General features: G+C 43.7%; 3 protein-coding genes across 4 annotated transcripts in view; all 3 read right to left on the reverse strand.

The window, feature by feature from the left end:
- Window positions 1-3,345: 3,345 nt before the first annotated feature.
- On the reverse strand, window positions 3,346-7,202 carry LOC106588640 (uncharacterized). Its single transcript, XM_014177817.3, has 4 exons — window positions 6,981-7,202; window positions 5,701-5,977; window positions 4,942-5,046; window positions 3,346-4,805 (listed from the first exon to the last, which is right to left on the reverse strand). The coding sequence occupies exons 1-4, from the start codon at window positions 7,045-7,047 to the stop codon at window positions 4,712-4,714; spliced, it is 543 nt and encodes a 180-aa protein (XP_014033292.1). The 5' UTR covers window positions 7,048-7,202; the 3' UTR covers window positions 3,346-4,711.
- An 11,403-nt stretch (window positions 7,203-18,605) lies between these two features.
- On the reverse strand, window positions 18,606-41,496 carry LOC106588641 (transcription factor HIVEP3). Its single transcript, XM_014177818.3, has 7 exons — window positions 41,108-41,496; window positions 31,394-36,156; window positions 30,862-31,061; window positions 24,449-24,624; window positions 24,112-24,195; window positions 23,211-24,022; window positions 18,606-22,539 (listed from the first exon to the last, which is right to left on the reverse strand). Exons 2-7 carry the CDS (start codon window positions 35,696-35,698, stop codon window positions 21,703-21,705), a joined length of 6,414 nt encoding a protein of 2,137 aa, XP_014033293.1. The 5' UTR covers window positions 35,699-36,156; window positions 41,108-41,496; the 3' UTR covers window positions 18,606-21,702.
- A 14,050-nt stretch (window positions 41,497-55,546) lies between these two features.
- LOC106588643 (serine incorporator 1) overlaps window positions 55,547-69,367 on the reverse strand; it is a 16,971-nt gene continuing 3,150 nt past the window's right edge. The window contains exons 5-11 of one of the 2 annotated variants that reach the window (XR_014382929.1): window positions 64,685-64,825; window positions 64,300-64,469; window positions 63,959-64,049; window positions 63,433-63,580; window positions 62,755-62,967; window positions 62,308-62,508; window positions 55,547-59,465 (exon numbers count right to left, since the gene is read on the reverse strand). Coding sequence is in view for 1 of the 2 variants with exons in the window: in XM_082970103.1 (XP_082826229.1) it covers window positions 62,370-62,508; window positions 62,755-62,967; window positions 63,433-63,580; window positions 63,959-64,049; window positions 64,300-64,469; window positions 64,685-64,825 (902 nt within the window). In the remaining variant the exon portion in view is untranslated. Of the gene's footprint in view, window positions 59,466-60,182; window positions 62,509-62,754; window positions 62,968-63,432; window positions 63,581-63,958; window positions 64,050-64,299; window positions 64,470-64,684; window positions 64,826-69,367 lie in introns of those variants that run through there. The other variant, XM_082970103.1, reaches the window with a different exon arrangement.

Raw genomic sequence — 69,367 nt, forward strand, 5'->3', positions numbered from 1 at the left:
TGTTTTTTCCCTCCTGTTCTCTTCTGTTCTCTCCTGCGCTAGAGGAATGTGTCGGGAAGTTTTCAGGAATGTAGGAAAAGCATCCTGTTTTGGTTTCTTACATTAAGTAATCTGTTTAACCACAGTTGGTAAAGCCTCGTTGGGGGACTGTAGTATCTATCATGAAGTCTGTGTGTAAATTCGAGAGGAAGAGAGGAAAGGAGGTGACTGGGTGAACTACGAATGCTGACCCAGGTGCAGTCAGAGAGTATTGTTTGTCACAGCGTAACCCTCTTCCCCTCACACACATAGCCACAGGTGGAAAGCAATGGAAGCTCTGACTGAACGCTTGTTTCCATCTATAATTCTGTAAGGCAACGAGGGTCTGAACGGTGTTAGCTTATCAAAATAACACCATCAATTGTATTTTAATACACAACAAATTGATGAGTTGAGTTGCCCAACGATATTGCATAATGCATGCAGTAAGTAAATCAATCGCAATCAGAGCATAATGGACGAGCTTGGCTATAATTCTGTTTGGACCTTGGCTGTCCTCCATATGACAATACTGGTCCTCATCCTATTTCTGAACTCAACTGCATGGCTCCTAGAACAGTCAACACATAGTCTATAATCTAGAGCAGGTATTCCCAAACTGGGGTATGCAATGCCGTCGGGGATAAGATAAATAAAAATGTGATTCACATTATATTTTTTTTTAATCAAACAGTATGTTTGGGTGAGGTTTTTTTCTCACCTGAGTAGCCTCGTTTCACTGCCAAAAATAAAATTAAACCATCTAGTGTTCAGCGACATAACAACACAATGTCAAATACAGATAGCCTAGTCAAATAATTAACATCCAATCACATTAGCCGTTACTCTCTCGTGGGAAACCTTCACTCGTGCACAGACATTTTGAAACGAAACATGACAATTAGAAAAATAATCCACGGGAGTTTTTGGAGCGAGAATAAAGACGACTTTCGAGTGGTAAGACATGTATAAAAGCAACAGATACCATTAATAAGAAGGGGCTAGAAGCGTCTTATATGGTGAGCTACTGAGTGGCTAGGACAGGCAAGCCCCATACTATTGTGGAGGACTTAATTCTTCCAGCTGCCGCAGATATGGCTGGAACAATGCTGGGGGAAAAGGCCAAAGAAACTATACAGACAATGACTTCATCAAACAACACTGTTTCATGATGCATCAGTGACACGGCAAGAGATGTTTTGCAACAATTATTGCTTCGCATACAAGCCAGTGAATTCTATGCGTTACAGCTGGATGAGTAAACAGATGTGGCGGGCCTGGCACAGCTCCTGGTATATGTCCGTTACGTTTATGGGGGGTCAATTAAGGAAGACATCCTCTTCTGCAAACCACTGAAAACCAGAAGAGGATATTTTTAAAGTACTGGACAGCTTTGTGACATCAAATGGACTTTGGTGGTCAAGATGTGTTAGTATCTGTACTGATGGTGCAAAAGCCATGACCGGTAGACATAGTGGAGTGGTAACGCGCGTGCAAGCAGTTGCTCCCGATGCCAATTGGGTACACTGTATTATCCACCGAGAGGCTCTTGTTGCCAAGGGAATGCCTGACAGCTTGAAAGACGTTTTGGACACTACAGTGAAAATGGGTAACTTTGTTAAAGCAAGGCCCCTGAACTCTCGTGTATTTTCTGCATTATGCAATGATATGGGCAGTGGCCATGTAACACTTTTACTACATACAGAAGTGCGCTGGTTATCAAGGGGCAAAGTATTGACACGTTTATTTGAATCGAGAGACAAGCTTAAAGTTTTCTTTACTGAGCATAATTTTCACTTGTCTGACCGCTTACATGATGACGAGTTTCTCACATGACTGGCCTATGTGGGTAATGTTTTTTCTCATCTGAATGATCTGAATCTAGGATTACAGGGACTCTCCGCAACTACATTCAATGTGCGGGACAAAATTGAGGCTATGATTAAGAAGTTGGAGCTCTTTTCTGTCTGCATTAACAAGGACAACACACAGGTATTTCCATCATTGTATGATTTTTTTGTGTGCAAATGAACTCAAGCTTACGGACAATGTCAAATGTGATATGGTGAAGCACCTGAGTGAGCTGGGTGCGCAATTACGCAGGTACTTTCCCGAAAGGGATGACACAAACAACTGGATTCATTATCCCTTTCATGCTCTGCCTCCAGTCCACTTACCGATATCTGAACAAGAAAGCCTCATCAAAATTGCAACAAGCGGTTCTGGGAAAATGTATTTAATCAGAAGCCACTGCCAGATTTCTGGATAGGGCTGCGCTCAGTTTCTTGCCTTGGCAAATCGCGCTGTTAAGACACTGATGCCCGTTGCAACCACATTTCTATGTGAGAGTGGATTCTCGGCCCTCACTAGCATGAAAACTAAATACAGGCAGACTGTTTGTGGAAAATGATTTAAGACTGAGACTCTCCAATACAACCCAAAATTGCAGAGTTATGTGCATCCTTTCAAGCACACCCTTCTCATTAACCTGTGGTGAGTTATTCACAATTTCTGATGAACAAATAAGGTTTTATATGTATGATGGCTAAATAAAGAGCAAAAATATTGATTATTATTATATTATTATTTGTGCCAGGAGCTGGGTTGTGACAAAAACTCACACTCATTCTTATGTTTAATAAATGTATCGTGTAGTGTGTCTGTGGCAGGCTTACAATGATGGCAAAAAACAAAATTTGAGAGTGCGCTGACCCTGGTGCTAGAGGGGGTACGCAGCTGGAGTTTGAATATTTGAAGGGGTACAGGACTATAAAACGTTTGGGGACCAGTGCTATAGATGAATACTGTAAACTTTTAATTATATTTGCTGACACCCTACAGTCAGATTTTGGCACCAGTAGAGTAGCTATCTAGCTATATAAACCACGTCCCTCTGCAAACATGCCTTCTCCGATATTGGTTACAAGGCAGTACTTATTTAAATTGGGTACAAAATATGATGTTACTTACCATTGGTGTTTTCAAATGTGAGTTATGGTGATGTCACCCTATCCCCTTGATAATCCCACCTCCTGAATCCAAGACTTTGACATGGGGGAGGGGATCAGTAACTTTATGATCAAACTTTATCAATGTAGAATCAACAGTCATTTTTCATACTTTGTCATAATTTAATCTGGTTTCATCCAAATATCATCCACGTTCATGAAAAATATGATGTTGACTGTTCATGACCTTTAAAAAATTGAGGTATCTGAGATTTGTGTTAAGGATTCTTTGAATTTAGCTTTCATTCGGTTTTTTTGTTACTGTACTAAACAAGAATCAATTATCATGGTTAGAAAATAATCAAACAAAGCAAGAGCATTCATTTTAGTATTTATTTCATCACACATTAAAAGTGATAAACTCACACAACACAAATATATAAATATATGCCAAAAATAAGTTAAATAAATAATTGTTGATAATAGATAATATGAATAGCTTGGAATAGAACAATTCGTAAGTAAACATTTCTTTCAACGTCCTATAGTGTATTTGACTGCTAAATAGACTATTGTGGGTGAATTGTCCTTCTAGAGACAACAACAGTACGTCAAACAAAAGCGCAGTCCAGCATTTTGATACACAAATTCCTAAACAAAACACAAACAAATAAATAAATAATCATATCATAAATATACAGCATTGTGATATTGGACTTGAACATCAGTGGAAGACTTGTTTTTCGATGTAGTGTTTCCAGTAAATGCCTTATGGTCAGTCCAATCCATCTAAAGTCTACTGGACATAAAAACACATTCCTTTGACGGCATTAGAACAGAAGTGCAGTGTCCTAATTTCCCAATGTGTAATAACATGGACATTAATGGATATTTGTTGAAAGCAGAAAAACAGTCACTGCATATTTGGCAAGGAGCAGACCCATTGAAATCTGCTGCCTTGGCTCCGTCTACAATCAAAACATTCAACAGTGGCTATGCAATAAATACTTCCGCCACCACAATAGACCTGCTTTTATCTGCTGCTACAGGAAGGCTGTGTGTGTGTAGTAATTCCCTGTCCCTTAAAGTAATGTCCCTCATGTGCCAAAAATATTTCAAGTATTTTAAATGCATGCATGGCAATCACTATAAACTGGCGATACATCTCTGATACAGAGGAACAATCTTCTTTTATGTTTTATTCTATGATATAGTAGATGTCGTGTGACAGGTAAAGTAAGGATAAAAATCCAAATGAGAATAGTGGTCAATATTTTCAAGGCACTAATGAAGTAAGCCTGTAAAGTAAACATAGACTAACATCACTCCAGAATGCCTTGGCTTGCATCCACCAATTTCAGGTGCTCAGACACAGAAAGTGTATTTATGTTTGGGACATGAAGACAACCCATGACCAGCAAACAGTCAGTAACCATCCTAGTCCAGACTGTCACAGTTCACAGAGGACACACTTGATCCTCCCTAGTCTTCCGAATCGGACTCTTTGCCAGATTAGTCCAAGACGCATATCCAGATAATGTCCATATCCAGTCTACTGGGTGTTATACAACAATCAGTGGGCAGCCAGTGTTCCATCTTTGCCCTCTTCTCAGGGTCTCTCCTCTTAGGACCTCTCTTCTATGTCTTCCCTGGGGAGGACTCCCTAGTTTCCTCCAGGGGGTCTTTGTTCGGATGCTCTGGAGCTCTTAAAGCTCCTCTTTCAGCTCCTCTTCCTCCCTCCTCATCTACCCGATGTTCAGTCTGTTGGCTCTGGACGCGTTCTTCCTCCTGGAGGGAGCAGCCTGCTCTATGGCAGCCATGTTGGATCGGACCGTGTTTCTGTAAAGGACAAAGAGAGAAACATCAGGTTAACGTCCTCAATGGAGACAGGAATAAGATTAATGGATACAGGAATAAGATTAATCTAGGCCTGGGAAACTGTCTGGTCCTTAATGATATTTTGTTTTTCTCTTACCTGAGAGAGGTCAGTAGGTCGTTGCTGGTTGTGTCTGGACTGCTAACAGTCTGTTCCAGGGTCTGGTCTGAGGGGCTTACCACTACGAACCTGGGGTTCTCTGAGCTGCAGACAGAAAGAACTACCATGTCAAAATGAGAGCAAACCAAGAACACATTATCTAGACTACTCCTAAAGGGCCATGAGACTGGATTCTACATTAGTACATCATTCTACAATGCTAGCAGTGAGAGACGGTTGGCTATGGACTTCAACCCAATAATGTCTGTACTGCATGCCCTACAGCCTGTTCTCAGTGACTTTTCACAGAGCAGGATAAATCCTTGTTGAGACACACAGACTAATCCTCAACCTTGGTATGTCATAACAGCAATAACTGTATTAATACAACAGACATTCCCGCTGGTAAAACATTCCAAAAATAGTGTCATGACTAATGGATCTGTCTGTAAGGGGGCTCTAAGCCTCCAGAACATGCAGGCTATTCCCCCATCCATCCATCCTCCCTCCCCCTCCTCTCTCCTCCCCCATCGCTAGTTACACATCTAAGCCATAAAAACAATACGCCTCCTCCCTGCATCTCCTTGACAAGCAGCCCTGATACAACCTGATACAGGCTGGTCACAGACGACTGACTGCCACAGATAGTCACTGGCTTGATACAATCTGGTATCTAACAAGGCAAGGAGGGGAAAGGGTAGGGTCGGATGAGGAAGGGAAGGAGGGTAGAAGTTCCTTGTCTCTTGAAGGTGAGCTCACCTGTTGTGGCAGAATCCAGAGCAGGTCCTGTCGGCTGGGTGGGCACATTCACATCGCCCGGTGGAGCGGCGACGTCGGGACAGGGGGCTGCCAAGACCGTAGGGGATGACCTTATTGGGAGTGTTGACCCAAATGATGTCCAGGTGACAGAAGTAGATGCATTCGTTGTCCAGCCAGTTACTGCAGGAGCATCGTTTAACCCTGGTGTGGTGTGGGCTGTTCTGGGAGGGTGACTGGGCAGGGAGCTCAGGCTGGCTGGATACAGGGAGCCCAAAACCTATAGAGACAGAAAGGATCATTGGTTAAGAGCCTGGTTATAACTCAGCAAAATCACTGGATGACTGTGCAATTTGACAATCAGCAACGAGCAAATACACGTCACCACATCCTAATCAAAAGCCCTTTTCACTAATACAGAGAAGTACATGTGGGCTACCCGCCATCCCGTTCTCCTATGTATCAGGTCTTGTTCAACACATTTGAACTTTGATTCATAACTCTGTTATGAAATGTTATCCAAGTCAAACAAAGACTGTGTTGGTTGCCAACTGGGGTTATTTCAAGTCAAATGCAGTGATAGGAGTTGAACCGTGCCTATATAATCTGCATCTTTTCAGAGAGAGTGTGATTGCATGTATGGCCTAGCAGGATCTCTCATTGTATTATATCTCTGTAGGGCGAACAGTGGGAGTAGGTCAAAGAGTCTGGCATCAGGCAGCATGTGTCATGCAGTAACTTCACAACATGGTCATTAGCCACCCACCCATTAGCAAACCTGCCAGAGCCGTGATTAACTGAGCTATCATTCAGAGAGTGAAACGAAGTAATGAGAAAACCAAACAATCATGCTGCAGCAGGAGTTTTAGCATCAGGGTGGCAGGTGTCCTAGAGGTTAGAGCGTGGAGCCAGTAACTGAATGATCCCTGGTTCGAATACTCGAGCTGACAAGGTGAAAAATGTCTTATTTTTTAAGGTGTTTCTCCATCTTTCATCGTAGGTTTTATCATGTTATTCTGATCTATCCCCACCACCTCAACCAACCCTGAGCTCCAATTCTACATCTCAACTGAACTATGACCCCTCATATTCAATTTAACAACCTAATGAAAAGAAAATGGAGCACTTGCATAATAAAACTTATACACACTCACTGTCAGTCATCTTTACGACTAAAGATTACAAATCCGCATTTTCATGTACCACCCATACACCTTAGAATACATTCTAAAAAAGTGATATAAATGTTGAATAAAAAGTCAGTATAAAGGATGAAAACTTACCCTCCTGCAGGAGCACACAGAGTGTTATGATGGTGAGAGACAGGATAGAGCTCAGTGAGAGAGCCATAGTTATTCTCTGGCAGAGTATCTCTGAAGACGTAGTCTGCAATAGTATCCAGAGTCCACAGGACAGTAGAGTACACGCACAGTAATAGTAGCTACAGCTTTACAGTCCTGAGTGACGCAGCTAGAGAGAGAGAGAGAGGCAACAGGTGCTTGGTGCTGTAGTGATCTCCATGACTTATACCCCTATTTTGTGATGTCACCTACCTAGCCACACCTACTATCCATGTTCTTACACAATGCTCACCGTTCAGCAGCTGCCTGCCTCCCTCTCACTCTCTACACATTCCAGATCAACAGGAAGAGATAGGGAAAAGGAATGAACTGCTATTGGGTAGTTGTTGTAACCCTTATGGAGTATGCAGGTCATTGTCACTGACAGAAACAGGAAATCACCAGAGAAGGCTTGGAATCTGGGAATGCTTTGGAGTTTTCCGAGACGTAAGGCAGGCAGGAGAAGGAAACCTGTAGGCAGAGGGAAGACCTGGTGTCATCAATAAAAGGAAAGGCTGTAAAGATAGTGTCTGATGATGGGGACTGTTGTTTTGCATGCTGCCACTACAGGGCCCCAGGGCTGGTGATGTTCATCCGGGACGACCCCACTGTCACACACGCTATCTCAGTATCGTCACTTTGACACACATGTGACATGACCCCTGATACAGAGATACTGTAGAACACGCCACATGACCCCCAGGGGACACACACATTAACACAGACACACAGTCACACACACGCACACACACACGTACCCACACACGTACCCACACACAGAGGTACACACACCCTTCTGCCGGTTTGCATGGGCAATCACACAGTCCTTCCACTCTGACAGGAAAGCTGTAAATCTTGATCGGCCTGAGGGACGGAACTGCCCTCCTACAGAGTGGAGTGTCAATCTAGATAGACAAAATACTAGTAAAGTCATGCAAATCCTCCTGGGTATTCCTACTCCTATCGGTGGTGAAGGAAGACTATGCGATTCAGTGGTAAACTCCAGCAGCAGATGATCAGGCAGTAGAAGTGAAAACCCCTATGTGCATCAGATAAAGGATTACCACCGGATAATGCATGCAAATACATAATTTAAAGGATTACTGCAATGAATACTGTTGATTAGAGTGGAATATAGGTACGTTCATTCATGCACAAAGGACAACATTGTGCTGTGAGGTTCAGAGGGGTAGGCTATGTGATGCCATACTCCAATACCATAGTCTACAGCTAAAATATAAAGATTTTACAAAGTGTTATTGAATACACCAAATAGCACTGGCTGCAATGCTTCCAATTCACCTGTGGTCAGTGAGAAATAAATTGCACTTGGATACTGACACCTCCTATCTTTCTAGTACCCTCACAGACAAATGTTGAAACTATTCCCTGCAGAATGTCAACAGCAGTTAAGGCACAGTAATCACTGTGCTTTATATGCCAGTGTTTTAACTTTAAATCCCCCAAATGTTCAATGAGGGAAAAGCCAGCAGTGCAGTAGGCTACCATTTACCCAGACATGATATAGCTATACCATCAAAGGCAAGCTAAGGGCACACTGGGAACAACCTCATCTCAGAAAACAACCTTCTTCAATTAAAGGGGGAAAACACTTTGTAGGAACACGCAGTCTTTTTAGGGGGAGGGGGGCCTTGGAGGAAATGCCAACGTGATGTCACAGTCCACAAAACAATGGCATTTTAGAAATGATTTGTTCCATTAGGGGAAAAAAAAGTTGTCCAAAGCAAATATTTGTCCAACATTGCGCGGGCTGGCGAAGTGGAACCAGTCTGGAGATAGACCCCCCCAACCCTCTATCCTCCTAAACCCTGCTCTCCCTTGATCTTTCTAGACAACACGGGGGGGGGGGGATGGTAGTGATTTTGCATTCACAATGTAAAAATGTGCCCTTATCCATTTCCACTTCAGAGAGGGGAGAGAGATAAATAATAAGGGAATGTTTTATTTTCAAGAAAATATCTCAATCAATACCCAACTTCTGTACATGTTCTAATGTTCTAATAACATAAAGCTGGGAATTATTCTGGGTGAGGGAGAAACTGCAAATATTACTGCCAGATATGTATATGATTTCCGTAGCATGAGGGACATCCCATGACCATGAATTCCCTGAAGTGTTTTCCATTGTATATAACTGACAGTAACACATAGTGTAACCATCATCCATGTACATTTTGTTGTTTATTTCACAATACAACAGCACTAATGTTGTACCTGTATACATTATTATATTTAACTGCATTTACTAAAATGCTGTACCACTATACTGCTTTGGCAATATCTACTAATTCTATTTCATGCCAATAAAGCAATCTGAGAGACAGAGAGAGAGAGAGAGAGAGAGAGAGATGTATCTTTAAGAGTGGAGATAAATTTGACCATAAAAATGATAGAGGCATCTGTGTGAACAGTAGCCTGGGGAAGGTACTTTGTAGTATTATAAATTATAGACCTTATTGAACACAGTGTCCTGACCTAAAGCCAAATAGGACTTTTTACCAAATTACCACACATCTGATCATATTTACACCCTGAACTCCCTTATTGACACCCATGTGAACCAAATTAAAAACAAAATATACTCCTGCTTTGTTTATTTTGAAAAAGCTTTTGATTCCATTTTGGCAATGAGGGTCTCCTCCTCAAAGCGGTGTTGGGAGGAATACATATGCTTTTATCAAATCTATGTGTACAAACAGTAAATGTGAAATAAAAATGGGAAGCAAACAAACAAACTACTTGACTTAGGGTCGGGAAGTTAGACAGGGTTGTAGCTTAAGCCCCACTCTATTTAACATATATTTAAATTAATTGGCAAAAACTATTAGAAAAGTCCACAGCACCTGGTCTCGCCCTGCATGAAACGGAAGATCGATTCCTGCTTATAAGCAGACAATCTAGTTCTGTTGTCACCCACAAAAAAGAGTCTACAACAGAATCTAAATATCCTACATCAGTTCTGTCAGACATGGTCCATGACAGTAAACTTCAAGTAGACAAAAAAACATGATTTTCCCCAAAATATCAAATTCCCAAGACTTCGAACAAAGTTTCACAGTAGGAACGAAAGGCATAGAACACGCAAGTCTAATCATATCTGGGCTTCAAAAATAAGCTCCATGGGTAATTCCGGCTTGGCTGTCAATGAACTGAAAGAGAAAGCAAGAAGGGATTTTTACACTATCAAAAGACAAATTCAAGTAAACATACGAATTAAAACCTGGTTCAAAATATTCAAATCTACAATTGTACCAATTGCCAGTGGTGTAAAGTACTTAAGTAAAAATACTTTAAAGTACTACTTAACAGCTAACATTAAACACACAAACATTTCAAAAGAGAAAGACATTTGAAATGTTATATTATTAACTATGTACAAAAACAAACACAAATACGAGTGTATCGGTCTGGACCTGTACAGGCTGTCGGTCTATACACTCTAAATAGTCTATAAATGAAGATAAAATAGTGCACAGGCAAATTTAACTAGTCGCTCCACCAGGGCCCGCTCAGCCAGCTGGTGCGTGTGCTGTGTGTGAAAAAAGTCAAAGTATAAATGGGAAAATAAATGAACAGATAAATATAGAGGTTCTCTTTACTTTGGTGTTTCTGCTCCACTGTTTACTCTTTTCTTATCGCAACAGGTCAAAAATGTTGCTGCGATGATTGCACCCTACGCCATTTTACCTAACAGATAAGGAAACTTGTCAATATTTGATTTGTTTCAAAATCTTTTTGGGTCCCTGTAATCTGAGGGAAAAATGTGTTTCTTATATGGTCATACATTTGGAAGGAGGTTAGGAAGTGCAGCTCAGTTTCAACTTAATTTTGTGGGCAGTGGGCACATAGCATGTCTTCTCTTGAAAGCCAGCTCTGCCTACATCGGCCTCTCTCAATAGTAAGGCTATGCTTACTGAGTCTGTATACTGTCAATTCTTTCCTCAGATTTCTATGTTAATGTTAAATGATAGTCGGCCACCATGTACTTTCTGTTTAGGGCCAAATAGCATTTCAGTTTACATGTTTTCCCAATAGGTAATGTCATTTTATTTTTGTTTGGTTATAATTTGATTGGGCCAGATTGTCTGAGTGTTGTTCTGAGGCATTGTTGGGTTGGTAGTTGTTTGTGAATTTAGTGTCAGGACTAGCTGGATGAGGGGACTTTTCTCTATGTTAATCTTATGGCATTTCAGGGATTTGTAGCGGTAGGCGTAGGGATCGCTTGTTTTTAGGTGGTTATAAAATTTGATGGCTTGTTTTTGGATATTAATTATTAATGGTTATTGGCCTAATTCTGTCCTGCATGCGTTATGTAGGGCTTTTCTTTGAACTCTAAGAATACTTTTGCAGAATTCTGCATGCAGAATTTCAATTGGATGTTTGTCCCATTTTTTTCAATCTGTATTGGTTTGCGGACCCCATACTTCACTTCCATACAGGGCAATTGGCAGTTTTGGAAAAAGTACTAAATTGTCATACTTGAGTAGAAGTAGAGATGCCTTTATAGAAAATGACTCAAGTAAAAGTCACTCAGTAAAATACTACTTGAGTAAAAGACTAAAAGTATTTGATTTGAAATATACTTAAGTATTAAAAGTAAATTGAATTGCTAATATGTACTCAAGTATCAAAAGTAAAAGTATAAACCATTTCAAATTCCTTATTTTAAGCAAACAAGATGGCACAATATTCTTTCTTTTTTTTATTGACGGATCGTCAGGGGCACACTCCAACACTCAGACATCATTTACAAACTAAGCATTTGTGTTTAGTGAGTCCACCAGATCAGAGGCAGTCGGGATGATCATGGATGTTCTCTTGATAAGTGTGTGAATCTGACCATTTTCCTGTCAAAATGTAACGAGTGCTTTTGCGTGTCAGGGAAAATGTATGGAGGAAAAAGTACATTATTTTCTTTAGGAATGTAGTGAAGTAAAAGTAAACGTTGACAAAAATATAAATAATAAAGTAAAGTACAGGCAGTTTACTTTGGGCACATCATTTAGGCGGAAATTGAGAAAAAAGGGGCCTAGCCCTAAGAAGTTAATTTATGATAGTTTATTTCACATGTTATTTCACATGAACATATGTTTCCTATGCCAATTCTGAGAGAGGGAGAGGGAGAGAGAGCGTGACGCAGAGAGGGAGAAACACAGGGAGAGAGAGAAACAGAGAGGGAGAAAGAGAGAGAGTGAGCGAGAGACACACACAAACAGAGAGAGACACACACAGAGAGAGAGAGAGAGACACACACACACAGAGATAGAGAGAGAGACACACAAATATATATACAGTGCAATCGGAAAGTATTCAGACCCCTTCCATTTTTCCACATTTTGTTACGTTACAGCCTGATTCTAAAATGAATTCAATAAAACAAATGAGCTGGCCCCCTTCCAAACTGAGCAAATGGCGGAGAAGGGCCTTGGTCAGGGAGGTGACCAAGAACCCGATCGTCACTCTGACAGAGCTCCAGAGTTCCTGTGTGGTGATGGGAGGACCTTCGAGAAGGACAACCATCTCTGTAGCACTCCACCAATCAGGCCTTTATGGTAGAGTGACCAGACGGAAGCCACTCCTCTGTAAAGGTACATGACAGCCCTCTTGGAATTTTCCAAAAGGCACCTAAAGGACTCTCAGACCATGAGAAACAAGATTTTTTGGTCTGATGAAACCAAGATTGAGATCCTTGGCCTGAATGCCAAGCGTCTGGAGGAAACCTGTCACCATCCCTACAGTGAAGCATGTTGGTGGCAGCATCATGCTGTGAGAATGTTTTTCACCGGCAGGTAATGGGAAACTAGTCAGGATCGAGGGAAAGATGAACAGAGCACTGTACAGAGAGATCCTTGATGAAAACCTGCTCAAGAGCGCTCAGGACCTCAGACTGGGGTGAAGGTTCACCTTCCAACAGGACAACAACCCTAAGCACACAGCCAAGACAACACAGGAGTGGCTTCGGGACAAGTCTCTAAATGTCCTTCAGAGGCCCAGCCAAAGCCTGGAATTGAACCCGATCTGAAAGAGAGACCTGAAAATAGCTGGGCAGTGACGCTCACCATCCAACCTGACAGAGCATGAGAGGATCTTCAGAGAAGAATGGAAGAAACTCCACAAATATAGGTGTGCCAAACTTGTAGCCAAGAAGACTCAAGGCTGTAATTGCTGCCAAAGTTGCTTCAACAAAGTACTGAGTAAATGGTCTGAATACTTAAATAAATGTGATATTTCCATTTTAATATATATATTGGAAAGTGAGGTAGAAACACACAGAGAGATAGAGACACACACATACACACACAGAGAGACAAAGCAAGAGAGAGACACACATAGAGAGAGACAGAGAGAGACACACACACAGAGACAGAGAGAAAGAGAGAAAGAGACACACAGAGACAAAGAGAAAAAGAGAGAAAAAAGAGAGAAAGAGACACATAGAGAGAGAGAGACACACACACACACCTGAGACAGAGAAAAAGAGAAAGAGAAAGAGAAAGAGAAAAGTGAGAGAGAGACACAGAGACACACAGAGAGAGACACAGAGAGAGAGAGAAACAGAGAGAGAGAAACAGAGAGCGAGAGAGAGAGAGAAAGAGAGACGAGAGAGAAACACAGCGAGAGAGAAACAGAGAGAAAGACAGAGAGAGAAACACAGCGAGAGAGAAACACAGAGAAAGAGAGAGAGATGGAGAGAGAGAGAGAAACACAGAGAGAGACAAGGAGAGAGAGAAACACAGCGAGAGAGAGACACAGAGAGAGTGAAACACAGCGAGAGAGAGGAATGCAGGGCTGCGAGATGACAAACAGAGCAGAGCGCTGGATTCCATGGAATTCCTTAGAGCAGAAAGAATGTGCTAATTGGCTGACCTTTGAAATCATGATGATGGCATAATCATCATCACCTCCCTTCATTAAAACATGTCACAGACAGAGAGACAGACATAGAGAAAGAGTCAGTGACTGAACAAAGTGGAATAATCCGCCAGACGTGGGTAGACACACACTACATGGCCAAAAGTGGACACCTGCTCGTCGAACATCTCATTCCAAAATCATGGGCATTAATATGGAGTTGGTCCCCCTCCTTTGCTGCTATCACAACCTCCACTCTTCTGGGAAGGCTTACCACTAGATGTTAGAAAATTGCTGCGGGGACTTGCTTCCATTCAGCCACAAGAGCAGTGAGGTTGGGCACTGATGTTAGGCGATTAGGCCTGGCTCGCAGTCGGCATTCCAGTTCATCCCAAAGGTCTTTGATGGGGTTGAGGTCAGGGCTAAGTGCAGGCCAGGCAAATGTTTTCACACAGATCTCGACAAACCATTTCTGTATAAACCTTGCTTTGTGCATGGGGGCATTGTCATGCTGAAACAGGATAGGGCCATCCCCAAACTGTTGCCACAAAGTTGGAAGCACAAAATCATCTAGAATGTCATTGTATGCTGTAGCATTAAGATTTCACTTCACTGGAAGTAAGGGGCCGAGCCCGAACCATGAAAAACAGCCCCAAACAATTATTCCTCCTCCACCAAACTTTACAGTTGGCACTATGCATTCAGGCAGGTAGCGTTCCCCTGGCATCCGCCAAACCCTGATTTGTCCGTAGGACTGCCAGATGGGGAAGCGTGATTTATCACCCCCAATTTTGTGGTATCCAGTTGGTAGTTACAGTCTTGTCTCATTGCTGCAACTCCCGTACGGACTCGGGAGAGGCGAAGGTCAAGAGCCATGCGCCCTCCGAAACACAACCCAACCAGGCCGCACTGCTTCTTGACACAATTCCCACTTAACCCAGAAGCCACCCGCACAAATGTGTCAGAGGAAACACCATACACCTGGCGACTGTGTCAGCGTGAACTGCACCCGGCCCGCCACATGAGTTTCTAGTGAACGATGGGACAAGGACATCCCTGCCAGCCAAACCCTCCCCTAACCCAGACGACGCTGGTCCAATTGTGTGCCGCCCCATGGGTTTCCCAGACATGGCCGGCTGCCACAGAGCCTGGACTCGAAACCCAGAACCTCTAGTGGCACAGCTAGCACTGTGATGCAGTGCCTTAGACCACTGCGCCACTCGGGAGGCCCAAAGAACACATATCCACTGCTCCAGAGTCCAATGGCGGCAAGTTTGACACCACTCCAGCTAACGCTTGGCATTGTGCACGGTGATCTTAGGCTTGTGTGTGGCTGCCCAGCCATGGAAACCGATTTCATGAAGCTCTCGACGAACAGTTGTTGTGCTGACATTGCTTCCAGAGGCAGTTTGGAACTCAGTAGTGAGTGTTGCAACCGAGGATAGATGATTTTTACACGCTTCAGCACTCGGCGGTCTTGTTCTGAGCATCCTATGACGGTGCCACTTTGAAAGTCACTGAGCTCTTCAGTACGGGTTATTCTACTGCCGATGTTTGTATATGGCGATTGCATGGCTGTTTGCTCGATTTTATACACCTGTCAGCAACTAGTGTGGCTGAAATACCCGAAGCCACTAATTTGAAGGGATGTCCACATACTTTTGGCCATGTAGTGTAGGTGGACAGTCATTATCTTTGACACATGATATATGTAACTCATAAAATGATATTTGACTCATAAATGAGCATTTGAATGCTCCGTATCAGTCAATACTTTACAGCGTTTGAGTATCTGCAAAATTACTAATCTGCCTGCACCCAATAAAACCCCCTTAATATTATTTGCATGAAGGAAACCACAGACAGGGTAGCATAGACAAGCATACCGAGAGGGAAGTTAACAGCACGTAGGCTTAAGTTAAATAATGTCTATAATGACAGACAGGAAATTCTCCATTGCAGTATTAACTGAGCAATTTCATGGTCAGTTTGGAATGTGTTTAGAATGTGGGGGGTTTGTGACTTACTAGATGATATCACAGGACAGGATGTTAGCATTATGTCGTACTTCTCTGAGAGAGATAATGATTTCTAGAAAACAAGAACAAAAGCCAACATCAGTTTCTATGGGTTGGGGGGGGGGGGGGGGGGTTGGGGGATGGAGGATGGGGAAACAATTAAAACACACACCTGCCTTTAAGGACAGAGTACAGACTACCCCCCCCTCTTCCTTTTCCTTTTCCTGTCAATTCCATTGGTGTGAGAGTGTGGAGATGACACAGGGTAAAGAATGTAAACAGGCCCTTTTAAAGTGGGCCCAACACCTCATTATGACTGGGGGTTGAGAGTGTAACCATGAGGGCTGAATCTTGAAACCATAACAAATCCCATATCAAGCCTGTATTATAAACCAACTCTGACTGTAATATCCAACATATCCACCAGCATATCATATCACATACATATCTGTGAATTACTACACCTTCAAAGAAATCAGATAATAGCAGCTTCTGACTCAAAGTTTTGGATCAACACCCACCTCAAAAATAAAACAAATGTTTGATGATAGTTTAGGTGTTTCCATGGTGATATTCTGCTATGTGCAATTCAGGGGCACTAACTAGGCATCATATCTGCCCAGGGACAATCCAATGCTTGTATCACTCCACAGACACTATAAACATATGGGAAAGTGTAACTAACTTCTAGCTCTAGCCAGCCAGATGTATTGGTACAATCTGGTTCACTGCTATGATTACATCCCAATGTCCATACAAGCATATTTAGATAGAATGTGTGCCCAATACATTACTTGGGTGATATGCTAGTATGAATGTTTGGAACACGGCCCATCTCACTGAACAACCTCATTGACCTAATGAATATCATGGCCAAGAACTAACACTTGAATCTTCCATGTTATAACTGGTAGATGAGGAATTCATATAATGAGATTCAACACACATTTCAACACATCAGTATGTCACTTCAACACCTCCCTCAGGTGCAAGGCATTTCCTTAGTAATTGGCGAGGAGAGAATGGATAATAAGCAGTACAAATTATGTGTGGCTCCTGCTCTTTCCATCCATGTAGACTTATACTGAAAATATACTATATACAGTATATATAATACATTTTCCATGTGATAGCCAGAATGACCTGTTCACTACATGTCCCTGTCTCTGAAAATAAATATGATGGTCAAATGAACCAGTCTGGTAGCATGTTTCCTCTGCAATAATTATTTCATTATTTAATTTCAACGTGTTCTCATTTGAATGACCCTACTGCATTACCAAGAATAAATTACACTGGGAATATGTAGATTGAAATGCAAGCATGGCTGAAATAATTGGAAATGTATAATCATGTCAATTATGCTTTATGTCAATTTCTGGTGGAAATACAGTAGGGACGGATGACTAATATCTTAACTACATGATGTCATGGTTTTCAGCAAACTGCAGTCCCGAGCATCGGTCTCCAGTGGCTTGATGCTAGTGACATCTAGTGGCTGACAGAGACATTGTCCTCATAGTGAGAAAGAAACAGCCTGAAACACCCAAGTAACTCCAGGGCATAGTGTAGATGTCCCATACCAAATCAACCCATATAACCCCTATGCCCCCTATACACTAGTGTATATCTCAGAGAAGTGGATAGGTGTACACAATATAGGAACAATTCCAACTGGCTAGTGGTGCTATTACTATGTTATATCTATTTATAAACTGTGTGGGTCGAGCCCTGAATGCTGATTGGCTGACAGCTGTGGTATATCTGACTGTATACCACGGGTATGACAAAACAATTTTATTTACTGCTCTAATTACATTGGTAACCAGTTTATAATAGCAATAAGGCACCTCGGGGGTTTGTGATATATGGCCAATATACCACGGCTAAGGGCTGTGTCCAGGCACTCTGCATAAGAACAGCCCTTAGCCGTGGTATATTGACCATATACCACACCTCCTCGGGACTTATTGATTAAAGGGGTAGGGGCTAATAGCAGTTGAGTCATTATCCCAAGTCAAGCCCATAGACTCTGAGGGAAGGAGATAGGGCCGAGCAATATAGCTTGTCATTTAAGGTGGCACTATTACCATATTGGTTACATATTACATCATATAGTTCCTCTCTAGGTTTCTTCCTAGGTTCTGGTCTTTCTAGGGAGTTTTTCCTAGTCACCGTGCTTCTACATCTTCTACATCTGTTTGGGGTTTTAGGCTGGGTTTCTGTACAGCACTTTGTGACATCGGCTGATGTAGAAAGGGCTTTATAAATCAGATTTCTTAAAGAGGAAGTAAACTACAGGTTCAATTTGGAATAGAGCGATAGGATACTCAGTAGATGACAACGTTTGGAGGGTTGCAGATAGAAATCAAACTTCTAAAGGGTTTGAATTGCTCCATGGCATTGTACATGAATAGTATCAGACTAGTGTCTGACTGTGATATGTGGTTGTCCCACCTAACTATCTTGAAACACTATCTGTAAATTGCTCTGGGTGAGAGCGTCTGTTGAATGACTCAACTATACAAATGTACTAGACTAGTGAGTGACTAACACTAGCAGCCACACGGTAGCGATATATCATTCAAGATAAACGGTAGTACTGTTGTGTGATCATGCATAGAATTATACAGAACCAAAATGTTTAGGTTGAAAGAAAATATACACAGGGACACCATTTCATTATAAATCTGTAAAAACGAGTTTTATTAATGGCAAAATACATGAAAATGACAAATATGGAAACTGCCTCCTTTATAAAAACGACTGTTATTACTGTATTTATGACAATAAATATAGACTGCACCATGTACAGCAGATGATCAAAACAAGATAAATGTATGACTATCCAATGAGTGCAGTAAGCTTTTCTACCACGAATGCGTATTATTATTCCAATATTTTGTCTCAACAAGATAGTACAAAATAAGATATTATTCTGACCCTGATTCTTAAAAAAAAAAAAAAAAATCAGATAACATATTTTTTTTCAAGAACAATCTTTAAAGATGGAATCCGTAGTGGGGAAACGGCGCCACTGTCGTTGCTTTTGTTTTGTTGACGAAGCAGAGCGGCGAGCGTCGCACAGCGTGGTAAAAGAACATGCAGTACATATTCCACCGTTCTAGCGCGCGTCCAACTATGTACCGAGTGAAGAAAAGAAAGTGATTATTGTTTGCAGTGACTTCTTTATTGTTATAATATCGCAAACGGACGTGGCTGTTTCACCATTAAGGATTCCAACTTAGCATTAAATAAAAAATAATCACAGCCATTAACAATGATATTTCAAGCCACAATCTTTACAGAAATTGCACTTCAAAATACTGGTCAGAGTGAGTAGATTTATAGTACTTTTCTATTTGATCGTACCTGTGTAGGATCTTAATTTGACCACTCTTTTTGTTGCTGAGAATTTTCCTGCACCACAGGAAATGCAGATGAGCTTTGTGATTTACATGAATTCACTGAAAACCCACATTAATACACGGTTATATTAACGGTATTGCACTTTTCTTGTAGCCTATTTTTGGCCAGCTAATAGCCTAACCACCGATCAAGCAACATTATGGTGTAAACGTTCAAATCCTGGTGCTGGAGGATTATTTATCTGAGACAATATAGGTCAAATGAAGATCCTACATCTGTAGATCATACAGTATTAACACAGCAAGGCTAGTATAATGTATTAATTAGAGTTATCAAAGGTGTCGACGTGGGGAGAGTTGAACTAAATAAAATCTGTATCATCTACATTTCATTCCAGGTCTCACAGAGGATAGTACAGAATTGCATAAGAGCACATCAATAATAAATTAACATCAATGACATCAAACAAAAGAAGAGGGTAAAAAAAGATTACAAAACATATACTGCATATTCAACATACAGTTGAAGTCGGATGTTTACATACACTTAGGTTGGAGTCATTAAAACTCGTTTTTCAACCACTCCACAAACTTCTTGTTAACAAACTATAGTTTTGGCAAGTCAGTTAGGACATCTACTTTGTGCATGACACAAGTCATTTTTCCAACAACTGTTTACAGACAGATTATTTCACTTATAATTCACTGTATCACAATTCCAGTGGGTCAGAAGTTTAAATACACTAAGTTGACTGTGCCTTTAAACAGCTTGGGAAATCCCAGAAAATTATGTCATGGCTTTAGAAGCTTCTCATAGGATGATTGACATCATTTGAGTCACTTGGAGGTGTACCTGTGGATGTATTTCAAGGCCTACCTTCAAACTCAGTGCCTCTTTACTTGACATCATGGGAAAATCAAAAGAAATCAGCCAAGACCTCAGAAAAATAATTGTAGACCTCCACAAGCCTGGCTCATCCTTGGGAGCAATTTCCAAATGCCTGAAGGTACCATGTTCATCTGTACAAACAATAGTATGCAAGTATCAACACCATGGGACCACGCAGCCGTCACACCTCTCAGGAAGGAGACGCGTTCTTTCTCCTAGAGATGAACGTGCTTTGGTGAGAAAAGTGCAAATCAATCCCAGAACAACAGCAAAGGACTTTGTGAAGATGCTAGAAGAAACAGGTACAAAAGTATCTATATCCACAGTAAAACGAGTCCTATATAAACATAACCTGAAAGGCCGATCAGCAAGGAAGAAGCCACTGCTCCAAAACCGTCAAAAAAAAGACAGACTACGGTTTGCAACTGCACATGGGGACAAAGATCGTACTTTTTGGAGAAATGTCCTCTGGTCTGATGAAACAAAAAATTTAACTGTTTGGCCATAATGACCATTGTTACGTTTGGAGGAAAAAGGGGGAGGCTTGCAAGCCGAAGAACACCATCACAACCGTGAAGCACAGGGGTGGCAGCATCATGTTGTGGGGGTGCTTTGCTGCAGGAGGGACTGGTGCACTTCACAAAATAGATGGCATCATGAGGGAGGATAATTATGTGGATATATTGAAGCAACATCTCAAGACATCAGTCAGGAAGTTAAATCATGGTCGCAAATGGGTCTTCCAAATGGACAATGACCCCAAGCATACTTCCAAAGTTGGGGCAAAATGGCTTAAGGACAACAAAGTCAAGGTATTGGAGTGGCCATCACAAAGCGCTGACCTCAATCCCATAGAAAATTTGTGGGCAGAACTGAAAAAGTGTGTGCGAGCATGGAGGCCTACAAACCCGACTCAGTTTCACCAGCTCTGTCAGGAGGAATGGGCCAAAATTCACACTAACTTATTGTGGGAAGCTTGTGGAAGGCTACCCAAAACATTTGACCCAAGTTAAACAAGTTAAAGGCAATGCTTCCAAATACTAATTGACTGTAAGTAAACTTCTGACCCACTGGGAATGTGATGAAAGAAATAAAAGCTGAAATAAATCATTCTCTCTACTATTATTCTGACATTTCACATTCTTAAAATAAAGTGGTGATCCTAACTGACCTAAGACAGGGAATTTTTACTAGGATTAAATGTCAGGAATTGTGAAAAACTGAGTTTAAATGTATTTGGCTATGGTGTATGTAAACTTCCGACTTCAACTGTATCTATATATCATTCATATAATTACATAATATAATTACACATTATAGTCAGAAGCCGTACGCTCCTGAGTGCTCTACTTGGATTCCTTCCGTCTTCTTCAGTCTCAAAACCAGAACTGCTTTTTGCTCTGAGACCATGTCTGTGTCTGATATGGCACTGTATCCCCTATGTAGGAAAAACGCTGCCATATCAGATGTACCCAAGACCAGTCTGTTGCACTGTTCCCTAAAGGTGCTCCTTCCTATCAGAGTTTAGTCTGGAAAGAAGATGGCATCTTTTGGCATTGGTTAGTCACTGGAAAAACACTTCCTCCTCTAACGTGTGTATCTGCATCTCTTTCTGTGTGTGTGGTTCCCTTGGACAAAGTGCTCATTCGGACGCCTGTAGTGTGTGAGGTGCCTCCTAGCTCTGTCCCAGTGAACAGTAGTTTAGTTTCTTCCCTTTGACTCAAACTCCCATGATTCTCGGGTCTCATGGAGCACACCTGTACATGGGCCGTACCTGCCTTGTCTGGGAGAGGTCCTGACAGTCTGCCCCCGGCCTCTCCCTCTCCTACCCTGTTGTCCTGGTAGCTGGTGTGCATGCTTGTGCTAGGCCCAGCAGCCTCTTTCAGAGGGTTTTGATGGTGCTTCAGCGATGAAGGCCTACTAAGTGCCCCTTCTTCCAGTCCAGCTCCCCTGGTCCTGGAGTGGTCCATCTCTGCTGGGGTAGGGGTATTCTGGGCTGTCATCAGCCGGTCCATTCCTGTTAAGGTAGAAGTGTGCTGGGATGACCTGGACCAGTCTATTCCTGCTTGCGTAGGGGTGTTCTGGGCTGCCATGGATCGGTTCATCTTTGCCGGGGTAGGGGTGTTCTGTGATGCCTCAGGGCTAGTCACCAGGCTGTAGTGACGACTGTTCCTGGGCTGTACCATGTGGATCCCCCCAATGGGGATCATCAGGTTGGGGGTCCTGGCTAGCTGCTGAGAGTGGAGAGGCAGGTGGCTGAGGACACCACCGTGGCCCCCTCGGGATGGTCTAGTCCTGGGGGACAGGAGAGGGAGACGCACCTCGTCGTCCTCCTGAACAGAGTAGCTCTTCAGCTGGGTAGGGATGAGGGGAGTAAGGGTGTAAAGGTTAGAACCACAACGCAACCAAACCACAACGTCAACACGACTTGTGAAGAAACATACCATGTTTATATCAGGTGAGTTGACTGAGACATTGACACACATTTAGAGGCTGATGGCACAGTCCTTGTGGTTACAATCTCAGACATCTAATGATAGGCGTGTGTCTCGTTTTATCACAGACTGCCCAGAACAAACACATTTGCGTCTATTTGGGAACCATCTGTCATTATTTTCAGGTTTTGTGTTGTTGGTTAGAATCATATAAAAGTAGAGCGTTACCCTTCCTTCCTTTTCCTGTATGACTTTAAAATAACCCTGAATGTACCACGCTACGTATCTATATTTGTTTTGGATGTTTATTTTACTTGTATTTTGCTGTTTAGCCCTCACAGGAACTGCTTTGTGTGTAGAAAAGGGTTTATTTAATCTCTGAACCCAACCGGCTAACCAAATAGAGACAGATCACGTCGCAGGTGAGTGAGTAGCACTGTGGTTATCAAACCAATCCGTCCCCACGTTATAGACATAAAATTCAATTATGCAACAAAAATACAAGAGAGCCAAGCAGTCTTCCACAGGTCGGACACAAAGTGTGTCTGTGTTGTGTTCTAGGGGTGACAGAGAGAGACTGAAATACTCACCAGCCTTGCCTTGGAGCTTGTAGCCGTAGCAGGTCTGTCCCTGTGGGGATTTGAAGATGGGTCTCTGGGCAGACAGGCTCTGTGTTGAACAGGGAGGGTGGCCTGAGGGGCAGGGGAGCCACCGCTGGGGGACTTGGGCCTGATAGGCGAGAGGCCTCTTAGGGGGGACGGATGTCTCTCTAATGAGGGGGAGACATGACAACCTAGCAGGGACAGAGAGGAGGATGGGGAGGGGTGGGAGGGGGCAGGGGATAGGTTATGCCTAGGAGACAGGGATGAGAGTGGTGGAGGGGAGGGATGGCAGGGGACAGGGGAGAGGTAACGCTTGGGGGAAGGGCATCGGAGAGGGGACAGGTCCGCTCTAGGGGATAGGGAGTGAGCAGGAGAAAGCTGATGGGTTAGGGATAGGGATGGAGACAGTTCTGGAGTTGGTGATGGACAGTGCAATGGGGAGCAGTGACCACAGGGGTCCAGGTGCCTCCTCCGAGAGAATAAAGCGCTCTTCTTGCTGTGGGAACCAGCAGTGTAACAGAGACTTGGCTCCTGGGGATTCAGCCTCTGAGGCTGGCTACCCTGGCTTGACCCAGATGGTCTGGTCCTGTCCCGGTCTGGTGTGGTTCTGTTCTGGTCTGGGGGTTTGGTTGGCTTCAGGTGGCTTGTTGAGGTGGTGGAAGGGTCTTCATGGGACCAGGACTCCACTTCACCATCATCTTCTTCATCATCATACTCGTTGTCATCGTCGTCTGCTTCAGTTTCGCTGATGTCAGAGTACCGGTGCTCGTCCTGTCCTGTCTCTGGCCAGACTGAGCAGTCTGGGGGGGATCATTGTAAGAATTAGGCAACATAACAAAGTATTATTGGATATTTTTAATGTAGACACAGCAACATTACATCATCTGACCTTCTTCAGCCTCAGAACCAGTCATTGGCCCGTCATGGCACTTCTTCCCATGGGCCTTGGACTTCATGTGTTTGGTGAGGTTCCCTGGAACAACAGAGAACCATTACATTGCCATCATGAGACATCCCTAACAACACACTGGATGAACAGAGATGTCAACTCCGAGCAGGTCAACAGTACACTTTTCCTTCAAAATCTATTTTATAAGAGAGGCCTTGTCCCAATAAGGCAGCCATTTCAGTACCTATCCACCTATCCATACCCACTAGAGAGTCACAGTCCTGTGACTATCTATAACCTCAGTAAGGCAGCAATCCTGTGTCCATCCATAGCTCACCTTTGGTTTTGAAGGCAAAGTTGCAGTGCTTGCAGACGTAGGGTCGTGAGTCGGTGTGCAGGCGGATGTGTTTACGCAGCATACTAGGCTTCTTACAGCGGATGCCACACTCCTCACACACATATCTGCCCCTGCCTCGACCCCTCACGTACACATACTCCTCACTAGACCTGTAGCTGACGGACGAGAGAGAGAGAATTTTACTTCTATTTTAGTGTTGTTTTATTATGTATAGTTAATGCTACCACCATAAACCTTGTGAATTGATGCTAGTGTTCTTTCAATAACATCTAGGAATGGAGAGGAACCTGAGTGAACAGAGTACCCAAAGTTTAGATATTTGGATCTGAATCCCGGGTCAAATTTTCAGTGGTGAGTTAATTTCCACCCCTGATGAAAACCACAGTCCATATGGCTGCACTAAAAGCATTGGTTCTATATACTGTATATAGCACCTGCAAGCTGCTATAATGTTTATATTTATTGCTGTATCTGTTTGGCACACACCCTTCTTACACAGTGAACTCACACTCTGGCAGTTGGTTAGGGGGTCCACCCCTGTGTGTGTGTGTGTGTGTGTGTGTGTGCTTTTGGGGTGGAGGGTGTTCTGGTTTGGGGTTATAAAAGCCCCTCTGTGTGATGCTGAAGTGGGTGCCCTGCAGTGGGACTCTAACCCCCATCACCACCCTCTCACACCACCACCACCCAGCCCCAGTCCTAACACAGAGAGCCTGCAACATCAGCTGGGGTTTGGAACAGCCAGCCAATAAAAACACACCAGAGAGGGAGGAAACCCTGGGCTCAGACCAGCTGCTCCAAATAAACAGAAAACAAAAACGTCTTTCTATTAATATGATCGGTAATTACAATAATAGCTAACATGCTTAATTTTCTCAACTTAATCACTGTTTGGTGCCTTAAAAGCAATGTTTTGACTAAATGAATGAGACAGGTGTTGCGAGGTCCTTACAGGGGTTCAATGTAGAACTTTCATGGACCCATATCAGGTGTGTGTGTGTGTGTGTGTGTGTGTGTGTGTGTGCGTGTGTGTGTGTGTGTGTCGATTGTTGCATTGTTACAGTGTTACATAGGCCATCATGGTGAATAAGAATTTGTTCTAAACTGACTTGCCTAGTTAAATATAGGTTAAATAAAACAATTTAAAAAATGGAGCAGGTCTTTTCTTAAAAGCTCCTTAAATACCAGCCCCTCATATCACGCTTGGACAGCCTAAGATACAAATGCAAGTTGGTGGCATTGAAACTTGGCAGTCTTGGCCATGTACATAGGCTCAGATTAGGTAGGCCTGACTAAGAGTAGCCAAAACAACTGGCTAGGTACTGCTCTGTTTCAGCCGTTATGGGCAGCCTAGCTATGTGGAGGAGAAGGTACTGCTCTGTTTCAGCCGTTATGAGCAGGCTAGCTGTGTGCAGTGGCGTAAAATACTTAAGTAAAACTACATTAAAGTACTACTTATGTCGTTTTTTGGGATATCTGTACTTTACTATTCATTTTTTTGACTACTTTTACTTTTAATTCACTACACTCCTAAAAATATTTTTTTACTTTTTACTCCATACATTTCCCTGGCACCCAAAAATACTTGTTACATTTTGAATGCTTAGCAGGACAGGAAAATGGTCCAATTCACACCTATCAAGAGAACATCCCTCGTAATCCCTACTGCCTCTGATCTGGAGGACTCACTAAACATACATGCTTCCTTGATAAATTATGTCTGAGTGTTGGAGTGTGGCCCTGGCTATCCGTGAATTCAAACAACAAGAAAATGGTGCCGTCTGGTTTGCTTAAATAAGGTATTTGAAATTATTTATGCTTTTCCTTTTTTATACTTAAGTATATTTGAGCAATTACATTAACTTTTGATACTTAAGCATATTTAAAACCATATACTTTTAGACTTTTACTCAAGTAGTATTTTACTGGGTGACTTTCACTTTTACTTGAGTCATTTTCTATTAAGGCATCTTTACTTTTACTCAAGTATGACAATTGGGTACTTTTTCCACCACTGGCTGTGTGGAGAAGGTACTGCTCTGTGTCAGCAGTTATGGGCAGGCTAGCTGTGTGGAGGAGAAGGTACCACTCTGTTTCAGCCGTTATGGGCAGGCTAGCTGTGTGGAGGAGAAGGTACTGCTCTGTTTCAGCCGTTATGGGCAGGCTAGCTGTGTGGAGGAGAAGGTACCACTCTGTTTCAGCCGTTATGGGCAGGCTAGCTGTGTGGAGGAGAAGGTACCACTCTGTTTCAGCCGTTATGGGCAGGCTAGCTGTGTGGAGGAGAAGGTACTGCTCTGTTTCAGCCGTTATGGGCAGGCTAGCTGTGTGGAGAAGGTACCACTCTGTTTCAGCCGTTATGGGCAGGCTAGCTGTGTGGAGGAGAAGGTACCACTCTGTTTCAGCCGTTATGGGCATCTGTTTGAATTATGTTTGAATCTTTTATGATGTAATGTGATTCAAATAAAGTATTTAAAATGTGTGTGTGTGTGTGTGTGTGTGTGTGTGTGTGTGTGTACATGCCCACTGACAAAAAGTCCCACATGCCGAACTGATATACAGCATGTAGGCATATTGATGGCCACCAACCCACGCAATTCATAGTTTACTCTGACAGCCATTCACAGATCCTGCCCCTAGCTTTATCTTCAGAGAGACAGCCTACACTAAATCTTCCCTCACTCAGCCTTCACTCCCCCGTAATGTAGCCATACTGAAAGGTCATTGTTTGACTTCCTCTCGTTCACTGCTTTGTCTTATCATCCCGCACACACACACAACGGCCCAAACAGATGGAATTGGCGGACTCAGAGCTCCACACAGCACAGCAGGGAAGAGAGATGAGTCATTCCCAGGTAGCACATTGGGCTTATTGGAAGTTGTGGGAATGTATGTTTTTGGTTTCACATTGGTTGTGGGAACAAAGCCATACATTTCCTGACCGGTAAAACGGAACAATTTTTTTAAGTTCTGAGAACAGAAGTGGACATTTAGCCTATTCTGAGAATGTTTTACTCTGTTTCCTTGAAAGATTTCTTGGGAGTTTTTATTAACACTCTGAGAACGGAAATTATAGGTTATTTGGAGTTTTTTTTATAACTTCCTGAATCTGTGGCCAATTATTGGGCGCGGCCAACACACCTGAACACACTTAACAAGATAGAGGATAGAGAGTGTTTTGTTGATGCTGAGAACGGACTGTATACATTTTTAAATAACATTAATAGAACATTCACTGAATGTTACAAAAGTTTTCTTGTGGTTTTTAAAGAAAGTTTTCTTAACATTCTGAACAGGGGCGTCATGCACCCATTATTTAAAAGGGGGCGCGAAGTACATGAGGATGGAGGGGAGGTGGTCCAGTGGACGGCTCCGTAAGTCAGAGAATTTAACATTTTTCAAACACCTTTACAGCCTTTTCCTGCAATCTAGAGGCATAATCATTATGCCTTATTCTAGCTCACAAATGTCTCTTTTTCTGTATAGGTTATCTAAGCATACCTCTTGACAATTTTAGTATTTGTTTGCCAGCAGGGATGCCAGCTAATGGCCCTGCTACACAATAGCCATCGGGCGTCTGGCATTGCCATCAGCCATCGAGGAAATGCTTCCTTTAAAATCAATAAAAGCTGCTATACTGCATCCAATTCTCAATGGTTCAATTCTCGAAGGCTGACGCATGCGTTCATTCCATCTTGTGAATTGAAGTAATGAGAAATAAAGTTTATTTTGGTTGCATATGGCCTTGACTATACACCACTGGTTATTGTACTAAGGTGTATGAAGTCAAGAAGCTACTAGCTAGCAGAAACTCTAGCTAACTAGCTACATTGAGTATGTTCACAATGTAAACAAAAGCAACTTGTGTAATTAGAGGATCATTTAGTACAAGCACTAGCAACAATTGAATGAGTACTTGTGAAAAACTGGACCAAAGCTATTGTACTTATGCATAAATAATGAATATGGTACAGTGGGGACAATAGAATAAAGACGCGCTTCCCCTCTGCTCCTCACAGTTCTCAAAACAACGCGCTCTGTGTAGCAAGTAGAACGTCACATTGACACAACACTGATGGCAAAGCAACGCAACGCTTATAGTGGAGCTGAGGTGTAAGATAGTTAGACAAGCTACTCTAACTTGATTGACAGCCTGAAATGGCTTGGTAGCTAGTTATGAGTTTGGGAGATTGGGAACCTATTTAGCTGACTAGTTAAAGCCAACTTCATAAAATTGCTAGGTGGCTGTATTACAGTTTTATTTATTAATCAAGAAGGAATCAATAGGCGACATATCTTGGGGGGGGGGGTACTCTTTGCCTGGTCCAGTCAGTGTGCCCCCTCTGCAAAATACCGCTGACAGATGTTTTTATAAATTATTATGATAAAAACGTGGGCTTGTAGGTCTAAGCCCTTAGATCGCAATATCTACTAAGCTAATGTTTCGAATTGTTTTAGGATGGTCATAAAATGGATCATTTAGCTATTTGATTTGGAATTTTAGGACCCCTGTTGATATATTAGTTAGCCCAAACGGTTTGGTCCGGACAGTTGCTTTTGTGAGAAGACATCTTTGAAATTAGGATGTCTGCATCAGAGAGTTCAGACGACTGCCGTAAAGCTTGCGGATGTCGTAGAGCAAAACAAACAACACTGTCGTGTTCATGAGAGTCTCCTCTTTCATCTCATTAGTTTGTAGCTCTAACGGTTCGGGTTCTACAGACGATTTGGTGACCATTTTCTTGTCCGGATCCTCTCAACTGTAGAAAAACAGCTTTTAAAAGCCCCATGTTATGAAGTAGGTAGAAACTTTATATCGGCGGAAAGAGGGGATTGAGCTGCAGCCACTGCAAGAAACTGTAAGTCTCTAGCATAAACACACAGGTAGCTATTGAAAATGACATCGCGGTGTGACGCACGGGTGCGTCAATCGACTCTAAGGAGTTTTAATTTAACAACTGAAAAAATGAAAAACAGGACAATGCTGACGGGGCGCTTGCCCTTGTGCCCCGCATGGGAAGCTTTTCTGAGACGTTTAAATAACATTCTTAGAATGTTCTCTGAACATTACTAAAGTTTACTTGTAGTTTTTATGGAAAGTTTTCTTAATGTTCTCGGAACAACTTGAGAACATGACTTTAAATAAAACCATGAGGAAACCTGTAGGAAACATTATGTCGAATTACTGAAATTCCCACAGAAGAACGTTGTTTCTTAACGTTCTCTGAACTATTTGAGAACTTCCCAATGTCAAACCAGTAGGAAAACGTTCCTAGAACATTACCAAGATTGAAATTGAATGTAACCATGTTTGAATGTTTAGGAAACGTTCTGTTAAATTAATGAAATACCAAGAAAAATAAAGACATTTTTTGTCAAGTTCCTTAAATGTGCTGGGAATGTTCCCAAGCCAAGCAACTATTCTGCACTATTCCCAGAAGGTCATGGGAAGGTTGTATGCAAAATAACTATTGGACAAACACACTCTCACCAAGCTCTAAGAAACATATTGTTCTCAGAACGTTATGCGCTAGCTGGGTTGTGACTGATGAGAAGAAGGCTGTGAACCTGAGTCACGACAACAACAACAGGTTCCCAGCAGTACTCAGAGAGATGCAGAGGAACACACAGATGGCACCTCAGTAGCACATGCACAGATAAGATGGAGGAGACCAAGCGTTCTCATAGCAATGTAATTCAATCTAGCTGTGTGGATTACTGTAAATGAAGACAGATGAATCAGAGCGCTCTCTCCTATCTGACACATCCTACATAAGTCCCATTACTAGAGAAGCAGAGTTAGTATCAAACACCTTCCACTCTCTCCTCTGAAAATAGTGCCCCTCTTGTCCTCTGTCTACAAATAGATACACATAAACCCAGATGCACAGAGAAATCATGTAAATAGACTCAAGGTTCTCATTCATTCAATCAATCCCCATCTAAAATGGGAATGAAATCGGGAATGAAATTGGCCACTATTTCCCTCTACAGCTGAATGACCAGAACCATTGACTGTGTTGGGTGTAACTGAGCTTCTACATAGGGTACAGTAGAGGAAGCTGGGTAGTTGTTGGTCATTTCCTGGCAAGGGCCACTCAACAGACGGCCTCTGTTGGTGTAGTCAGACAGACAACCCTTAGCCCCTCATGTCCTGCAGAGGGGAACGACAACATTTCACAGCTCTCCATACACAACACAGAGACCAAATACCCTCACTGTCTATGACAAGTAGCTTACAGTACCATGCCCTGTACTGTATAGAGCAAAACTTGTAAGGCTGAGTGTAGTTTCTCATGTCTTTATGAATGTAAAGCCAATAATGCTTTGCATCTTTAAATGTGTAAGTGTTATTTCAAATGTAAAATGTAAAATGTAATCAGTCATAGCCTACTCACCCTCCCTCACAGATCCAGATTCGAGGTGGAGGTTCTCTACATTTGCTGGTTGACTGGGTCTCTGCTTCTTTTTCCTCCTCTTCCTTCTCTTCCTCCTCTTCCTCCTCCTCTCGTTCCTTCTTTAGCTCCTTGTCCTCTGCGGACTGCTCTTGCTCTGTTGTCTCGACACGGTGGCTGTCGCCGGGCAGAGTGGCATGTACCTACACTCGAGAGAGACATGCAGGGCAAATTCACCAACCCTGCTCCAGCAAGATCAGGCCAAGGAGACAGGGATGGGGGGGAATTCATCATAACTTATGTGTTTCAGTACTTATCTAAATTATACTGTAGCATTACAATTTACAATATAGGCCTACACGCTTGAAATGAGAAATAAGGCCAAACTGTATTGGGTGTATTGGGTCATATACAAAATAAAGTAAAAAAACTACAGCACATAGTACAGTATGGGACAAGGCTAAATAAATACATACAGTACTGCAAATTTCACATTGACCATTCTATGAGGAGGCCTCCAGTAAAGTCTCTTTACCTCAGAATGGCATGGCGTCTTCATGTCGGTGGGCTCTGGTGGGGTCTCTGCCGGGGTGGATGACATGGGAGACATGGTGTAGATGGTGGGGCAGACCCTCTGCTTGCAGTCCAACAGGGACAGGGCTGTCTTGCTGGAGAGGCCTGGAGGGTTGGGGTCATACTCGCTGGTAGACCAAGAGGAGTAAACTGAGGGCTGGTGATCAGTCGAGGTGGAAGGATTTGGCTTGACGTAGTTCAGATAACACCAGCTGTGAGAGGTGGTGGACTGGAGGGTCGGATATGAAGGTCTTTCTTGACTTATTGGAGTACACACCTTAGGTAAACATGTTGGAATCTCAACCTTTTCTTCTTTTGTGGATGTTTCTGTGATTACGTTTCCTACACAACTCTCCTCATCTTCCCCCTCCTTCACTCGTTTCTGCTGCTGTTTGGACTCAGGGCTGAAATCGACACTGTTTGAAGGGGATAACAATCGCTTGTTGCTCCCTGAGCCTGAAGATCTACAGCCCTCGTCAGACCACAACTGGCTGCCTGAAGGCAGAGGCAAAGCCAAGTGGTTGCCTGGAGGCAGAGCCAACTGGCTGACTGGTAGCAGAGTCTCAGACAACATCTTGCTACTTACAGGCAGAGTCATGACCAGGTGGCTGTTATGTTCAGGCATTGGGGAATTTCTATTGCCACTGTTTAACCCAGAACACACAGGTTCCTGGGACCTAGATGTTGTGGTTTGGGACAGAGTGGTGTATATGGCACTGGCTAGGGTGTTGGTGTCTGCCTGTAGCCGAACTACTGCTACTGCTGGTGATATAGAGGGCCGGAGTAACTCTGGGCTACGTGAGATATTAGGGTGAGGGTGGAGTATCTGCGGAGGATGTGTTACAAACTCTGAATGTCCATCATGACTGTGAATTGAGACTGGTATCTCCAGCTTCAGGCCTGTGGACATTGGAAGGTAGTGGGCCCTAGCTATCCCTAATGGGCACTGGGTGGAGAGGGGGTGGGGAGGGTAGACAGGGCGGAGTTGGGGTTGGGCAGGATGGATGTAGGTGTGGACAGGACGGAGGGAGATAATTACAGGTTTCCCTGAACAGAGAGGTTTTGGGGCTACCCTCTGGAGGGGGTCAGGAGATTCTACAGAGTTCTTTGAGGGTAGGACTTCAGAGCAATGTCCAGTCAACTGAATACTTTGACTCAGTTTCCATTGTGAGGGGGGCTCTTGGCAAAGAGTTTGTACAGGGTTACATGATGTGGGTTCGCCTGACAGAGGGGAACCAGCAGTCGCACTAAGGTATCGAGGACCTGGGCTTAGTCTGGAAGAAGTGCTTGGACTGACAGAGTCAGGACTGGGGCTACAGTGAGAAGGATTGTTCACCTTTAGTGCTGTGTGTTTGGCAGAAATGGAGGAACTGGGGTTCCGCTTTAGTTCTGCAGGTTTGACAGGCTGCTCCTCCTCTGGGTCCTTGACCGCAGTGTGTCTCATGAGGAGACATTTGCGTCTGTCACTCCAGCCGGCCGCGGAGCGCTCAGGGGACAAACTGCTGTAGTCAAAGGACTTGCTTCGCATCTCCAACATCGCCATCAGGACAGACTGCTGCTGTGGGTCGTGAGGTGCTTGCTCTGAGACCGACCGCCGCATCTCCCTTTTGTGAAGATGCAGCCCTGGGACGGTCAACATGTTAGGGGCCCTAGACCTCCTCAACGGTGTCCCAGCCAGGGTCTCCATGTCTCCAGGTCTGATGGACTCCTCGAAGGATGCAGAGCGGCTAGACGCGTGGGATGCACAGCTATCCTGGCTGGGGCTGCGAGGCAGGGAGACGGAGTCAAAGCTGGACATGGACTCCCCTGAAGACTGGGCGGCCTCGGCCAGGCGAATACGTTTCTTCTTCGGGGGCAGCTTCTCGATGGGGACCCCAGACAGGGTGAGGCTCCTCTGTGGCCACTGGAACTCGTCTGTCCTCTCAGTCTGTTTAGGCATTATGGATGCTGTTTCTGACTGTGTCTGAACAGACTCAATAAGATTGGTGTTGGAATCCTCAGTGACGAATATCTCCGGGACTTGAACATTGTGTTGGCGCACCAGTTTGCGAGGTGTTGGTTTGGACGAGTGTTTCTGCGGTTGTTTCTGAGACACATCCTCATGAGATGGAAAACTAAAATGCGCCTCCTCTTTACCTTGACTCTCTGTAAACAAAGGGTCTTGTCTCTCAAATGAACTGGTATGCTGAATCACTGAGAAACATTTCGATGTGTCTCCCCGATCCTGCTCTACCCATGGCCATGAGTTTCTATTGCAGGCTACACTTTTTCTGTCTCTGCCTTGCACCAACGTGGAGAAGGTGGGTATGGATAAAGACACAGGAGAGGATGGATCATCAGATTCAAAACTCTCCTCTTTCCTTCTCTTGCGCATTGCCAAAGCCCCTGGTTTGCTAATCGGATAGTGTATCAACTGTGAACGGTCCAGCTGGCATATTGTTGTATCAAGACTCTCTTGGGGAAGTCGTGCTATACAAAGACTTCTCTTGTGTGCCTTATAACCTTCCCAGTTCTTACATCCAATGCCGCAGGACTCACACTCGTATGGCTCTGGTTGACATTGCTTGTGATCAGGAGGCACGATGGACATATTGTGATTGTAGAGTGTGTTGGAGCTACTGTGTAAACTATGTTCCACTTTAGTGAATTCAGCACCAGGTTGTAGTTCGATAGCAGGCTGGCGTCGTAGCATCCCAGTGCGGCGAGACTGGGTTTCAGACCGTTCATCGAAAGATTGGCTAAGGCGGAAGTTTCGTGGGAAGACGTCAGAGGAGGCATCAGTTGAACTAGCAGCAGAGGGCATAGAAAGGCTTCTCAGAAGAGGAGCCATGGAAGTGGATGACAGGCCTGCCGTTGAATCCACGTGTAGTGACTGGTGATGATGGAACTTCTCACACGGAACTCCCATAGTGATAGAACCACTGCTCTTAAAGCCTGGGTCTCCAGGGTTTTTGGTGCTGTGGTGGACTACCGGCGGCTCTTTCAGAGATAAAGAAACCTTAGAGTTAGACTCATTGCTACTTCTCCTAGGCAGAGAGAACCTCCTGGGCTTAACGCTGTCTATCTTACTTGTGTCCACCACAGCCTCGTTGATGGTGATGAGGTTGGTGATGTGGTCAATGACCTGCTTCTTGGGCACTGTGAACGGGCTGCTCTTCTCCTGCTGTCCCTGGCCTCCAGAAGGCTGCTGGTCCTGATGCCGGGACATCTTCTGGAGGTGGCCCAGATGGCCATATTTCCCCATGATGATCTCTGCGTAGCTTTTGGCACTTGTTGCATTGGGTGGGATGTCCTGCGACTGCTCAGTGCTCTCAGAGCGAGAGAAATAGCCAGACTCTGTGCTACCTCTACTCCCTATACTCGCCATACCCAACGAGGAACTGATCGAGTCAGACGAGCCTAGAGGGCCACGTTTCCCTCGGCATAAACGCATGGCCAGCCTCTTCTTGACGGCGTAGGAGTTGTCCATCCCACTGGACTGCTCTTTAGACCTCTCTGTGTCTTTATGGGTCTTCTCGTTGGCTACACTGTCATGTCTCTCCAAGTTAGAGGAGGCAGCAGACGATGGCTGTCTGGTTTCATCTTCTGACTCTGGCATTGGTTCTTCTAAAGCACTGGGCTCTCCAGAGGCGAGGCCAGCCTTCACCCTGTGGGTATGGGATTTCCGGTGCTTGTAGAGGTTGCTCTTGGTCTTGAAAGAAAAGCCACAAGGAGCACAGGGGTAGGGCCTCTCTCCAGTGTGGGATCGGATGTGTTTCTGCAGGACGCTGGGCTTGGCACAGGCACGGCCGCAGTAAGAACACACATATTTCCCAGGTTTTCCAGGCTTATGCTCCCGTTTCTGCTTCAGGGTGCCCTCCTGGTTCTCCTCTGTGGCAGGAGCCTCTGTAGACTGGGTGGAGGTGGTTGATAAGGAGGGAGTTGCCGGGGTCCCTCCAGACGGGGTCCGAGACACTGTAGTCGGTGTTGCCTCTGCCTTTGCATGCTTACCCTCTTCCGACAGTGGGGTGTCTGAATCAACACTTTGCCTCTGATGACGGAGACGCTTGCGCTCCCTCTTATTAGGCAGTTTGTGGTGTTGTTGATGTTGAGGGCCTCCTTGTTTGGAGCGAGTCTGTTGTGTCGGCAGTTGATTTTTCTGGGAGGAGGGAGATTTGGGAGGCTCAGGGTCTGCGAGAGGCAGAGCAGACTCTCCTGGCTGAGGCTGGTCATGACCTCTGGACTGCTCCCCAGTCGGCAAGTGGCTGCAGCTGTGCAACGCCTCCATAAAACGGAACAAAAACCTCAGGTAGACACCTGGGATCCCTCTGCCTGAGGCAGGCCACACAGGACAAGCCTATTCATTCAACGGACTCTGGGATTGATGTATGATGAGTATTTTGTTGCTTAGTTATATCTGTCTTGTAGTGGATTTCAGGCTGTCTGTACTCATACTTAGTACTTACTCCAGTCAAGCCATTCATTCAATGGATCCTGGGCAACAACTGAATTGTCATGTGGTGATGAGGAAGTCCTTTTCCATCCTGAGCCAAAGAAGCTTCCCATCTCGGACCTCTGTTGGCTCCCAGAGTGAACAACTCTGCCCTCAGTCTCTGAGCCAGTCCCCGTTGTCCGGTATTCAGATACTGGGTTGAACCCGTCCTTGTGTCAGGCCTTCAGGTCTTCAGATCCAGTTTTCAGGACTTTTTTTGGGATGTCTGTGTCCTCTGGTTCACTCCAGAGGACCTGAAAGGAAAAATAAGAAAATATTATATGACTGACAGACCCACCTGAGGGGTAGTCTCTATCTCTCCTTCTTTCTCTTTTTCACACACACAGTGTGCACACATGGACACACACACACCAAATGAAATTACATCATGAAGACAGATGGCAGAAACAGTCTCTCTCCGCCCACTATGATCTAAAAACATTACTGTCGAAGGGAGGGAACGAAACAGCTAAAAAGCAAGGTTTTAATCACTTATTTCATCAAGATGGATGATCAAGTTGGAAACAAAGCTTGGGGTTTGGTCGTATTAAAGGGGCACATTTCTCATAGCGACCAGTTTCACTTCGTCAACAACAACAACAAACATTAGCATGATATAGAAAGTTCTTCAATGCAGAAAGAAGTCTACTTCAAAAGTTAAAAACTGTACACCTAAAATGTAGGTGTTAGCTACCAAACTGTGATTTGGAATCTGGCTACAAAAACATCTAATTTACCTGATTATTTATTATGAAGAAAACGCTCCAAGTCATAGCATCCATTTTCAGATTCTGCAACAAATAGCGCCTTGAATAGTTCCCAATCAGCCGTGTGCATTGCACATTGCTCAAACAAAAGCTACTACGTGTTTCTCAGGGATCACACTCCCAAGACAAGATGACAGATTTTTCCTTTTGATTACCCAACTCATGAGCTTTTGTTGCAGCCAGAAGAGTCAATAGTGTCATTCATCCAGATTCCCCCAAAGTCTCCCAACCCCAGCTGCTAACTCTAGATAAAAAGAATTAGGCCAAATGCAAATGTTGTAGTCTGTAGATAGATACCACCGCAAGATAACACCAACACTTACTTCCTGATGGTGTAGTCTGCAGATAGATACCACCATAAGATAACACCTCTCCTATTGGGAAGTGGGTTACATCATTCAGCTGTGAAAAAAATACACTACCGTCATTTAGTCAAATACTCATCTACAATAACACATTTCATTTCCAATTTCTCCTTATTCTAACTTTACACTGTCAAACAAGCTGACTTCTCTAATGATAGCAATTCACTGAAAGCCCATGAAGTAATATCAATTTCACTAGATAATATGTTCTTTAATAAATATTTACTTTCATACACCTAATGGCTCCAAAACTAAAGGGCTCCAAAACTCTAACTGGTGAAGTTAAAGATTTCTAAACGCCAGGCAGCCAAATACAAACAATCTTCCTCATCTTAGCTTTGTATCATCTCTGTTTCTCATGAGGATAATATACAGTGGCTTGCGAAAGTATTCACGCCCCTTGGCATTTTTCCTATTTTGTTGCCTTACAACCTGGAATTAAAATAGATTTTTTGGGGGGGGTTGTATCATTTGATTTACACAACATGCCTACCACTTTGAAGATGCAAAATATTTTTTGTTGTGAAACAAACAAGAAATAAGACAAAAAGACAGAAAACTTGAATGTGCATAACTATTCACCCCCCCCCCCCCCAAAAAAAAAGTCAATACTTTGTTTAGCCACCATTTTCAGCAATTACAGCTGCAAGTCTCTTGGGGTATGTCTCTATAAACTTGGCACATTTAGCCACTGGGATTTTTGCCCATTCTTAAAGGCAAAACTTCTCCATCTCCTTTAAGTTGGATGGGTTCCACTGGTGTACAGCAATCTTTAAGTCATACCACAGATTCTCAATTGGATTGAGGTCTGGGCTTTGACTATGCCATTACAAGACATTTAAATGTTTCCCTTTAAACCACTCGAGTGTTGCTTTAGCAGTATACTTAGGGTCATTGTCCTGCTGGAAGGTGAACCTCCGTCCAAGTCTCAAATCTCTGGATGACTGAAACAGGTTTTCCTCAATAATGTCCCTGGATTTATATCATATGTTTGGGGAGTTGCCTTTTAGAGAACACCAAACAGGTTCTCTTATTTTTTTCTTTAAGCAATTGCTTTTTTTCTGGCCACTTTTCCATAAAGCCCAGCTCTGTGAAGTGTATGGCTTAAAGTGGTCATATGGACAGATACTCCAATCTCCGCTGTGGAGCTTTGCAGCTCCTTCGGGGTTATCTTTGGTCTCTTTGTTGGATCTCTGATTAATGCCCTCCTTGCCTGGTCTGTGAATTTTGGTGGGCGGCCCTCTTGGCAGGTTTGTTGTGGTGCCATATTTTTTCAATTTTTTGATAATGGATTTAATGGTGCTCCGTGGGATGTTCAAAGTTTCTGATTAAAAAAAATATTATCCAAACCTGATCTGTACTTCTCCACAACTTTGTCCCTGACCTGTTTGTAGAGCTCCTTGGTCTTCATGGTGCCGCTTGCTTTGTGGTGCCCCTTGCTTAGTGGTGTTGCAGACTCTGGAGCCTTTCAGAACAGGTGTATATATACTGAGATCATGTGACAGATCATGTGAAACTTAGATTGCACAAAGGTGGACTTTATTTAACTAATTATGTGACTTGGTTGGACGAGATCTTATTTAGGGGCTTCATAGCAATACTTATGCATGCATCACTTTTCTGTTATTTTTTAAGTCATTTTTTTCATTTCATAATTATGTGACTTCTGAAGGTAATTGGTTGCACCAGATCTTGTTTAGGGGCTTTCCTAGCAAAGGGGGTGAATACATATGCACGCACCACTTTTCCGTTTTTTTTTTTTTTAGATTCTTTTTTTTTCTTGTTGAACTCCCTCTACTTTCTCTGCGCCAACATACTGCACTGTAGCAACAACACGTTCATCCCACACACTAGGTACGTTCCAATATCCACACTACCGTACTACCTAGAATGCATGCCCAATACATTGCTTCTTACTAAGGAGTATGCTAGGATGGTATTTGAACAGAGCCACTGATCAGCTGGTTGCAGCCTGCACCCAAGCTCCTCCGGAAGAGGGCAAAACTACAAGAGGAGCTAGCTGCTGGTCAATGTAAAACAACTGATGACATGTTGCCATTCTTACAGTAGTACTGTAGAACTCTTATATAGTAGCATTTTACTGACGGTATGCTACTGTGATAAACTAAATAATTAATTGTAAAGTTTTTTGGGCCAGTCATTTTAATTCTGTTTCCAAATGCCCTTAGTAATAGAAGACAGTACATCTGTATGGACTGTCAGTGTGTTGGGTGTTTATCTGGCATGTACATCAGTGTCCAGGACAATGTCTAGAGTGCATATCAAGAGTGGATGATGGAATGTAGGTCAGACAGGTACTGTACTGCAGGTGGACTAAGAGACTACAAAACGGTTCATGTGAGGACTATCAAAGAGTAGAGCTTTCTACAGTAAGAGATTCATTTAGACTTTGAGAAAGAGGTGACATTCTTCTGTTAAATCTGGAACAAGTGTGAGCGGTGCAAATTGTCAAACAAGTGGAGTGTGTTCATTGTGTGTATACATTTTGCTCGTTGTCAGGAGGAGGTGTTGGCGTCTCACAGTTATTGCATGGGCTCAGAGAAGCAGGTCATTTTCAAAAAGATGCTTGTTATAGGCAGCAGCAAGCATCCTGATCTACCCGATATTCAGTCTAATATCTCACACAGTCCTTAAACTCCATAACACACAGCCATATCTTTTCTAAGATCTCGTTCAAACACTAGAAATGGCATCTCATTCTCATTGCCAATGAGAGTAAACTGGGTTAGTAGCATTGCCTAGTCTCCTACATTTTCAAATAATATCCCCCCCAATAATTTTTTTGTGACACATAACTGAATTTATTTGAGTTGAAAACGCTTTTTAAAAAATCCAATAAATTTCCCTCCTCTCGTACCAATATGCACCCAGCGGTGGTTGCTATGGCGACGCCCCTAAACCACGCACAGCAGATGGAGGGAAGGAGAGCTAAATATATCTCCCAGCATCCTCGCTGAGAGAGGGAGAGATGGAAAGAGAGAGTGAAAGAAAGATGGAAAGGAAGAGAAAGAGAGAGAAGGATGGAGAGAAAGAGAGAGGGAGAAGGATGGAGAGAAAGAGAGAGGGATGGAGAGCGAGAGAGAGAGAGATGGAGAGAGAGATGCAGAGAGAGAGCGAGAAAGCCAACTGAGATGCCTCTCTCCCACAAAGCGTATCTCTTTGGACAAAAAATGGTACAAATCCAAAAATCAATACCTGGCATTAATCCTAGCTCTACAGACACATATCCCACCAGAAGAGAAACTGAGAATATGATCCAGTTCTTGAGATAACAACGGAGAACTAAGAAACCATTGTAAATACAAAATAGAATATCGAAATCTGAAAATACATTTTGACATCAATGATTTACAAAATAATTAAACAGCAATAACAACACCGTGACACTCTGCGAAATGAAATTAACTTGTCAAAGAACATTTGTTCATTTTATATTTCTTGTCACCAAACAAGTGTTTTACAAATACTCTTTGTTGTGACTTATGTAACAAGAAATGTTTTCCAATAACAACACAAAACATTCCCTCCATTTCTCTCTCCCAGACATAATGTATTATTTCAAGATGATGTCTCTTTTTTCTCTCTGCCAGTTCTCTTTTTTTGTCTTTCTCTTTCTAGCTCTTTCTAGCTCTCCCTCTCTCCCTCTCTCTCTGTTCCTTTGTTACATTATCCCAGGAACACTATTAGCAGGGCATTTAGTCAGAAAGCGCCCGTAGCTTCATCAGCAGTCAGTCAGAGAGACAGGGAAGTAGAGCCCTGGGGGAATCACACGCACAACGCTGACATTCCCAGGGCTGTGTGTCTGTGTGTGCGCCTGCATGCGCGAACGAGCAGGTGTGTGTTTGAGGCCCAGGGGTCTCTGGACACTCTGTCCCTGACAGAGTGCTGGAGCATGGACGGACAAACAACACACATGGAAACCAATCACAGAAACACTACACACACACACACACACACACAGCAATAACCAGGCAATAATCCAGTAAATGAACAATGTGGAATAAAACACAGCTATGAACACTAAATGGTTAGAGAATAGCATTGTCCTTTACCTGGTGGCAGGTGGTTTTCCCTCCACATCTGACAGAAAGAGGGGCTGGGAGACGGAGTGGGAGAGAGAGCGAGCGAGACAGCGAGGAACAGAGCGAGAGAGAGATTGTGAATGAATGAGAGCGAGAGCCCGCTCTGTGACTGTGAGGAGAAGGGTAATCGAGACACCACTCTACTGTACGTGCACTGAGCTGACAAATAGTTAGCTAGCAGAGTATATTACTCGTCTCCTGTCTGTGTCTATGAATGAATGGGGAGGAGGGGACTCTCTCTCTCTTTCTCTCTCTCTCTTTTTCCCTCTCGCCCTCTCTATCCCTCTATCCCTCCCTATTCGTCTCTCTCCGTCTCCCTCAGATAGTAAAAGTGAAGTGGAATATCCTTATTTGGAGGGTGACGTCAGGCCATGTTGTTCTTGGCAGGAATCTCAGGCTCCTCAGCTGGCAGAGAGGGAGAACAGAGAGGAAGGGTGTGTGGTGGTGACTTATATTTTTAAAACACAGTTTCCCCATTCAGTTCTCACTTTCCATAGGCGGGGGAAGCAAGGCAGCAGTTGCCTATTGCTGATGCTGCGTTCTGACAAAAACCTGGAAAAGCTGAAAACACAGGACCCAGGTGGAAAAAGGCTCACAGGGTTCCAATTTTTCAGAGTGGTTCTGGAGAATGTCCACACACACACACACACACACACACACACACACACACACACACACACACACACACACACACACACACAAACCGTTCCCCTCTGCATACTCCTGACAGAGCCAGCTGAACACAGTCCAGGAGATTCAGTGATTCTGACATCACTACTCCTCTCTTTATACCACGAGGAGGGGAGGGAGGGGAGGGGAGGGAGGGAGGGAGGGAGGGATGTTATTTTCCCTTTTTTCCCTTTTCAAGAGGCTGAAAGCTTGCCGACGTGTGGAGTGTTGAGGTAATGCCATCAAGACAATTGGTAGCTAAAGGACGACCACTCACACACACAGACTGGCTGGTTTTGAAAGGAGAGGCAGAGAGGCAGTAGGAGAGTGGAGAGAGAAACAGGAGGCAGCCCTAACCAAGGTCTTCATCCCTCTGCAGCATTAGCAGGCAGTACAGAGAGAGCCCTTGTCAACATCACAGCCATAACGCCAGTGACAGAGCTGCTAGTGTGCGTGTGTTGTGTTTCCTCGCCCTCCACGGGCAGCTGGGCCTTGAATGGGACGGCTATTCGCCATAACGTGATGCCAGCCTCAATCTGCCCCTCAACTGGTCCCTTCAGTTGCCATGTTGATTGGGGTGGGGGGGGGGGGGTGGACTGAATAACAGCACAGAGATACACCCAGCCTGTCTGAGTCTCCCTAGTCCCCACCCTGTCTCTGCTTATCCTCACTGACTCAGACACTCACTGCATTCTTTGTACTGTGCTGTACTGCCTCAGAGCAAGACAGTAAATTCACTAGCGGTTAACTGGGAGAGAAGATGAGGAAGGGGTCAAATAAGAAACACACGCACACACACACACACACACACACACACACACACACACACACACACACATAAGAAACCCACACACAAGGAGAATTAATCCTGTGCAATCACGTTGTGGCTATTTTTACACGTCTGACTGCTTTGAGAGTGTTTGTGAGTTTATATTTAGCTATCCTTAAGCAAAAGCAGTGTTTATATAAGCTCTTACATAAAATACAAGGCTTACTCTCCTGTCTCTCACGGTTGTTGCTGTCTATACCCGTGCTCGAGTTTCCATTGTCCATCATGTCAATCAATTAACTATAGGCCTAATGGTCATCCACTCAATAGGCAGCAGCAGCCGTAGCAGGAGACAACCAGGATAAAAGAGAGATAAACTTCTGCCTGGTAGAGCACACACCACAAGTAGCAGCTCAAAGGCTTATACTATCTCTGTTCCCAATATCCACAGTAGCCCACTGTGTAGAATGAATCAATGTACTGGGCATGCGTACGAAGTGTTACGTTAGTATGGACAGTGGAACGAAGCAACAGTGTATGACCGTCTAATGTCAGCTAGCCAGGCGGCATGTGGTCCGACATGTACAGACACCCACACCCAGACACCCACACCCAAACCCAAACACACCCAAACCCAAACACACCCATACCCAGACCCAAACACACCGAAACCCAGACCCAAACACACCCAAACCCAGACCCAAACCCAGACACCCACACCCAAACCCAGACACACCCAAACCCAGACCCAGACACACCCAAACCCAGACCCAAACACACCCAAACCCAGACCCAAACCCAGACCCAAACACACCCAAACCCAGACCCAAACACACCCACACCCACACCCAGACACAAAACACACCCACACCCAGACACCCACACCCAAACCCAGACCCAAACACACCCAAACCCAGACCCAAACACACCCATACCCAGACACAAACACACCGAAACCCAGACCCAAACACACCCAAACCCAGACCCAAACACACCCATACCCAGACACCCACACCCAAACCCAGACCGAAACACACCCAAACCCAGACCCAAACACACCCAAACCCAGACCCAAACACACCCAAACCCAGACCCAAACACACCCACACCCAGACCCAGACACAAACACACCCAAACCCATACCCAAACACACCCAAACCCATACCCAAACACACCCACACCCAGACACAAACACACCCAAACCCAGACACACCCAAACCCAGACCCAAACACACCCAAACTCAGACCCAAACACACTCAAACCCAGACACACACACCCACACCCAAACCCAGACCCAAACACACTCAAACCCAGACCCAAACGAATGAGCTCACTAACTACAGAACAGAAGAAAGCAGAACCCTAAAGCAGACCCAGTACCACACCCTGCGGTTCTAGTCATCTAGAACGTTCCTTTCACATGATGTAATAATGCACCATCATGAACCATTTAGTAGAGCTACTATGACGATGTTCCACAAGTATCTAACAATAACGATCAAAGTTTATCACATTCAATCTCGGCCAGCAGTTTCTGAACAAAATATACAGTAATGAGTCTTACCACAGGGCCATCAATCCGCAAATAAGGGTCTCTTATAGGAAAGTGTTCTAAATACAATTAGACAGACTGAGAAGTGGACCGTGAAGGGAATCCCAAAGATGACATGAATGGGAGGCGTTGTGTGGTTAGAGAAAGCATGTTGAAAACAGAAAGAGGAACTGCTACTTTCAGAAAGTGTCACTGCACTAGTTATTTCTTGGAACACACGCGCTTCACTTTACCAGGAAGAAGGCGTTATGAGGACGTCAACATTTACATTGGGCATGTCTGCACCTGCCCCTGTCATCACTGGGGAAGTAGAAACAAAGAAGAGATACAGGTGACACTGAAGGTGAAAAGAATTGTGTAGCTGGTCCGCACTCAAAAAGGAGAATGAAGGTTTTCCAGAAGATAGCACACGCACACCAACCCCTAGGAACAGAGTCAGGAGGCTGACTACGCAGTGTTGATAACAACAGTCATACAGAAAGGCAGTGTGTTCTGGCCTTCGTCGATGGGAAGCAGCGTTATATGATGTAACTCAACGTCACTAAAACACACACTCACACTGGGCAGCGGTGAGGCTGACAGAGCGATGATGTAACACTTCCATCAAAGGGATTGATCCAAAGACATTTAGCTGGCTGAGGGGTTCAGCAGGATGTACAGCAGTAAACTGTTGGGAAGACAAGGGCCACACATCAGCACCAGGTTGGATCCCTCTCTTTCTCTGTATCAAGTACACTTTGACACCGATCCTTTTGACTCTGCGTGATTTACGAGGGTGACCAACCAGGGTTTCGAACCCGGTTCTCCAGCATGCCACAAGACTATGTTTTTAACCCGCTGAGCTAAAGCGTAGGAATTAGTTCAACGAGAAACACAAGTCTTTAAGTATCTGGCCAGGTTACTCATCACAAGAGTGCAGTTCACCAAACCACCTGTTACATGAGCACATTCTGGTTGAACTGAGTTCCAATAACACACTTTCAGATCCAGTTCTTTATCCTGGTCCCTTTGGTCTCACAGAGAAGTAATGTCAACCCAATCGGCTCCCATATCAAGGTGATGTAATGCAGAGAGAGAGAGAGAGAGAGAGAGAGAGAGAGAGAGAGAGAGAGAGAGAGAGAGAGAGAGAGAGAGAGAGAGAAGCCATATGTTCTCTTATTTCACCAACAGAAAACCAACACACTGGCTGAGAGCTGAGCTGGGGCAATCTGCCAACAAGCCCCTGTCCAGGAATCTATAGCAATCACAGAGAGGAGGAGGACGTCGAGAGAGAAAGAGAGATTGAAGGGGGGGGGTGAGAGAAGGGAGAGAGAAAGAGAGAGAGAGAGAGAGAGAGAGAGAGAGAGAGAGAGAGAGAGAGAGGGGGTGGGGGTAAAAGGAGGTAGAGAGAGAGAGGGAGCGAGAGAGAGTGAGACAGAGGAAGACAAAGGCAGTGATACTGTGGACAGGGAAGCACTAAGGAAAATATTTTGACATCTGTCGGTGAAGCCTGCAACAGATATCGATGACAGCTGTTTAACTTAGAGGGGGACAGCTACGCTTGACACTTTAACATTTTAACACTTGATATAAGAAAAATTATCAAAAAAAACGATCCTCCACAAAGCTGCTGACCAATCTGCTGGCCTTGGTAGCCAACCCAGAGAACCCATGACCTTCTTCCACTATGTAAGCAGTGTGTGTCCATGTAGGTGACTTGTGAATGAGCCCTACAGCTGATGGCCTTCTGGCCTGACAGGCTGCTCTCTCCACAGGACAAAGGGAGAGCCTGGTCCTGCACCTCACAGAGAGAGACAGAGAGACAGAGAGAGAGACACAGAGAGAGAGAGAGACAGAGACAGAGAGACAGACAGAGAGAGACAGAGAGAGAGAGAGAGAGACAGACAGAGAGAGACAGAGAGAGAGAGAGAGAGACAGAGAGAGAGAGAGAGAAAGAGAGAAATAAAATACCCTCCAGGATCACACAGAACCAGCCAACCTCTTCACCTTGGTGATGAGGCAGGCTGGGCAGAGAGAGGGCCTTCCACCTCACTGTGAAAGCAGGCTTTGTCCATATGCTCCCCACCATGGTCACAGAGCACCATCCAACCCCTGACAGGACTGGGCTATGGGTCGGGGTCGGGCTCCGGGCCAAACACAGCACCCAGTCAACATGTGAGCTCATTCCCATACATTCTGTAAACACATGAGCATACGGTGTGGTGTGTCCACATGAACGCACACACAAATACAAACTGTCCACACATTTTTATGTACACACATGCGTGGGCGAGCAAAAACACACACATATAAGCGAGTGTGCCCTTTCATTAATGAGGATGATATAGAGAGAAGGGGGGGGGGGGGGGTAATTTCCACTCCCAACGTCTTGTAAGCTGGTGCCAACAGGGAGGAAGTATGTTCACTTAGGGCTATTTGAACATTTCCGATGTCGCCGTGGTGACCCAGGGAAGTCCTCCTGATGAATGGCCAAGACAAGACAAATCCCCTCTCAGAACAGGTCCTCCTCAACCTCACTGTGGCTTCTGTCTGCTTCAATAACTGGCATAGTAGATATGTCTGAGTGTCTACAAAATGTCACTTGGTTAAGAGAATAACATTGATACAGTAACAATACACTCTCTCTTAATCTCTCTCTGTCTTTCTCTCTCTCTGTCACACACACACAAACATTTACAGAACTCACGATTTCCTGGTGACTGTTTTGTTTCGATAGCAGTGGAGTGTGTGAGTGTGCTGGTTGGTTAGGACAGTGGGCAGGAATTTCAAGATACTGTCAAATGGAAACAAACAGTTGTTCCAATCGGATGTCCAAGTTAGTAGAGTAATGAGTTCTGGACATAATGTATCCTACTGGATCATATAGATCAATGGTGGACTGAACTGAAAGTCATTTCCTGTTGATTATTATCAGCATTAAGTAGGCCCAATGCACTGAGCTCTCTAGATGAAGGATTTGTCAACGTGCTGCTACTGTGAACTCTTATGTCTAGGACCAAGGATTACGAGTTTGTGTGTGTGTGTGTGTGTGTGTGTGTGTGTGTGTGTGTGTGTGTGTGTGTGTGTGTGTGTGTGTGTGTGTGTGTGAGAGAGAGAGAGAGAGAGATAGAGAGAGAGGCTGACACTGCAGAGAATGTTTCCTCTCATTCACCTGCTCCCAAGTTCCAATCTGCATCCCACTACTGGCTTGCTTGTTCCCTGGATAGGAGACCAGACTAGAGGTCGACCGATTAATCGGAATGGCCGATTAGTTAGGGCCGATTTCAAGTTTTCATAACAATTGGTAATCGGTATTTTTGGACACCGATTTTCCAATTTATTAATTTTTTTACACCTTTATTTAACTAGGCAACTCAGTTAAGAACACATTCTTATTTTCAATGGTGGGTTAACTGTCTTGTTCAGGGGCAGAACGACAGTTTTTTACTTTGTCAGCTCGGGGATTCGTTTTTGCAACCTTCTGGTTACTAGTCCAACGCTCTAACCACCTGCCTTACATTGCACTCCACGAGGAGCCTGCGTGGCAGGCTGACTACCTGTTACACGAGGGCAGCAAGAAGCCAAGGTAAGTTGCTAGCTAGCATTAAACTTATCATATAAAAAACAATCTTATTATAATCACTAGTTAACTACACATGGTTGATGATATAACTAGTTTGTCTAGTGTGTCCTGCCTTGCATATAATCGATGCGGTGCCTGTTCATTTCTCATTGAATCACAGCCTACTTCGACAAACGGGTGATATTTACATTTACATTTAAGTCATTTAGCAGATGATGATTTAACAAGCGCATTTGCCAAAAAAGCATTGTCGTTGCACCAATGTACCTAACCATAAACATCAATGCCTTTCTTTAAAATCAATACACAAGTATATATTTTTAAACCTGCATATTTAGTTAATATTGCCTGCTAACATGAATATCTTATAACTAGGGAAATTGTCACTTCTCTTGCATTCCGTGCAAGCAGTCAGGGTATATGTAGCAGTTTGGGCCGCCTGGCTCATTGCGAACTGTGTGAAGTCCATTTATTCCTAACAAAGGCCGTAATTAGTTTGCCAGAATTGTACATAATTATGACATAACATTGAAGGTTGTACAATGTAACGGCAATATTTAGACTTGGGGATGCCATCCGTTAGATAAAATACGGAACGGTTCTGTATTTCACTGAAAGAATAAACGTTTTGTTTTCGAAATGATAGTTTCCGGATTCGACCATTTTAATGACCAAAGGCTCGTATTTTTAAGTGTTATTATGTTATAATTATGTCTATGATTTGATAGAGCAGTCTGACTGAGCGATGGTAGGCACCAGCAGGCTCGTAAGCATTCATTCAAACAGCACTTTCATGCGTTTGCCAGCAGCTCTTCGCAATGCTTCAAGCATTGCGCTGTTTATGACTTCAAGCCTATCAACTCCCGAGATTAGGCTGGTGTAACCGATGTGAAATGGCTAGCTAGTTAGCGGGGTGCGCGCTAATAGCGTTTCAAACGTCACTCGCTCTGAGACTTGGAGTAGTTGTTCCCCTTGCTCTGCATGGGTAATGCTGCTTCGAGGGTGGCTGTTGTCAATGTGTTCCTGGTTCGAGCCCAGGTAGGAGCGAGGAGAGGGACGGAAGCTATACTGTTACACTGGCAATACTAAAGTGCCTATAAGAACATCCAATAGTCAAAGGTATATGAAATACAAATCGTAGAGAGAGTAATAGTCCTATAATTCCTATAATAACTACAACCTAAAACATCTTACCTGGGAATATTGAAGACTCGTGTTAAAAGGAACCACCAGCTTTCATATGTTCTCATGTTCTGAGCAAGGAACTTAAGCGTTAGCTTTCTTACATGGCACATATTGCACCTTTACTTTCTTCTCCAACACTTTGTTTTATTTAAACCAAATTGAACATGTTTCATTATTTATTTGAGGCTAAATTGATTTTATTGATGTATTATATTAAGTTAAAATAAGTGTTCATTCAGTATTGTTGTAATTGTCATTATTACAAATAAAACATATATATATATATAAAATCGGCCGATTAATTGGTAGCGGATTTTTTTTGGTCCTCCAATAATCGGTATCGGCGTTGAAAAATCATAATTGGTCGACCTCTAGACCAGATGCTGCTGGAAGTGGTGTTGGAAGGCCAGTAGGAGGCACTCTTTCCTCTGGTCTAAAAAAATATCCCAATTCCCCAGGTCAGTGATTGGGGACATTGCCCTGTGTTAGTTGCCGTCTTTCGGCTGGGATGTTAAACAGGTGTTCAGACTCTCTGTGGTCACTAAAGAGCCCATGGCACTTATAGTAAGAGTAGGAGTGTTAACCCCGGTGTCCTGGCTAAATTCCCAATCTGGCTCTCATACCATCATGGCTACCAAATCATCCCTAGCTTCCAATTGGCTCATTCATCCCCTCTCCCCTGTAACTATTCCCCATGTTGTTGCTGTAAATGAGAACGTGTTCTCAGTCAACTTACCTGGTAAAATAAGGGTTAAATAAAATAAAAGGTTGGCTTGATGACTGACACCACACACACACACACACACCAGTTACTGACACCTGAGGGATGAGGAAGCTGACAGGACTTCCAGAAGCAAGTGTAGGATGAATATCAATGTTGTCCTCACCAGGCTAGACTAATCTTGCCTGAACAGACCCACACTCACAAAACACCCACACGTTCAGGACCCCACCAATCAGGCCTTTATGATGGAGTGGCCAGACAGAAACCACTCCTCAGAAAAAGGGACATGAATGGCCTGAATGTCAAGCGTCACATCTCGAGGAAACCTGGCACCATCCCTAAGGTGAATCATGGTGGTGGCAGCATCATGCTGTGAGGATGTTTTTCAGCGGCAGGGACTGGGAGACTAGTCAGGATCGAGGCAAAGATGAACGGAGTACAAGAGAGATCCTTGATGCTGTAATCGCTGCCAAAGTACTTAGTAAAGGGTCTGAATTCTGATGTAAATGTGATATTTCCTTCTTTTTTTTTTACATATACATATAAATTAGCAAAAATGTCTAAAAAACAGTTTTTGCTTTGTCATTATGGTGTATTATGTGTAGATTGGTGAGGGGAAAAAACTATTTAATCAATTTTAGAATAAGGCTGTAACATAACAAAATGTGGAAAAAGTCAAGGGGTCTGAATACTTTATGAAGGCACTGTATGTGTTTTGACTCGATCAGGAATGGATTGTGAGACTGTGTTGGTTCTCAAAGTGTGCTCATGTTCAGTATCAAGAATAAACCGTGCCCCATTCTAACCCTAATGGCAAACACGGTAAGCTCCATTTGGGCCCTGGGCCTATCAGTGTCACAATCACAGCATTATGCTCCTGCATTGGCTAAACACTATAGTTCACAGTGGAAAGTTAAACTCAGTGCTCCCTCAGTGGCTATTAAAGTATTATATAAAGGTATTGCACCTGTGTGAATGTTCATGTCGTTATTGTTTTACATCCATCCCTTAGGCTTTAAGGTCATTTGGTCCTGGATGTGTTTTTCCTCAATAGCATCTAGCGTGATTGTCCTGATGTCTTTGGTCTCTCCTCTCCACAGTCACCCCCACAGCTGTGAGAGGGGCATTTATATTCTACCACACAAATAGAATCTGGGCCAGGCGTCTACTTGTGTTGTTAGAGGCTAGTTGAATACGGGGTCACAAAATATTCAACCCAAATATGACATCATCCTCAAAGAAAATAATAATACAGCAGCAGCCTTGTGACCCTCTTCATCATCAACATCATCACCCATAACTGGGTCCTAGTGGAGGTTTATGCAACGGCACACAATCAACATTGACCATCAGAACAAGCAACTGTATGATCACACACACACACACACACACATACACACACACACACACATACACACACACAAGCCTATTCCTGCGGTCATATGTCTAAGATTAAGGAGGAGGGACGCCTTGGAGGAAATAAATCATATTGTTGCCACTGGGCTCTCCATGAAGCCACGGGGAGATTTCCTCTCCATGCAGTCACACACACACACACACACACACAAAATCTGTCAGAATAATGCCAAACATCCCACCTCTCCACAGCTAGGGAGTGAGACAGTGTGCCCTCTCCTCTCTTTGCATGCCAAACTGACACCCAATAACCCAGCACTGAATTATGTGCAATGGGATGTCAGGACTGATCATTTTCAGGGCACCAGATCCCTGGCCCTAAGCGTCAACTTTAAATGCCAGGTTGAGTTTAAATTCAGCAAAAGCTAAACCAACTAGTCAAAAATGCTAGTCGAAAATGCCAAAAACAAAAAGCAGCTTGGATAAAGTAATCATGGTTTTGGTGTTGAGTTTGGATCCTTGGGAAGCATGATTTCAAGGTTTTACTGCTAACCTACAAAGAATTACATGGGCTTGCTCCTACCTATCTTTCCGATTTGGTCCTGCCGTACATACCTACACGTACGCTACGGTCACAAGACGCAGGCCTCCTAATTGTCCCTAGAATTTCTAAGCAAACAGCTGGAGGCAGGGCTTTCTCCTATAGAGCTCCATTTTTATGGAATGGTCTGCCTACCCATGTGAGAGACGCAGACTCGGTCTCAACCTTTAAGTCTTTACTGACGACTCATCTCTTCAGTAGGTCCTATGATTGAGTGTAGTCTGGCCCAGGAGTGTGAAGGTGAACGGAAAGGCTCTGGAGCAACGAACCGCCCTTGCTGTCTCTGCCTGACCGGTTCCCCTCTCTCCACTGGGATTCTCTGCCTCTAAACCTATTACAGGGGCTGAGTCACTGGCTTACTGGTGTTCTTCCATGCCGTCCCTAGGAGGGGTGCGTCACTTGAGTGGGTTGAGTCACTGACGTGGTCTTCCTGTCTGGGTTGGCGCCCCCCCTTGGGTTGTGCCGTGGCGGAGATCTTTGTGGGCTATACTCGGCCTTGTCTCAGGATGGTAAGTTGGTGGTTGAAGATATCCCTCTAGTGGTGTGGGGGCTGAGCTTTGGCAAAGTGGGTGGGGTTATATCCTGCCTGTTTGGCCCTGTCCGGGGGTATCATCGGATGGGGCCACATTGTCTCTTGACCCCTCCTGTCTCAGCCTCCAGTATTTATGCTGCAGTAGTTTGTGTTGGGGGGCTAGGGTCAGTCTGTTATATCTGGAGTATTTCTCCTGTGTTATCCAGTGTCCTGTGTGAATTTAAGTATGCTCTCTCTAATTCTCTCTTTCTTTCTCTCTCTCGGGGGAACTAAGCCCTAGGACCATGCCTCAGGACTACCTGGCATGATGACTCCTTGCTGTCCCCAGTCCACCTGGCCGTGCTGCTGCTCCAGTTTCAACTGTTCTGCCTGCGGCTATGGAACACTGACCTGTTCACCAGACGTGCTACCTGTTCCAGACCTGCTGTTTTCAACTCTCTAGAGACAGCAGGAGCGGTAGAGATACTCTCAATGATCGGCTATGAAAAGCCAACTGACATTTACTCCTGAGCTGCTGACCTTTTGCATCCTCGACAACTACTGTGATTATTATTATTTGACCATGCTGGTCATTTATGAACATTTGAACATCTTGGCCATGTTCTGTTATAATCTCCTTGCGGCACAGCCAGAAGAGGACTGGCCACCCCTCATAGCCTGGTTCCTCTCTAGGTTTCTTCCTAGGTTTTGGCCTTTCTAGGGAGTTTTTCCTAGCCACCGTGCTTCTACACCTGCATTACTTGCTGTTTGGGGTTTTAGGCTGGGTTTCTGTACAGCACTTTGAGATATCAGCTGATGTAAGAAGGGCTATATAAATACATTTGATTTGATTTGATTTCTTGTCCAAGGCCTATACTTTTGAAAATCTTATTTGCAAATTAAGAAAATACACCATGATGAGGTCAACATATGTCTTGTTCTCTCTATAAATTCAACTCAGCAAAAACAATTCCTTATGTGTCTAAAACCGACATTTCAACAGCTTGGCCTGAGATGACCTACGTCTTTACGACATTCCAACCTTCTTGATTACACGCAAGATGACAGTTAATACTATATAAGGGGCACGTGGTATCGAAAATCGAAGCACTCTTTAGCTGTTGATGGACTCCAACTGTCACATGGGTAATTCTTCTTATGATGTACTATTATTAACTAACGCATCGCAGGACAATATAATGTGTCCGTATTTCACCCGGAAAGAGGTACTTGCAACACAGAGAAGAAGGCTATGTGCGTGCTAGATGATAATGGAGAAGCGTCACATGGGCGCATGGACGGACGCAGCGTCGTCCACAACATTGTCACTGACTGCGATGCGGCAGCGTTACGACACCGTTCATTCCGAGGAACCAACGCTGTCAGAGTCAAATATAGGCTACTCTCTGGCGATCTAATTCTTATCATTGTCATTTTATGAGTAAAATCTGATTTTAGGCTAATATCAGTGGACGGGGAAAAGATGCAATGCACCTCAAAGAACATGCTCCGGATTTGTTGCAGATAGACAAGCACATTAAATACTGGATAGATATTGAATGTTAGGAGACTGTATAGATATAGACTATTGACAATGCATTGCTTCAATATATCCAATAGTATAGCTAAATATTCTACCACCGCAGTGACACAATAATAAACCCACACTAGCCTAATCTGAGCCGAGCAGTTGTGATTTTCTAGGCGAATATTTAGTGATATTTCGCGTGCGGCTGACAATCTCGCGGACTGTACGGGATGCCGTCGTCAGTCACATTGAATTCTAGCAGGTTAGAATTCCATTCACAGAATATGTCAATTCATAGGGCATGCTGTGCAGAATGACCACTATATTTCCAGCTATTCTAAAATGGATATGAAATAGGCATACATTATGTGACCTCCATTTTATGTTGTAAAGGAATTTCCCTATTCTCGCTTTCGAAGATTGGAGGGGAAAAGGAGGCATCCCTGTCCCGCGGATGCTGATGCGGGGTTGTGGGTTCTTGCGTTCCTGAGAGAGCGAATCACAACAGTGAGATGCACGTTGGCAAGACCTAATCGAACGACAAATAATTCGAAAAAGTAATGACATAATCTTTTATCAAGTTGTCTTAAAAAAATAAAAACACAACGAGAGCGTTGTGTTAGTAATACATTATTATTTCCATGATGAATCAATAGCCTAGGCTACTGTAAAATAATGGCTGATAAAAAGATAAAAACACATGGCCTTCCGATCGCGTGTTGTTCCGTTTCCTATAAACATAATGTAGCCTAGCGACTGTGTGTGTGGCAAACTGAACCACTGGTTTCGCTCTTCCTTCTCTCTTCTCTACCTATTTCACTTGAACAATGACAACCCCAGTCTTGGAACTGTCCCAAGACTGTACAAAATAGAGGCAGCCGGTATAGGCTACACATGCACACAACACGCAATCCTTGAGCGTCACAAGGCATGCTGCCTCATATTCTGCTTCACAAACACAAAAACATAACAGCAAATCTCCCAAAGGTCGCCGTTTTGTTGGAAAGATTTTATGCACGCGATCTGCAAAGCGCGAGAATGCACAATACCCTGTCGTCATCTCATGTGAAAAACAGTTACTCTGTCGCTAGCGAGCTCTTGAAGGTTCCAAACAATGATACACTGTCCCCAGCATTACTGTACCTGCAGAGCCGCTGAACTTCACTTCGTTGCAGTGCCGTGTCTCCGCCACATATCACCACCCCTCATATCAGCCAGGGGCATACCGGTATGCTAAATTATGGTAATAATGACAGATGCTAAAATGTGAATACCTGTCAACATTGCTGCACTGTTTGAGCCATGTAGGTTATTCCGCAACAGAGCAGACTTTTTCATAATCTAGTCTACCATGTAAACGGACTTGCTCCAGGTTGAGAAGTGTTATTTTTCTTCTGGCGGTGGTGGGATAGGGATGGAGGGTCCTCCTTATCCCTTTTCAAACTGATGCTGCGATTTCACAAAGCAGCGCGCGCCAGTGTACCACACACACACACACACACACACACACACACACAGCTGGTCCTCGCGACAGAACATGCTGCTTCGATCCACGTAGTTCCAGAGACCAGAGAAATACCCCGCCCACTTTAACAACTGGCAGTGGCATACTGTAGTCACTACAATGGAGAACACAGGCCTATGCCTTTTGTTGCTCTGCAAAGGCTCTACTATGGGATCAGCCTTACATTTACTTTTTAGTAGGCCTATGATATATATTTCATATCTCAGTTTGAAAAAATCCTGGCGGGGGACTCGGACAATGGATAATAGTACACTGTAAAGGGGTTGCCATGAATTTGACAGTAATTTACAGGCAGCGTTGTGGCAAGTAAAATGCTGTATTGTAATATAAATGTGGTATGAAAGCAGGTACTGTGTAATGACACACAGTACAATACTGTAAAATGTACTGCATTATACTGTAAAAAAATAACTTCATCAGATTGAATGAATGGATGAATTACATTTATTGAGGGGAGGGGTTTGTATTTCACAGTATTTCCCTATAATTACAAGGAATTGGTGCAAGCTGGTTGGTAAAGTGTTTACACATTACAGCATATTAATAAATATTTTGTATTTTATATCACTTGCACCAAAGGCTTCCAAACTGGCAGCGACCACAAGGCAAAACAGACCAAAAGGACATGGCAAAATATTCAACCATTTAAGGTTTAAGACTTGCTGCCACTCCAATGTGCCCCCTATAGATTTTAAATTGATAGGGCACTATAACCACATAGGAGTTAAATTGATACAGCATTCTCATTCACAACTGCAACAAATATCCTCTTACAGTGCAAGCCTCAAAATATGTTAATGAGCTGGAAACAACAATACCCACTAGTGGTCAAGGTTTTGGGCACTCCAAAGATACAGTATGGTACTGTATTCTGTGGGATGGAATTACAGTACCAATTGAAATACAGCAACTTCCCACAATGCACCATAATTTACAGTATGCTGCAGTTAAATGTTTTTTTTTTTTTTTACTGTTGATAATACCTAAAATGACTAACAGTGTAACACAATAGACCTGTTGCGTAATGACTTTTCTGTAGCCTAATTCAATAAATAATGACTGCTTGAACCCCTAATTACATGATGGGCATACATCAGAATTTTTTATTTTACTAGGCAAGTCAGTTAAGAACAAATTATTTTCAATGACGGCCTAGGAACAGTGCCTTGTTCAGGGGCAGAACGACAGATTTGTACCTTGTCAGCTCGGGGATTTGACCTTGAAACCTTTCGGTTACTAGTCCAACGCTCTAACCACTAGGCTACGCTGCCACCCCAAGAGGTTCAATATTATATTGCATTGTCTAAATCAAATATATAAACCCGAAACAAAAGTATTATCTTACAGTGCCTTCAGCAAGTATTGTGTTACAGCCTGAATTGAAAATGGATTACATTTTGATATTTTTGTCACTGGCCTACACACAATACACCATAATGTCAAAGTGGAATTATGTTTTTCGAAATCTTTACAAATGAATAAAAAATGAAAAGCTGAAATGTCTTGACTCAATAAGTATTCAACACCTTTGTTTTGGCAAGCCAAAATGGGCTTAACAAGTCCCATAATAAATTGTATAAGTGCAATAATAGTGTTTAACATGGTTTCTTAATGGCTAACTCATCTCTGTACCCCACACAACATTTTCTGTAAGTTCCCTCAAACACAGATTCAGCCACAAAGATCAGGGAAGTTTTCCAATGCCTTGCAAAGAATAATTGAATATCCCTTTGAGTATGATGTAGTTAATTACACTTTGGATGGGGTATCAATACACCCAGTCACTACAAAGATACAGGCGTTCTTCCTAACTCAAATGCCGGAGAGGAAAGAAACCGCTCAGCGATTTCACCATGAGGCCAATGGTGACTTTAAAACAGTTACAGAGCCTAGGATAGGAGATAAGTGAGGATGGATCAACAACATTGTAGTTACTCCACAATACTAACCTAATTGACAGAGTGAACCTGTACAGAATAAAAATAATCCAAAATATAGATCCTGTTTGCAACAAGGCACTAAAGTAATACTGCAAAGCAATTATCTATTTGTCCTCAATACAAAGTGTTATGCATAGTGGTGGCTGCATCATGTTATGGGTATGCTTGTAATTGTTAAGTACTGGGGAGTTTCAGGATAAAAAAAATGTAATGGTGCTAAACACAGACAAAATCCTAGAGGAAAACCTGGTTCAGTCTGCTTTCCACCAGACACTGGGAGATGAATTCACCTTTCAGCAGGACAATAACCTAAAACACAAGGCCACATCTACACTGGAGTTTCTTACCAAGAAGACAGTGAATGTTTCTGAGTGGCTGAGTCACAGTTTTGACTTAAATCTACTTGAAAATCTATGGCAAGACCTGAAAAGTTTGTCTAGCAATGATCAACGACCAATTTTACAGAGCTTGAAGACATTTTTAAAGAATAATGGACAAATATTGCACAATCCAGGTGTGGAAAACTTTTAGGAGACATACCCAGCAAGACTCACAGCTGTAATTGCTACCAAAGGGGCTTCTACAAAGTATGGATACTTATTTAAATTAAGTATTTCTGTATTTAATTTTCAATAAATGGGCAGAAATGTCTAAAAACATGTTTTCACTGTCATTATTTGTATATGGGTGAGAACTTTATTTTTTGATGACCTCTGAGACCTCTCATTAAAACCTTCAGTAGCTAGCTGCTCTAAATTTAGCTTGTTTTTCCACACAGGTTGTTATTGTCTGTATCAGAGTGACCAGAGTTGCCAGGTTATATTCTATACCAGAGTTGCCAAGCAACCCTCCTCCTGGGGTGCTGTTAGCTATCCTCCCACCCGCAGGAATCTGATCTGACCCTACTACACACTTGATTCTAATCTATAGTAATAGATTCATGATAGAGCAGGGTTGGGAGAAAAAAAACCTGCAAGGCCAGTAGCTCTCCAGAACAGGAGTCCCTAACCCTGTTCCTGGAGAGCTACCCTCCTGTAGGTTTTCACTCCAACCCTGTTCCTGGAGAGCTACCCTCCTGTAGGTTTTCGCTCCGATGCCAGTTGAACTAAACTGATTCAGTTTATCAACCTGCTAATAAATTAGAATCAAGTGTGCTAGATTAGAGTTGGAGTGAAAACCTACAGGACCAGTAGCTCTCCAGGAACAGGGTTGGAGTGAAAACCTACAGGACCAGTAGCTCTCCAGGAACAGGGTTGGAGTGAAAACCTACAGGACCAGTAGCTCTCCAGGAACAGGGTTGGAGTGAAAACCTACAGGACCAGTAGCTCTCCAGGAACAGGGTTGGAGTGAAAACCTACAGGACCAGTAGCTCTCCAGGAACAGGGTTGGAGTGTGAACCTACAGGACAGTAGCTCTCCAGGAACAGGGTTGGAGAGCCCTGCTCTAGAACATACATTTTCCCTCTACCTGTGTGTTCACCTCAACCTACAGAGGTATCCGGATGCACAGTGGCAGTCCTCATCCCCAGTGAGAGCATGAGCCTAAGCGGCTAATGCAACCAATCTTTTCCGGATTCTCTCCTCTACCGCACCACAGTGGAGGCCCCAGACAGAGTGATAGCATGATGGGTTCCCCCAACCAGGCTGTTATATAACAGCATTATGTAGACTAGGTCTAAATGCCTGCTGTGAGGGGGACTCCACCACTATCGAACGGTCTGTCACAGAGACCCAGGGTCATCACACTAACAAGGTCACCCACTCACCAAGATCAGAACTACTAGTGTACAGGATTGAAAAATACTCATATATACAGTAGATTATTTTCTGTAAAAGAGCAAAAGGAAGGATCTCAAAGTGATTGAATGAAAGAAAGCATGTTAATTCAACTAAAATTGATTACCATAAAGCAGTCAGCTGAAATTAATATGGCATGGCACTCACTTCATTTTCCACTACGTGTACATTACTTCAGTGTGTGTCCGGGTGTAATTCTGCTATGCGTAAACTCAAACAGTCTGATTGCAGTGATTTGATTTGAGGCTGAATTCATGGACTAAGTACAGACCCATCTCTCTGTGCTCCTTCTCTACCCCAGTTGAACCCATTTGGTCCTCAATGAATATAACGTTGGTCTTGTGTTCAACCCCCTCCTCATGCCAATCTTGTGATGGGGAAATCGCATTCCCTCGTCGAGAGAGCGTGTGGTGTGGCTGCATGGGTAATCCTGCGTCACAAGGAAATAAGAATAATCCTGTTGGGAGTGTGATCATGGTCATGTGATCTGGGTGATGAATGAAGCCAGAGGGGTGGGAGGTTCTGGAATCCCTGTTGGCTCGGACTGATGACATCATGTGATGACATGTCTTTGGTCTGTTTCCTCAACTTCTCAGGTGCTGGAATGTCCTGACAAAATGAAGTAAGACTAGTGTTGAACAGAATAAAGCACATGATTCCAAGGTTGCTGCAGCTATTACATGGACAAAGCTATTTAACTAGTAGTAGGCATTGGGCTGTCCTCATGAATTGAGCTAACATTTTTCACTTTGAGGCAGAATGGCAGAGACAAAAGAAGTGCCACGGGCACTTTCTACTTATCTGAAAGAGGTACATAGAACTAAATCATCTCAAATAAAACCTAGCAGCAATATACAGTCATTTGAGGGGCAACAGTCCCACCTACAGGACCCCATGAACTCTTAAAATAACAATCTCACAATAGAAGACATTTCAGAGATGATCAGATGTATTACATTTGATCATGACAAGGAGGCACTAGAGATACCTTGACAGATATGACAAACCATATCTATGGTCTGACTGAATAGGTATTGTGTAGCAAATCTATAGGTTTAAAGGCACTTTTACAAATCTCCTTAGCTATAAAAAAGAATGTATATGTACTTTGTAATCAAAGACACACTGAAATGTATAAAACAAATAAACTAAAAACAAGGAAAGTGCATTGGATGAACATAATCTTGTACTGATATGTACACAACATCCTCGAGACTATGCTCATTCGGAACGATGGCACCCTGCCAAACATGTCGTGGATGGACTGAGCAATGTATATTGTGGAGAGGGAGGATCTAAAATGTATGCAAACAGGTGGAACAAGTAAAACATTAACACCTGAGTGGAGTTTACTTGGCTGGATTAACATATTGATCGTGTTCATACGATTTGAGGATTTATGAAGTCATTTTAGTAGATTCAGTGACCAGAGAAGATATTATGAAAGCATGAAACCAATCCCATTTTTAACAAAATCAACAACAAAAAAGTAAATAAGACCAACCTCAAGTATGGCTAAATGCAAATGAACCTGGAATCGGGGATAGACTTAACAGTAAATTAATCTCCAGAAAACTCAAATTAGTATCATACGTTATGATTGGTATAGTATGTATTAATTTGGGTCTGTCCACAATTTGTTGACTAACTAGGTGGCTAATGCTAATGTTAGCTAGGGCTAATCTTAGCTAGGCTAGGGGTCGATGTCAACACCCCTGCCGAAATCTAATTAGCATAATAATAAATAAAAAAATCCCCTTCAAAAGCAGTCTGTTTATTTCTTCATTTAACTAAGCAAGTCAGCTAAGAACAAATTCTCATTTACAATGACAGCATACACCGGCCAAACCCGGACGACACTGGGCCAATTGTGCGCCGCCCTATGGGACTCCCAATCACGGTCGGTTGTGATACAGCCTGGATTCAAACCAGGGTGTCTGTAGTGACACCTCTAGCACTGAGATGCAGTGCCTTAGACTCGGGATCCCCGAGTGCTAGAGATATACATTGTTTTGCACGGGCTGCATCTCAATCCACAGCATCCGTCAATGGTAGCCTTCCACATCTGCGGTGGAAGGTAGCTGAGCTACAGCGTGTTTGTCAGACCATGAGACACCCCGAAAATCAGTCTTCTCATGAAAACATTAGTAGCATCTGAACAGTGTGGCCTACAAAACTAATATGACCACTATGGGAAGAAGGACTCTCATGAACACGACCCCAACAAGCATCACGGGACTCGTCTGAAGTCGATACTGCCAACTTCTGTCTGTAGCGTCCAAACAGTTTGGGCTACACACTAATATGACTCCCCGATGGAAAGGTGACTCTCGCACACGTCGTTTGTTTTGCTCTAGTGCGCTTACAAGCCTCATCTGAAAGTAGCCCGGTACCAGTACATTTAAAAAAAAATCATAATAATAATAATAATAATAATAATGACATATGGAAGTAGTTTAGTGCCAAAACACTTTTGGTTAAAGCTGAAATATGTCACTTTTTGGGCGACCCGACCAATTTCACATAGAAATGTGTGTTATAGATCTGTAACTCATTTAAAGCAAGTCTAAGAAGCAGTATACCTGTTCTATGCTTCCTGTTCTTAAGTTTTGTTTTTGCATCTTACCTTCGGTTTTGGACACCAGCTTCAAACAGCGGAAAATACAATATTTTTGGTTATGAAAAATATATTTCACAGTGGTTTAGATTGTAGCGAATCATTGTACTCTATACTTGCTTGTTGTCACAAACTGAAATTAGGCGAACTATTTGTATTTTAGCAACCAGAAAATGGCAGTACAATTTCTGCATCTTTAAATATATATATATTTATTTTTCTGGGCTTATGTCTCTCAGACATAGGACAGACACTTTAAAAAACAAACTTCCTATTTATTTTTTACTATCTTATGCATCTGTTATTCAATCCATTTCTATGGGCTAATAGCGCTAAGGCCCAATTCAATGTTTCATCAAATAATGTGCGTGTGATATATTTATATAATACCTAAAGGGGGTCCTAATATTCAAGTCGATAAATGATCCTCGGTATGAACATCTTAAAAAAAATCCATATGTCAGCTTAATAGAACCCCTCCGCAGGCTTAGACCCTTAATAAGGATTAAGGTTAGCTCGCATGCTAAGTAGTTGCAAATTAGCTAAAATGCTAAAGTTGTCAGTGATTAGATTTGCCTACCCATTCACCCCGACCAACAACCCTCCTTTCGTTTGTCTTAAGTAAAAATACCAAACATAACATATACATATTTAAGTGTCCCTGATTTTCTTTTACTATGTTACGCCTAGTCAATGAGACCAGCCCGAAATAAAAATAAGACATGACAATGGTCCCTTCCTTCAAGCAGCACAATTCACATTTTTTTCCCAAATAGTATAAATCAAAACATGCCAAACAGTTAAGTCCCTCAGAAAATCTGAAAAGACACCCACCCTTTTCCTACTTGGGAACAGGGGTGCCATTTGGGACTTAGCCCTGGATGGAATGTATGTCTTTAGTTGAAGTCTCGGTTAGAGATGATGAGAGGAGCTACCAGGGTCCAAAGGTAGACAGCCAGGCCTATCCAGCTAGAGCTAATCTTCACCCACACAGCTGGCATACAGCTCTGCATGGCCTGGTAGTCTGCGTCAGGTCTGGGGAGAGAGCAGGACCAATCCAATCAATCACATTTTATTTACCATCACAAAAACGCATAGTAGACCATGTGCAATGGTTTGAAAATTGGGTCTTCGGAGTACCATAAGACTGTTAACCTAAAGCCCAGGCATTAGCTTGGGGAGCTGACGCAAGGTCTAGAACAACATCAATCACCTCAGTTATACCTGTACACATCCCTACTCATCCCCTTAGACATAATCAAAGAAAACAGAGCTACTTACTGGTACCAGTTGGTGAGTGTCATCATGATGTAGAGGGAGGCCAGGAACAGGCTGAAGTGGAAGAAGGCGTAAGAGTAAGTGACCCCCTCTTCCTCGTTGTCCACGGCCCGTCTGACCCCGTCCTCCCCCGTGGCCGCCGCGTGGACGTCTGCAGCCAGACCCTCCTCTGTCTGCATCAGCCTGTTCACCTGGGTGTTGTTGGACGAACGGATGCTGCAGGGGAGGAGGGAAAGAGCATGAAACCCATCAGGAAAAAGGGGAAGTGATGATGTGGACAGGCTCGAATAGTCAGGATTTAATTTAAAACATAGCTCTGAACCAGTGTCTCAAATCCAGTCCTGAGGACCCACAGGCTTGCATGTTTACTCTAGCCCAGTACTTCGATCAGGTGTCTATTCTACTGTATTTTAGTCTATGCCGGTACAACATTGCTCATCCAAATATTTATATATTCTTAATTCCTTTACTTTAGATGTGTGTATTGTTGTGAAATTGTTAGATATTAGTGCACTGTTGGAGCTAGAAACACAAGCATTTCGCTACACCCACAATAACATCTGCTAAACATATATATGTGACCAATAAAATTTTATTTGTCTATGGTCTGCTACAAAGCGTGCCCAGACCTGTGGGTCCCCAGGATTGGCGTGAACCCTACTCTAGGTTGCAACTTCATACCTGGCGTAGAGAGTGCAGAAGAAGAAGATGACCAGTCCTATGATGCCCTGTGCATCCCACCACTGGACCCCTTGCCCTGGGGCAGGTGTAGGTGTAGGGGTGGAAGTGTTGTGTACCAGATTCAGCAGGCTGGGGTTACACTTACGGTCTGTAGGGAAAGAGGTAGAACATTGTCATTCTGATGAAGGCCATTGAAAGAGAAAATGTTATGCTTTAAACATAAAGAAAACTACAAATGATCAGCTTTTAATTATGAGAGATTCACATCTATTTGATTTACTTCTTCTCTTGTGATTCTTGGCTGCAACTCATCTCATGTTGGATGAAGTGATCACTGATCTTTTGGGTAAAATATGCATCGTCACATAAATTTGTTGTTCCAGACTTCCCATCAAGTGATTTCCATGAGTCAGTATGCAGCTATGCGAGTCATTGTTACATCAGGTCATCTTTCATGCATGACCTGAACCATGACTCTTAACCAATGACTGAACAGGGGCATCAGCAGGGTCATGACGATACTTACTGGGGTTGTTGGTCATGGCGGACCATGTGACATACATGGTGTAGAGGGAGATGAAGGACGCTTGGAGCAGGCCTGAACTGGGCTGGGACTCCTGGGGGACAACACATAAATGAACACAAAACATCAGTGTCTAACTTCTGTTCAAATGCATTCACATGAACAAATAGTTCACTGTGTCATTGTTTAACATTTTCACCCCTGAATGAACTTCAGGATGTGTATGTATTTCAAAGAGAGAGGAACAAGACTGAAACAGCCTGCAAAGAAACACTGTACTCAAAAAAACTGCAGGAACTTTCAGTGTGCTGGTATCAATCTTTCTTGCGAGACTGAAACCTCACCTGAACTTTGGGCAGGATGGCAACAATGGAGACAATGATGCAGAAGATGAAGTTGAGGCTGATGAAGACCTTGTGTTCAGTGCAGTCGTCTCCCGTGGTGTAATAGACATAGAACACCACCACAGCAGAGAAGGCCAGGGCATAGTGCAGCACCGTGAAGGACAGGAGAGCTGTGGGAGGGGAAACATAAGAAAACATCCCATTATGGATGTTAGGAAACATCTTTCCATTTCCACTAGGAGGAAACCAGGATAAGGGTCAATTCATTAAATTACACTGAAATTCCTATTTTCTTCAGGGAATTTCAGTTTACTTCCAGAACAGACTGAATAAATGAGTTCGACTACAACTTCTTTAATCAGTAGACTGTATTAACGATAAGTACCTGAGAACCAGCACTTGCCATTTCCCTCCTCAGCATTCTCCAGCCAGGACTGGTTCCAGGTGTGAGAAAAGTCCACAAGCAGGATTAGCTGGATGATGATGATGAAGATGAAGGATCCCACCATGCCAAAGTAGAACCACACTGGAACACACACGGCGAGTTTGTTAAAAGACTAAGTGTGCAAGGTGTGTTTAATTGACTTCAAGTTCTTGGCAGTGGCGATGCGTCACGTGGGCCATTCTGTCATTTAATGTCACAACAATATCAGTTAGCAAACATTTTAATTGTGTAAAACAAATTGCTTGATCAAAGAAAGCACATGTGCTGACCAACTGGCAGGTGTCTTCACTGACATTTTCAACATGTCCCTGACTGAGTCTGTAATACTAACATGTTTCAAGCAGACCACCATAGTCCCTGTGCCCAAGAACATGAAGGCAACCTGCCTAAATGACTAAAGACCCGTAGCACTCACATCCGTAGCCATGAAGTGCTTTGAAAGGCTGGTAATGGCTCACAACACCATTATCTCAGAAACCCTAGACCCACTCCAATTTGCATACCGCCCAAACAGATGCAATCTCTATTGCACTCCACACTGCCCTTTCCCACCTGGACAAAACACCTATGTGAGAATGCTATTCATTGACTACAGCTCAGCGTTCAACACCATAGTGCCCTCAAAGCTCATCACTAAGCTAAGGACCCTGGGACTAAACACCTCCCTCTGCAACTGGATCCTGGACTTTGACGGGCCACCCCCAGGTGGTGAGGGTAGGTAGCAACACATCTGCCATGCTGATCCTCAACACGGGGGCCCCTCAGGGTTGCGTGCTCAGTCCCCTCCTGTACTCCCCGTTCACCCATGACTGCATGGCCAGGCACGACTCCAACACCATCATTAAGTTTGCAGACGTCACAACAGTGGTAGGCCTGATCACCGACAACGATGAGACAGCCTATAGAGAGGAGGTCAGAGACCTGGCCGGGTGGTGCCGGAATAACAACCGATCCCTCAACGTAACCAAGACTAAGGAGATGATTGTGGACTACAGGAAAAGAAGGACCGAGCACGCCCCCATTCTCATCGACGGGGCTGTAGTGGAGCAGGTTGAGAGCTTCAAGCTAATTGGTGTCCACGTCACCAACGAACTGGAATGGTCCAAACACACCATGATAGTCGTGAAGAGGGCACGACAAAGCCTACTCCCCCTCAGGAAACTAAAAAGATTTGGCAATGGTCCTCAGATCCTCAAAAGGTTCTACAGCTGCAACAGAGCATCCTGACTGGTTGCATCACTGCCTGGTACGGCAACTGCTCAGCCTCTGACCGCAAGGCACTACAGAGGGTAGTGCATACAGCCCAGTACATCACTGGGGCTAAGCTGCCTGCCATCCAGGACCTCTATACCAGGCGGTGTCAGAAGAAGGCCCTAAAAATTGTCAAAGACCTCAGCCAGACTGTTCTCTCTACTACCGCATGGCAAGCGGTACCAGAGTGCCAAGTCTAGGACAAAAAGGCTTCTCAACAGTTTTTACCCCTAAGCCATAAGACTCCTGAACAGGTAGTCAAATGGCTACCCGGACTATTTGCATTGTGTGCCCCCCCAAACCCCTCTTTTACGCTGCTGCTACTCTGTTTATCATAAACTCAAAAAAAGTAACGTCCCTTTTTCAGGACCCTGTCTTCGAACGGTATTTAGTAAAAAAAAAAAATAATAAAAAAAAAAAAATCCGATTAACTTCACAGATCTTCATTGTAAAGGGTTTAAACACCATTTCACACGCTTGTTCAATGAACCATAAACAATGAATGAACATGCACCTGTGGAACGGTCGTTAAGACACTAACAACTTACAGACGGTAGGCAATTAAGTTCACAGTTATGAAAACTTAGGACACTAAAGATGCCTTGATAAGAGAATTATCTAATAAAGGTAAATGAATCAATAAACCATTATGAATTATAAGTCATGTAGCATGCTTAATGAATAATCAATGTAATGATCGATTAGTCCGATTAGTCCCAGAAAGTCTAGTAGAGGCTGGAGAGGGAGAGAAATGTGTGTGTGTATTTAGTGTGCCCAAGAGAGCAGAGGACAGATGGTAAAGGGAGTAAAAACTTCAAGGGGTTCCTAACCTTGAGGGAAAGGAACAGGCAGAGCAGGATAGTGATAAACTGTGTGGGAAGTCCAAGGGGAGATGCAGTTCACCAACAATTTGTGTGTAAATGCATGTGCGTAAGTAAGGAAGAAACTATATAATGACTTTTTTTTTTATCTTGACCTCAGAACGTTCTCTGAATAAAGCCGAATGAACCTTTTGCAGAAAGCTGAGTCCTTGCCTAATTATTTAACCCATTGTCTTACAAACGTTGGGAATTAGTCAAGGCTTATTGATTGTTGATTATTATGATTAAGATATAAGATTCTTTTATCAGGCCTTTCTACTGACTCAAAAACACCAAAACAAAGATGCCCAGGGTCCCTGCTCATCTGCGTGAATGTGCCTTAGGCATGTTGCAAGGAGGCATGAGGACTACAAATTTGGCCAGGGCAATAAATTGCAATGTCCGTACTGTCAGACGCCTAAGACAGCGCTACAGGGAGACAGGACGGACAGCTGATCATCCTCACAGTGGCAGACCACGTGTAACAACACCTGCACAGGATCGGTGCATCCGAACATCACACCTGCGGGACAGGTACAGGATGGCAACAACAACTGCCGGAGTTACACCAGGAACGCACAATCCCTCCATCAGTGCTCAGACTCTCAGCCTATTGCGGACAGAGGCTGGACTGAGGGCTTGTAGGCCTGTTGTAAGGCAGGTCCTCACCAGACATCACCGGCAACAACGACACCTATGGGCACAAACCCACCGTAGCTGGACCAGACAGGACTGCCAAAAAGTGCTCTTCACTGACGAGTCGTGGTTTTGTCTCACCAGGGGTGATGGTCGGATTCGCGTTTATCGTCAAAGGAATGAGTGTTACACCGAGGCCTGTACTCTGGAGTGGGATCGATTTGGAGGTGGAGGTTCCGTCATGGTCTGGGGCGGTATGTCACAGCATCATCGGACTGAGCTTGTTGTCATTGCAGGCAATCTCAACGCTGTGCGTTATAGGGAAGACATCTTCCTCCCTCATGCCATACCCTTCCTGCAGGCTCATCCTGACATGACCCTCCAGCATGACAATGCCACCAGCCATACTGCTCGTTCTGTGCGTGATTTCCTACAAGACAGAAATGTCAGTGTTCTGCCATGGCCAGCGAAGAGCCCGATCTCAATCCCATTGAGCACGTCTGGGACCTGTTGGATCGGAGGGTGAGGGCTAGGGCCATTCCCCTCAGAAATGTCTGGGAACTTGCAGGTGCCTTGGTGGAAGAGCAGGGTAACATCTCACAGCAAGAACTGGCAAATGTGGTGCAGGTCATGAGGAGGAGATGCACTGCAGTACTTAATGCAGCTGGTGACCACACCAGATACCGACTCTTGATTTTGACCGACCCTTTGTTCAGGGACACATTCAATTTCTGTTAGTCACATGTCTGTGGAACTTCTTTTTTTGCTGAGTTGATATGCATAGTCACTTTAACTATACATTCATGTACATACTACCTCAATTGGCCCGACCAACCAGTTCCCACTCACAATGGTTAACCGGGCTATCTACATTGTGTCCCACCACCCAATCTTTTACGCTACTGCTACTCTCGGTTTATTATATATGCATAGTCACTATAACCATCCATCCATACACATACTACCTCAATCAGCCCAACTAACCGGTGCCCGTATGTAGCCTCGCTACTGTTATTTTGCACTGTTGTTTTTATTTCTTTACTTACCCATTGTTCACATAATACTTGTATTTTTTATTTTTTATTGCACTGTTGGTTAGAGCCTGTAAGTAAGCAATTCACTAAAGGTCTACACCGGCTGTTTTCAGCACACGCGACAAATAAACTTTGATTTGGTTGCTTTCCCATTCTATTGTTGTTTTGGTACATTTTGGTTTAGGAAGGCAGCTTGGTGCTTTCTGTGGTGGAGGGGCAGACGGAAAGTACAGAGGCGTCATTAATCTTCTCTGGTTGCGCATGATTGGCTGAGGGTGCGTCACCGCAGCACCTGCTGGGAGAGCTAGCCAGCAAAAGCCCCTAATCGGTGCTCCATTGATTCAGAGTAGCAGAGCCCGCCCAAGAAGGCTCATTGTCATTGGCCACAGTCTTATGCCCCGTAACTTTCATTGAACTGATGTGTCAACTTCATAGCTAGCTAGTTGTTTACCACATCTTCAAGCTAGGTAGCTTAGCTAGCTGAAACATGTCGACTACCTTCGCTATCTCCTAGCAAAAATTATTTTCAAACGTAGCATTATGAAAGAAATGTAGAGAAAATGTCTCAGTGCCCATTAGCCACCGAAACTTTAAAATGTCCATCCATTAAAATAAAGCAAGCTGGAAAAGAAGATTCAAATTCAAGTGGTTGGTGGTGGATCATGGAGCAGTGGCTAACATCCCTTTTGAGGTTGGTTAGCTATAATATCCTATAGGCTACATGTCTTATTGTTGATGTCTGATGGCAGACTAATACCCATGGAACCACATGTACAAGAAGGGTTAGTTTAAATACCTTTGATGGAACTGTAAAGGTGCAATAGATGAAGCAAGGGAATAGT

Source organism: Salmo salar, chromosome 27 (genome assembly GCF_965601325.2).
Source record: "Salmo salar chromosome 27, fSalSal1, whole genome shotgun sequence".
Lineage (NCBI taxonomy): Eukaryota > Metazoa > Chordata > Actinopteri > Salmoniformes > Salmonidae > Salmo > Salmo salar.

Bases quoted from the DNA above. Each gene is read 5' to 3' on its own strand.
- LOC106588641 (XM_014177818.3), bottom strand. From the start codon at position 35,698: ATGGAGGCGTTGCACAGCTGCAGCCACTTGCCGACTGGGGAGCAGTCC. The intron at 24,196-24,448 runs GTGAGCTATGGA...CTGTTGTTCCAG, and splicing joins CTTTGCCTTCAAAACCAAAG to GGAACCTCACCAAACACATG. The intron at 24,023-24,111 runs GTCAGATGATGT...GATCCCCCCCAG, and splicing joins TGGTTCTGAGGCTGAAGAAG to ACTGCTCAGTCTGGCCAGAG.
- LOC106588640 (XM_014177817.3), bottom strand. From the start codon at position 7,047: ATGGCTCTCTCACTGAGCTCTATCCTGTCTCTCACCATCATAACACTC. The intron at 5,978-6,980 runs GTAAGTTTTCAT...CTGTCTCTATAG, and splicing joins CTGTGTGCTCCTGCAGGAGG to GTTTTGGGCTCCCTGTATCC. The intron at 5,047-5,700 runs GTGAGCTCACCT...TTCTGTCTGCAG, and splicing joins TCTGGATTCTGCCACAACAG to CTCAGAGAACCCCAGGTTCG.